The sequence below is a fragment of the Dermacentor silvarum genome, chromosome 7 (assembly GCF_013339745.2).
Source record: "Dermacentor silvarum isolate Dsil-2018 chromosome 7, BIME_Dsil_1.4, whole genome shotgun sequence".
NCBI lineage: Eukaryota > Metazoa > Arthropoda > Arachnida > Ixodida > Ixodidae > Dermacentor > Dermacentor silvarum.
In genome coordinates, this window is record NC_051160.1 from 93,755,841 (window position 1) to 93,827,929 (window position 72,089).

At 45.8% G+C, this 72,089-nt stretch overlaps 2 protein-coding genes across 2 annotated transcripts; one reads left to right on the forward strand and one right to left on the reverse strand.

Annotated features, from left to right (window-relative positions):
• Window positions 1-5,374: 5,374 nt before the first annotated feature.
• On the reverse strand, window positions 5,375-30,845 carry LOC125946875 (uncharacterized). The gene is made up of 4 exons (XM_049670997.1): window positions 30,712-30,845; window positions 30,575-30,651; window positions 20,292-20,384; window positions 5,375-5,647 (listed from the first exon to the last, which is right to left on the reverse strand). Exons 1-4 carry the CDS (start codon window positions 30,771-30,773, stop codon window positions 5,469-5,471), a joined length of 411 nt encoding a protein of 136 aa, XP_049526954.1. The 5' UTR covers window positions 30,774-30,845; the 3' UTR covers window positions 5,375-5,468.
• On the forward strand, window positions 7,908-9,802 carry LOC119458280 (uncharacterized). Its single transcript, XM_037720115.2, has one exon. It carries the CDS (start codon window positions 7,914-7,916, stop codon window positions 9,156-9,158), a length of 1,245 nt encoding a protein of 414 aa, XP_037576043.2. The 5' UTR covers window positions 7,908-7,913; the 3' UTR covers window positions 9,159-9,802.
• Window positions 30,846-72,089: the final 41,244 nt, after the last annotated feature.

A 72,089-nucleotide genomic window follows, 5' to 3' on the forward strand; every position in this document is an offset into this window, starting at 1 on the left:
TTTTTGCCACTGCATTTACTGTAATTGTTAATGCCTACAGTACAGTTCTCTAGAACCTTGGCAAAGTACAACCGTATTATAAACATCGACATAGGTTTTATAGAGATTTTATAGAGATTGTGATAACAAATTAGTAGAGAGCTATTCGGAGTAGGGATAGTAGTTTTATCGGCTGCATAAAGTTGGACGCATTCGCTTACTAACTGAATTAACAAGCGTGGTATCAGCGCGCACAAGCAAACATGAATAGATCACACTCAATGACCACAGCCAACCACTGTCAAAAGGCTGGCAGCAAGCGCAGCCGCCGCAGCGAGCGAAGGTTCGTGTTGCCTATTACTTCAACGGAAACTGAGCGGCGAATGCACAGCGAATACAAAGGTCAGAGCCGTGTGGAGTAAGAGACGGTGCGGGCGACGTAGCCTGTCCAAGTACAAGTGCAGTTGTTGGCAGAGTAGAATCTGCCCCCCCCCCCCCCTCCCTCCCGCCCGCTTTCCTCCTTTCACGTGGGAGATTGAGTGGCCAGTTCCGCTTGCGCCCGGTTGCAAGATACGCATTTGGTGCCGCAGCAAAGCGTCGCCCCGCCTCCCTCCCTCCCAAACCCCCACGGCCTTTCGCGCGACGGAAGTCGCGTTTGCTTTCCGCCGAGCGTTCGCTCTCCGTAATAGCGCGCGTCCCCCGAACGCCTTCACTCGCGCATACGGCGCGCGGCGATGATTTTATCGCCCTTGTACTTTAAACGGAACTTCACGGCGACGACGACGGTGACGCCGACGGCACAAATCCGCTTAAAGTGTCTATATAATTGCTATCGCAATAAAATTGTTTATAGCACCAAGGGAGCAAACAGTACTCTGAAAATGATGTATGAAGAGGGAAAATGGAAGGCTATGGACCACAGCTCGGGTTTTTCAACGTGCTATGGAGTTTTAACCACGGAAATTAATGTTTAGACATTACCACCACCGAGTGAATGCATTACCTGCCACCGAGTGAATGCAAATTGCACTGAACGATAGCATTCCACTTTAGCAGACACAAATGTCTTACTTTGTGAGCACAGATGTGTGCAATGAATGGTGTTGCTAATGGCTGATGTTAGAAGCTTTTCACAGACATTTTTGTGCTAATAATGCAGGTGTCTGAAGGTGGTGTCACGATCCTTTTATCGCATTTACCTAGTATTCTTCACTGCGCCAAAGCCCTCTTTCATAAAAAAGAAAAAAATACCGTTCAAAGGGTATTGTACTTGTATTGCATAAGGTATTTCTATTACATAAACTATTGCTTTAGGTGAATGTAAAATTTATGCCCTTTATTTAAATTTGGTCTCGACAAATGTGTCGGTTTCATGATATCAGATGCTCATTTTGAATGTAATTCTCACCTGGCGTGATATCCAAAAACTCTTTTAAATTGTCCATTTGCTAAAAGTGATCTTTCTTTTATTTTTTGTCTCTTTCGTAAAAGGCTACGAAGAACGAAACTGATCGAAATGACTACGTCTGACCTCTCGCAGCACCTTGCGAGACCGTGTCTCAGGACCAACTCCGATGCCACCTATCCAAATGCATGTAAAACGCAGAAAGGCTCGTAGGAGACAACCAACTGCTAGGTAAATTTAACTGAAACTCGTTGCATTTGAGGGATAAAGTTATCATCTAATGACTGTCGGAAGCGGTATGTTCATTTAGGGCCAGGAGTTTTTTCGCAAAAATTGCCAAATTTCGGTAAGCTAAAAAAAAAAGAAAAAGAAAGGCAGAAGAAAAAAAAGCCTGAGATTCACAATTTCGAAACTGCACTAAAAACAGGAATCGCAATTCTGTTAACTGATTCTGTTATATAGAGCATCTAAAGCAGACAAGATTGATTATTGATACTTTACACAAATGAATTACAATGTTTACGAAGGTTTTAGAAAAGTCCTGCTCACTAATTAGTGGTTGCGTTGTCCGCGATCCCTTGGAGAACGTGGCCTACTTTGTCAACCCTGGCCATGTTCTCGTCGACTTTCCGGCAAAGAACGAGCACGTCTTGTATCTACGAGACATACGATTATATGGAAGACTGTACTCGGGTAGCAAGCTCTTTTCTAGCAGCCAGCTGCAGACCGGTCGTGTTTCCACAGAGATTGCGAAGCTTCTTCTTGAAAGCATCTCAACTAGAGTTCTCTTGCTTGTGTGTCCGGAACCAGACACGAGGTGTTCCACCCAAGTACAACGGTACATTCGCTAGCAATATGGTAGGGTCCCAGTAGTTGTTTTGGCTAACACGTTCCTACATGCTGAGCCAGTCCTCAACGTCGACATCACCTTGGCCGGAGAATATGCCAAGGAGAGTGGAGAGTGGCAACGTTGACGTACTTTGTTGTTGGCGTCGCAGGAGTAGAAGCAGACGAGCTGTCGTCACCGGGGGCCATGGTGGAAAGCTGGACGGCGCGGCCACTGCGGAGCTCCCTGGCGAGGACGGGGAACGGCACTCTCCACCAAAATGTTACGCGAACGAAGGATTAAGCACTGGAGACTATTTGCAATGTATATTCAAAAAGGAAACTGCAGCGCTGGCGAGTTCAGCCGACAGCTCGAGAGCAAGGAGCAGTTCATCTTCTTCGTCGGGACGCCCGCGCGCATCGTCCACAAGAAACACGCAGTATGCATGTATCACTAGTAAATGCCTTCGCAAATTACGCATGTTTTTGCAGATACAAGGCATTGCACCTTTAGCGTGACAGAGCTGGGTACTCGCCAAGGAATAGCTACTCATTAATAACAAACTGGAAATTTAAACCGCATGCCCACCTGCTTACTTGTACCGTCTAGTACCTAATGCTCGGTACATAAGTGACCTTCTTAAGTCCTAATACAAGCAGAACACTGCGGTGCGTACAATGAGACTGCATGCGTATTTGAGCACAGCTCGGGCGCGTCGCAAGCTAGTGGTAAACAGGCAGCGATTCGTCGATGAGTATTTAAGGCGCAAATTTAAGATCGAGACACTTGTAATGTAGTACATCATGTAAACCTTTGCCATTTTTAACAATATCGCGCGAGCATCGACCGCACAGCGTATCAGTGGTCTTCTCCTGGCACTCCTGGCACAGTGGCACTTCAGCCCCTCCTGAAGTGAGCAGTGCAGCAGAATACATTCGAACTAGAATTCGCCTTGTAAGAGCGCGCATAAAGTGGCCAGTCCTGCCGTCCCTAGCCGCTACAAGGCGGCTGACACACCGTGTGGTGTACGCTCGCGGGATATCGTAAAGAAATTGCAAGGGTTTAGGAGCACCTTCCCAGTGGTTCCCAACTGAAGAAAATGCACACTTACAGGCGGCGTACTTACAGGTGAAATGTTATTCCCGGCGCCTTCTTAAGCCGATTTGCAGGGCAGACTGAGTGACTGCGATGTTCTAGAAGAGCATTCCACAATCAATAAATATCATTACAACAGTAGCGCGGCAGCACACCCTGCGACGACTAACCACGGCGGCGACCGGCTTCACTTTCGGTGAGCCACCTCGACTTCAGAAGTTTTAGTATTAAAACTTACCTCCTTGTTGAGCCATCCATCGGAGGTAGCGGCGCGGTTGCAGTAGCGTTGAGGCAAATGCCTGGGAGGTGCGATGACCGCGGCGGCACTTTTGTCGGCGTAGTTTGGAGGTGTATGAAAAAAAAATATGTATGGTTTCATAATGTACGCAGCGCATGCATGCAGACTGAACAGTTTCGCTAGTATTCTGTCCGCATAGGAATGTTGCGGCCATACATTTTTTTCCTTACTTACCGTATAGCCCGTATATACGGGTCGATATTTACACAGCCACCTGATGAGGTGGCCAAAATTATCGCATTGCCGCTGTATTTGGCTGTATACAAATTATGGGTGCACACATAAACAACGGTCAATGCTACTATCGTATACAAGCTACAAACCCAGTCTCCATGAGGATTGGTATAACCATCAGTGGGCCACGGTTGGTCTTGACATAGTTCAGTTCAGTTCAATTCAGTGTAGCGGTAGCGCTCTCACGATATCCCAATGTCGGGCTGATGCGCATGTCAGTTTTTTAGAACATGGCATTGAGTTTGGACCAACGCTCGCAAGATACGAGATACGAGGTGAGCACAAAACTACCGCTGCAACGCCTGTTTGTCCACCGTAAGAACGGCAGCCTTACTATAGGCTTCACCAAGGCATCGGACATTTCTTTAGCATTAAACGAACGACTTTTGAGTTGTAGCTTAGGTCTCGCTTTGACCGATTTCTTTAACTCTTTGCATACCACTGACCACACACCTCCACGTTGGAATATCAAAATTAGATTGCATTATTTAGCTATTCCTTGTGTCGCGCTTTTATTTGACGCGCTGTGTGCAAAGGCTATTGTGCCAGAGCTTCTCTGGTTACTATGCCGATCTCTCTATGGACGCTGCTTTTCGAAAGTGATTTCTTCAGCTACATTTGTAGTGACTAAGATACTTATGAAAGCACTAAAATACCCCTCGATTTAGTTGTGAGTAGATGGTCCAGTACGATATGATCATAGGAGTGAAAACACGTGGAAATAACGGAAATGGACCCCTGCAATAAATACAATATCGAATTTATTTGGTAATTTCGCAAGTGTTGCATAGAAGAAGCTGCCAGGCGTGGTTTATTGCTGTATTTTCTGTTATTATGACTAATTTTCTGATATGGCCATGTGGTATATACCTTAATTCATCAAACAATTTATTGTTTGTCGAGAAGCTGGCAATACAGTCCCTTCGAACATTTCTAACTTCATCCATATAAACCGCATCAGCCCTGAAATTTATTACACACTATAATTTACAACGCCCACTGCTTTCACTCGAGCATGGTCACGTTCTCGTCGCCCTCTGTACGAAATATCCTGATGTAAAATAACCATATTCCTTATGATTCAGGAGAAAGTTTGTCGAGCTTACGCATGCGACACTGCACAAATTTGCACTTCATTAAAATTACTGAAATAGAACTCGACTACATGAGAAAAAGAACGAACCAGTTGTGCCACGGAAGAAGTCTTGAGTACACCTCTCGTAATGACCATCAGCAACGTGTACCGCGTCCTGGAAAAGAGGTAAGCGCTTCGAAATTGTGACGCCTTTCACACGTCTAAAAATCCTGAGATTTGTTCAATATGATCCTTCTTTCATTGCTCCACCATTGCCATTTTGCAGCGAATAGAGGACAAATAATCCCCCCATACTATTTAGTATTCAATTTTTGGTATACTTTGGTCCTCTCTGAAAAATAGGGTATGACACTTTGTGACGGTTATGAAAGTGGTTACCTCTGACACATGCCCATTGCTAGAACTGAAGGACAAATGCAGGCCAAAAACAAAAAGGAAAACGCCAAGCATTCTACACTTTATTCCATAAATGTGCAAATATGTATAAAAAAACCTAATGGAAGAAATGAATGATTAATTGTCTGTTGCCATTTCTTTAGTTCAATATATCCAGCCGCCGAACTGGAGTTGCATCGGAATGCTGTAGAATCGCCTGACATTTCGGATTATACAGTTGCTCCGACTTCGGAGCAACGTGCTTGTAGTAATTTTGGCAGTCTCGATCGGGCCCAAGGGTGACAGAGGAATTTCTCACGCGCAGGTCAAACCAGAAGCCTGCAACAAAGAGGAAATAAAAATTCTCAGAAGGTGTACAGACGTTAGTTCTTACTATCTGCAAGCAAGAGTTTACCAAAAAAGCAATTAAGGACTAAGTGTAATAAAAGGCGATGGCAGAATATTCATATTTGTAGTTACGGGTAAATTTTGTTACCTATCATTACTTCTTCCCAAGTAAGATTGTGCTCCGCTCTGAGGATAATACAAAACAGACGTGGCAATTACAGTGGCCTAATTTTGAAATGTGCTCCCATATTGGCAACCGTATTGTTGTATATATAATGATACAGCAAAGCGGCAGGCATCGTACAATTTGTAGAAACTCCTCTAGAAATTCTTCAGTGGTCTATTGGTATATAAAACAACCACTGCTGTCAGAGCTTTTCTCCCCAAATTAACCAGACAGAGGAGTGCATGTGCGATTCACCATCACATGGCAATCCATGATTATTATTGTTCAAAATTCGTGGAATAATGTTAACGGTGACTTAGTGCGCTACGTACAGCCAGTAGCTGTACCAAGCTAAGAAAGCTGCAGGCGCGCGGTCACGCGCGATTCAGATGAATCATGAACGTACTAGTGCTTTTAATACGAATATTATTCCATCCCTGCTTCAGCCGTTGGAGCATGTATATATATATATATATATAAATATATTGTCCAATAGTTGTCCTATAGCTCGGGCTACTAGGCATAGGCTCACGATCGTGATGCCGTCTTGGTCGTTGCATTGCCGTCATTGAGGTTTTGGTCACCCGACACTCGTCATGCTTTCATATTCAAGTCATCGTTGTCATTCAGGCGTCATGCAGTCGTCACAACGCCAGTGCCGTCCTACAGTCGTTGTCATGCAATCGCCGTGACGCTGTTGTTTCATCATTATCACTTCAGTGACGTCATCGCATTGTCATCATGCCGTCATCGTCATACCACCTACATAGTTTCATCGACGTCAGTATTTCTTCTTTATTGTACTGTAGTCTTACTGTCGTCATTAAATCGGAATTAGGCCGCTATTGTGATGCCGCCCACGTGAGATAGTCGCTATCGTGCCTCCGTGGTTAGAACATCGTCGTATGCCGTCCTGGTCGCGCCATCAGCGTCGCTCCAGGTTCGTCATAAGAATCAGAATCTCGTCATGTCTCGTCGCCATACAGGTGTCGTGATAAATGTGTCGTCATGTCATTGTCTAGATGCACGTTTGATCATCTGATTGTCCCAATGTCGTTGTCATGCCATCGTCGGAATGACGTTGCGTTCATTCCATCGTCATCACTGTAACATCGGAATCCGGCATTAGTGATGCTGTCGTCGTCATACCATTGTCTTCATGCGATTGTCGTCATGCTGTTGTTTCACCATCGTCATCACTTCAGCATCTTCATAGAATTGTGAAGCCCTCGTTGTCATACCACCATCGGCGATCCATCGACGTCATTCCTCGTTCGCCATTGTATCGCCATCATGTTGTCGTCGTGCAATCGAGATTATCCCACCGTTGTCCTACCCTGGTTGTCACTGTGTCGTCGTCACATAGATGATATCATGCATCCAGACTTGTACGTACCTTATTACGTGTAAGTGATCATTGTAATCAAGTACATATTTGGTACTTTTGCTATATAGTGACTGCACTGTTTACTCTGTAATGCTCAATGTGATTCAATTACTTTCTCATTAGCCAGTTACACGTAAGTAGTTGCACTTTCAAGGAGACAGGCTGAAACTGGTGACATAGATTTGAGAGCCTGAATTTGGCGGGGACTGCAGTGTGACGCCCAAGATAGTGCCATGCAGCAGCCTCGCAGTAGCGGCTCACTGCTTTTGACTGAACACGTTAAGAAACTATGAAACTACCCGCGTCACCAAATTCAGACAAACATCGACACGCAAAACAACACAATATGTGAGGGGAGCGTATTGTAACAGCTGAACTTTACAAGCGCGCCTTTCTGCACATTTCAAGAGCTGCATTGCATTGCCAGTGATAGCGGCGTCAACGCACGCCGCGGGCGCTCTTACGGTGGGTGCAGAAAAAGGTTATTTATTGATAATAATCAAATAAAATTGAGTTCTCTTTTCTTTTCTCGTCATACGTATATAAAATTGATAAGGAATTTTATTTTCGTTGAATGAATTTAACTGTGTCTCCCTTTAATTAAAAAGAAACGCTTTTTTTCTTTCCCAATGTTTGTTCCCTGCAAACATAGTCGCGCTTCGGTCACTGCTCCCAGTGGGCGTGGGCACGGAGGAGCAGCAGCTATGCAGCCGGTTTTCAATCCTTTCTGCTTCGTTGTGCAGGCCTTGTTATCAGCATGGCCGCCCTTGCCGCCTGATGGATCAGTCGCTGTCGTACCATTACCTTCCGGGATACCGGTGCTGCCTTTTCCAAACGTTTCTTTGCCACTGAGGGAGCACACGGCAACATTGACGGGCTTCACCAGGACAGTGTCATCGGCAACGGCATCAGTCACCACCACAGATTTAAACGCACCGCCGGCATCGTTTCCCTTTAGTGGGCACGGAGGAGCAGCAGCTATGCAGCCGGTTTTCAATCCTTTCTGCTTCGTTGTGCAGGTCAGTAAATATCCCTCTTTACATGCTAAACGCTCACATGATGTTTGCCTGCTGCTCCTCCCAAGCCCAATAGTTATTTTGGATATTGTTAGTGAATGTGCGCATGTTGTCATGTTGTTGTTGTTGGCTGGCGACGTTGAAACGAATCCAGGGCCTGCCAATGATAGTGACGTTCTGGCTGCGATTGCCACATTGTCAGCAAAAGTCGATGCAGGTCATGCTGAGATGATGCAAATGCTAACCGAAGTAAGACGGAATCAAGAACAACTGGAACAAAAGGTGTCTGACATAACAACCAGACTTTCCGCGGTCGAATCCGTTGTTGAATCGTTTGATTCATCTCGGCATGACGAGAACCTACCTGGTATTGTGAGCAGTGTTATGAATGAAACTGTAATACTAAATTCACGACTCGATGAACTTGAGGATAGATCGCGACGTGACAATTTGATCTTTTACGGGCTTGTCGATAGTCCTGCGGAAACCTGGGCGCAGTCCGAGTGCCATGTTCGTGAGTCGCTCGCCCGTATTTTAAATCTTACGTTTCCTGATGACAGAATTTCACGCGCACACCGTCTGGGTACGCACGTCTTGGGCAAAACACGGCCAATAATAGTAAAATTTGGTTCCTCAAAACTGAAGGACAACATCCTTTCTCAGCGTTCAAAATTTCGCGGTACAGGCATATCTGTGGCTGAGGACTTTTGCCGAGCTACACGTCAATGTCGAAAGAAACTTATTGAATTCGGCAAGAATAGCGGCCAACAGTACACACTTCGTCTTAACAAACTGCATATAAATAGGAAAACCTACGTGTATTGTCCCACCACTGACCAGGTTTGCGAACTTCATTCAGGCGTGGCTCCTGTCACTAACAATAACAACCGTTCTTCCACAGGTACTAGCAGTGCACATGCAGCAACGTCATAGCTTATTACTAACCCGAATCGTAAACAGGTCTCTGTCTTCTATTCTAACGTGCGCAGCGTAGGTAACAAACGCGAATCTTTGTCCTCTCTAATAGACACGTGTTCAGCCGACATAGTCATTCTTACAGAAACGTGGCTCTCAAATCAGATAGCTAATCACGAAATTTTTGAATGTGAAAGTAACTATAAGTTCTTTCGTCGAGACCGCGAGCAGCGGACAGGCGGCGGAGTGCTTATAGCCGTCCGTGATACCATATCTTGCCGCGAGATAACTATTTCTACTGATTTGGAATTTGTATGCGCTCGAATAACCATCGATCACAAAGACTTCATCTTTAGTGCCTGCTACCGGTCACCTAGTTCAACTAACACATTTTGCAATGAACTTTCCGACATTTTAAGCAACTTGACACAACAGTTTTCTTCATGCCCTTTATTCTTAGTGGGCGATTTTAACTTTCCAGGGATTGACTGGAAAACCCAACCTACAGTTATAAAGGGTGGATCTGAGTGCCTTGCGTTCCTTAACCTATGTCTTGATTTTAACCTCACGCAACTTGTCACTAATCCGACACGAAGTTCCAGTCATTCCGCTACCGTTTTGGACCTCATTTTAACCACAACCCCTAACCTCGTTCCAAGTGTTCAACATTTTTCTGGCGTTAGTGATCACTGCATTCTACTTTTCGACTTACGTGCTTGCACCCCATCGTTCAAATCATCCAAAGTTATTCGTGATTATAAGAATGCTGATGTCACCGCTATTAATTCTGAATTGTCATCCTTCATTAGCGAATATTTGCCGAATTTGTACACTCGCACGGTGGAAGCAAACTGGGCTTTGTTTAAAAATAAAATAAAATACCTAATGGACCGTTATATCCCACTGAAGCGTATTACGACTAAATCTCGGGCACCTTGGTTTAACGCACAACTTAAACGGCTTCTAAATAAAAAGAAAAGGTTATTTCGACGCACAAAAAGATCCACAAACGCCTCGAGCTGGTTTGCTTACACTAACGCAGATAACGAATACAAACAGGCTATAGCACGGGCCAAGGATGACTTTTATTGTAGCACACTGCCGACACTTCTACGTGACAATCCTCGAAAATTTTGGTGCGCAGTCAATAACAAAAATGAAACCTTGATTGAGCTTTGTGATACTGCTGGCGTTCCTGTAGATAACAAGGACTGTTGTGATGTATTAAATAATGCATTTATTTCCTTTTTTTCGCATAATAATCCTGTTGTATATCCTGATTATCCCGACTCCGGTTTTTCCCCCATGTATCCTATTGTGTTTGATTCAATTGGTATTTCTCGTTTAATCGAAACCCTAAAGGTCTCTAGCAGTGCTGGCCCTGACGGTATTAATTCGAAGTTTTTGAAAAGTACATCAGTGTATTCATCATTGATTCTTTGCGAGATTTTCTCACAGTCATTGCAATGTTGCACCATACCAAGTGATTGGAAGGTGGGGAGGGTGGTTCCTTTGCACAAATCAGGTGTTTCTCACTCTCCACTGAACTACAGACCGATATCATTGACCAGTATACCTTGCAAGCTCATGGAACACGTCATCTATTCACATGTGGTATGTTTTCTTGAATCTAACTCATTTTTTTCTACTTGTCAACATGGTTTTAGAAAATATCTTTCGTGTGAAACACAACTTCTGTTATTTACAAACGACTTATTTCGCGCTGTTGATAATGGTTTCGTTGTCGACTGTATTTTTCTAGATTTCGCTAAGGCATTTGATTCAGTCTCACATCAGCTACTCTTTTTTAAACTTGACAGTTTGAACCTCGATGCCAATGTCCTAAGTTGGATTAAATGTTTTCTTTCTAACCGCTTTCAATATGTTTCGGCTAACGGTCATGATTCTTCTTTCGCTTCAGTAACATCGGGGGTACCTCAGGGGTCGGTTCTAGGACCACTACTCTTTCTCATATACAGCAATGATCTTCCTACCCAAGTTTCTTCTACTATAAAACTGTTTGCTGATGATTGTGTAATATATCGCATAATTTCTAACTCCTGCGACCATGCTGCATTACAGACTGACCTTGATAGTATTTCCCGCTGGTGTTCTGATTGGCTAATGAAACTTAATATTAACAAGTGTAAAAGCATGCGCGTGTCTCGAGTGCCTTACTCAACTAATCCCGCTGATTACACTCTTAATAACACACCCCTAATCGCCGTGACTTCTTACAAATATCTCGGCGTCATTATAGCCCAGAATCTATCATGGACTTTTCATGTGAACTATATTATCAACAACGCTAACCGCATGCTAGGTTTTTTGCGTCGCAACTTCTCACGCGCCAACACTACAGTTAAACTCACACTTTACAAGACCTTGGTCAGACCCAAACTTGAGTATGCCTGCTCAATTTGGGATCCTGGCCAGGTAACACTAACAAACTCTTTAGAGCTTATCCAGAATCGCAGCGCCCGGTTTATAATTTCTAACTATAGTCGTTATTCTAGCGTCTCCGCAATGAAACTAACTCTTGACCTACCAGACCTCGCTCTGCGCCGACAGTGTTCTCGACTGTGCCTCTTCCATAAAATATTTTACTTCGATCTCACACTTAAGGAAGAATTACTACATCGGCCATCGTACGTGTCATCTCGCATTGATCATTCCCAGAAAGTTGGTGTACCCCTTTGTCGCACAAAAATCTACTCTGACGCACTTATACCAAGAACCTCGGAAGACTGGAACCACCTCCCTGCCTCCATCACCGCCATCTCTGACTCCAAGAATTTCAAGACCGCCATTAATACTTACATTTGTTCTTGCCCCTCCTCTCTGTAAAGCCTTCGGGCGATTGAGAGTACGAAAATAAAAATAAATAAATAAATAAATAAATAACCACCCTTGCTGATGTCGGTGAAAATTCGTTCTGAACCGCTTCTCGCCCGAAGCTTCGCGTCCTATTTGGATCGACCTTGAGCGATTCATGAATCTGAAATAACGATGATGCAACGAACCTGACGGCATCACACCACACTTACATATCTAGTGGTGCAAGCTATTAGACAGCTTGGTCCTATTCGTCGGCGTAGGAAGCGCGACGACCACAGCATGACGAGAGACAGGTGACAAAGCTGGAATGATGGCGATAGGACGACCCTGATTGCACCACGACCATGGGCACGTACCTAGTGGTTTAAGCTGCGAGACAACTTGGCCCACTGTGTCGGCGCAGGCGGCGTGACGAAGACGGCACAGCGAGAGCCAGATGACAAAGCTGGAATGATGGCGATATGGAACGACCATGACGGCACGACAAATCTGAGCACATACCTAGTGGCTAAGCTGGCAGACAGCTTGGGGCGCTTTGTCGGAGTAAGAGGCTAGATACTCGTGTATAAATAGGATAAATATCTAGGCAGGCTCGAAACGCCCGAGGTAAGCAAAGAATGGTAATTGCATTGAAAAGGTAATTGCGCAGCTCTTTCGCAGATTGCTGTAATAGCAACCTTGCTGATAACTTATTTGATAAGAAAGCCCTTTCCAACAGAAATTGTGCCTGTTTCCCAATCGCGTCTAGTAAGGTCACCGGTTTTGGTTATATGTAAAAGTCACGCAAACTTGAAAAATGTCGCAACCATTTTCTCTTCGATGCTGTGCCGCCTATTGGCCAGTCGCCGTGGCGTGATCAATTCTCGCCATATAATTTCCAAGCTGCCATGGAGCGGTCAGGCAGACGAAGCAGTCAGTCGCAATCATTGCGCAAACGCAGTGATCAAAGTGTATGGATGTTGTTTGTTGTGTCGTTTAGAACATCTAATGTACGTTTCTTTCAATTCGAGAAGGAAAGGCCCCGGAGTATGATTTCGGGCGTGGCCACCACTGGATGTCAGGGAAAGCACTTGCTCATGGTATACCTCGCCGAATTTCTTATTTGCTTAAGTAGTTTGCAATACGAAACGTGAAGAACGACAGCAAGCTCCGTAACATGTGGTAGCACGGGACAAAAGGGATAAATACAGTCACATTACAGACGACGGAATTAGAGACCGGTTGCAGTAGCCCACTGGCTATGGCGTTCGGCTGCTGGGTTCGAGGTCCCGGGTTCGGTCAGCGCCGTGGCTTTGATGTCTTGATGGAGAAGAAATGCAAGAACGCTCGTGTACCTTGCATTGGGTGTACGCTATTCATCACGTAACAATAATCCGGAGTCTCCCATACGGTATGCATCATAATGGTATTCTGGTTCCATCAAGCAAAACCCCCTACCAAATGCGTGGTGTATTACATACAGAGACGAGCGTTTCTACCAGCAATGTTTGAATTAAGCGTGATATTGTTTTATGTACCGCTGAAGTGAAATGCCAGTGCCATTCACCGCAAGTCGCAGCTATGACACGATGTTATTTTACGTGTTACATGTTAGTCGCTTGATATGAAGCGTATGGTGCGCGAGTAACACAATCAGAACCATGATTATAAACTATGCTTAGGCACTTGATTCCTAATCAGTTAAACTGAACCAGTGTGACATGGCTATGGGGCTCGATTACATGAGTGAGTTTCAAAGTGCCAACTGCCACAATTATTTAGACTTCACTGGCACAAATGTGGAAAACTCGAAGAGGTCCTCACCCTTTCAGCAGCGTGTCGAGCAGGTATAAGTAAGCAACAAGAACCCCGGACAACGTTTCTGACGAGCGCGATATGTATGTCGGCCGGTGATGTCTACATGACTCCTATGTTGTAGCGTAATCACTGCTACGAACATGTGTTCTAGAATGTACAACACTATTTGCCTGGCGCATGCAATTTAATTAGACAAGATTTTCTCGCTCTAGAATTGGTGATTGTATTAGAGAGAGAGAGATACGTTAAATAAAGGAGCCTCTACGTCGAGCAATAAAAAAACTTTGGAACAGTTGTTGGCAGGTGAAAAAAAAACCTCCCTGATGACTCCTACAATTAACCCATGGCCATCAGTCCCCAGCGGCTGCAGAGCACCTGACCAAGGCGGCGGTCAGACCTCTTTACGTCTTCCATTTATGGAACTTTTCAGTTCCATATATCACTGGCTCTGTCAATACACGCACGCGGAGCAGCCATAGGGGCGAGGGAGAGAGTGAGCATCAGCAGCCGATGCGGAGGGACGCAAAGAAGCAGCGCTGCCGGCATAGCCTCGCTAGCCTCCCAGCAGGACCCAACTCTCGTCTAGCGCTGCTTCCAGCAGGCTTGCTGCGCTAGACTTTTAGTCGGGCCCAAGTCTCCTCAGGGGGGAACGCGGCATAAAAGAAGGTCGACTGACGCAAGAGAAGAGAGATAGCGGGGACTCAACCAGCCGAGAGAGAGGAGGGGCCGTGTGCCCAAAAAGACGACGACGCTTAGCCAATGGTGATGATGATAGTTTTTTAACACGAAAGTGTTTTATGCCGGGGTCCACCAAGACTTCACTGACGTATTTCCGTCACGGAAATACGTCAGCTTACAATGTACACGAACATAATACAAAGAAAGAAACCAGAAGAAAAAGTTCCACAAACATGCAAAATTTGGAAATCGAACCCACGACCTCTCGGTCCGCGACGATAGATCGCCGAGCGTTTAACCCATTGCGCCACAAACGCATTTGCGGAGAGCTACGCAGACGCGCCTTATATATCTAACACTCCTCCGTGTACCCGCGCTCTTGCTCGGGGTGGTGCCGCCGCCTACGAGCAGAAAAGAGAAGTACTGCATTATGACACTAACGCGCACCGACAGTGAACGCTTCGGTGGTCTCAGCACTACGACGCCTCGATGCCAGCATTCGAAGGGACGCTGGCATCAAGAAGCACTACCAACGCCACCTAGGTGGCGTTCACCGTACTCAGCACAGCGGAGCGTGGCCTCCGCAATTAGCTCTGAAAATGTTTCTGAAGTTGATCGCGGAGGCTGTAATTACGACGCGCTGTACGCGCTGATTTGACTCGGTGACGATTCAGTTACGTGCTTTGTCTTGCGCGTTGTATTAGTGTGTCAGTTACGTGCTTCGTCTTTCGCGTTGTGCTAGCGTGTGCAGCGTAGTGCAGCTTCCATATGCACGACGGTTGCTCATGGTCATCGACGTTGGTAGTCGTGATGGAGGAGACGTGCCACCAGGCGTCAGCGTGGGTGCATCAACGCCTAAGGGCGCTTTAGCCACAAAACACCAATAGACATTATATATCAATGTGCAATAAACATTACACTACTTCTGTGAAGACACGTTTCACTTTCGTGTTCTATACCGATTCCTATATAAGAGTGATCAACCACATTTTTTCTTCACACTGACACGATCCTCGGGGCGCCGTCTTTAACAGCTTCGCTCTAAAAAAATAAGGGCAGCTTCACTCTAAGTGGTGCGCAGACTGGGCAAACAGCGAAGATGGTGGCCCTTCCCTGGCTTTGACTTTGCATTATTTTGCTTAACTTGGTTTGGCTTGGAAGGTTCTTAGCTTTGTCTTAGCTTTCCGTTGCTTAACTTAGTTTGGATTGGCTGGTTCTTAGCCAAACTTAGCCGTATGGGAGTATCGGGACGTTACTCGGGGTCGGCGAGCAGTCTTCTAAAGGCCACTATATAGACCATCCTAGCGTTGACGCGCGAGCGCGCTCGGCACGTAGACGTCACGCCAACAAAAGATCAGCACTCGATAGACGTGGCCGACGTAACCGGCGTTCGTCGGCGTGCCACGGCTGAAGGCGGCGTCGAGATACGACATGCTGTGTTTCGCGCCGGCCTCGTCATCCAGAATGGACCGCATCCGCGTCTGATGCGAGGCGTTGCTAAGCAACGCGCGGTGGCGTCATCGCCAGGCGCAGTTATTTGTTCGCATTACGCGGCCTAACCAATAGCTTAAACAGCTCCGCGTTTTAAAAAAGAAGAGAAAGAAAGAACGTGTGTGTTAGAGGTTAAATACAACAATTTACGCCAATAGCGATTGAATAAATTCTGTAGGAAAGGCTTTCTTTAAAGAGTGTGCGATTTTAGTTTACGAGGCTAACAGTTACGCTAAAGGGGCAGACGCAGCACAAGAAGCACTTCGAGCTAAAATCGTAAACAGGGTCAGATATACGCGGTGCCGTCTCTTGTCTGCTAGAGCTGACAGCCTCTCGCCGCGGTACCCATGAGGGAGGTAAGCCGGCTCCAGTTGATGCCGTGGCGCGGTACTTGATGCCGTGGTGTGGCACCTAGTGAGCTTTGTTCTCGTAGCCAGGAGAAAGGGTGGGGAAGGAACGGGGATGACGTGTCGAATAGGTGAAGTCATTGTTCAACGCACCCGCGCGAGCAGACTGCAACAACGGATTCCTCCAACTAGCCTTCCCGTCGAAAAGAATATCAAATAAATAAATAAATAAATAAATAAATAAATAAATAAATAAATAAATAAATAAATAAATAAATAAATAGAAATGAAGAAGGAATAAAATAGAGAAAGAAAGTAGAAGCGAAAGAGAAAAAAAAATTGTCAGCGAAATAAAAACATTAACAACATTTAAAGAACTAGGTAAGTAGTAAGTCTGCATAGTAAGTCACCGTAAAAACATTTATTTGTCTTTGCATGCTGGCCGGACGCACTGTGCCCAGTGAAAGCTACATGCAGAGCGGGGCGTGAATGCGCAAACAAATTATATATGCAAAAGTTGTATGGTACGGTAGTTGGTCGTTGAAAAAAAGGTAAGTCATAAAAGGGAGCTGCATTCGCCTTCTAATGATCTTAATGCATTAATGATTAATGCTTAATGCCGGGGCGTTCACATATCCCAGTGCCATTTTGTAAATTTTTTGGATTAATTAAAATTCGCGTTGTTCGCGTTCTCTCGTAGTGCGAAAACAGCTTTCCAGTAATGTAACTTTCATACTGTCAAAGCCGTGACATTTTGGTGCAGTATGCAAGGTAGCGAAGGTTCCCTAGAAGCCCATACGTCCTGCAATGGCGGCTTGTGGAGGCACGGCTACGCCATCTACATATCGCGGGGCCCACTTCTCGCCGAACAAAAAATCTACATTTTCCATTGGAGGCTTGTTCCGCCAAGGAGTCTACTGCACCAGCTCACATCACATCTCTATAACATTGCGTATACTGAGCACACAACAATACATATAAAGCGTAGTAAATGAACATTCGCCAAAACATCGCATCACAATCTAACATGAATACACCCATCTCTATTTACAGACCTCATTCTATAACGGCACGCTTTACTCTGGTGAGCGTGAGTGTTTTGCATGAATTCAGAGCAATGGGTTCACACAGATTTTGAACGAAGTAGCATATCCGTGTATCCTTAGTACCAACACACGCCTGTTATTTCGGTGTCAAGATAAAGTAAACATTACATTGAAATGATTCGAAAAAACCACACTAAAATCTTCACTAACACAGTACGCGTGCCCCCAGTAGATTTTCTGTGGTACTGAGGTCATAGCTGAGACACAATATTTAGTGAGAAGGCAGTTCAAAAATAAGGTTGGTGAACAAATATTACAAGGATAACACTATATATATAGCCATTACTTTTTATGGCTACCCATAAGAGACTTTTGGCGAAATTGTAGTGTTAAATACGGTAATTCGATCTCGACATATTTCAGCACGCATCGCCACGAGCAAACTTCAGAAAGCCTGCGCAGTTTCGTATTAATAATTCTTCGTGAATGGAGAAAACAGCCTACGACTTCATATTTTTCTATTCTAATGGAATTGTCTGCACTTTTTCAAATGTTTTGGAGACGTATTGGATGCATAATTTTCAACAACTAGTGCTTTGCCCCGCGAGATGTAGTCGCACTTCAATTGCGCGACCATAATGGATGTCGCTGCTCTTTGGCTTGGAACTGTATTTCAGCCTCGCCTTCCCGACCATGTTAATTGACCTTGTAGTTAGCTTAGAAAGGGCAACGCCGAGGAATAACTGCTAATGTGCGCGATAACTGTTGAGCCGAATCCTTAATGGGGCGTTCGTCTGTTCTTTGCTTTTGACGTTGCATGATACACATTCCAAGAGATAGACGACACTCGATGAATCACAGTTAGTTCACCTTTAATGAGGTGGTTGAACTTGGAACAGCTTGCTCTCTGCGAATATTTCTGCATGTGTTTCCACGCCTTCCATCTCCTTTTCCCGCAGGGACGACATCCGATGCGCGGTCTTCTTTGTGTTTTTGCGTGCATGATGTTCTCTCATGCTTTTGGTCGCCTATACACCACGCGTGGAGAAGTGACTATTTTCCACCGTCGCTCACTTCGTTCGATTACATTAAAATGGCTTTTCAATATTTTCTTGACGTTTGGAATGTTCCTTGTGCAAGTTAACACCATGTTTTTCTTCCGCTTCTGATTGAAGCATTTGTGTTCTTGTAACAGTTGGTGACGGTTGAGATGTGCTTCTTGCGTGATTGTGTCATGAATGATAGAAGACGTCTAGTGCTCCCTTACAGTTACGTCACTCATGCGCGTAGTGCTTTTGCGGAAGTCGTCCGCGTGGGAGCAGATTCTTTTGAACCTGTGTGCTTGAGAACAAGGAACACTGATTTTACAGTGACGCGAGGTCGACATCTCCGTGGGATTTGTGTATACGCTAGTGACCAGCATGCCGTCCTCTATTCGAATGTGCACATTGAGGAATTTTGTTTCCGCATGAAAATATGGGTGCGTTAACAGAAAGTTCCGATGTGCTTGGTGGAAAGCATCCATGAGTTTGCTAAGGTTGTTTTCGAACCCTGTCCAAATAATGAAGATGTCTATAGGCACTGCTTCTAGAAAAATGGTCTGATATCATCTTGGGACACGACTCGATATGGTGCGTGGATGTGTTAGCGTAGTTTGGTGCCATTCTTATGCATATGGCGATGTCACTTAATTGAAAGAAGTGCTGACAGTTACACCCAAACCCCTCTAATTCTAGAACAAGCCTTGTTAAAATTTCGATTACTTTCGGGTTGGATATGATGTATGGTTATGGTTGCGCCATGATTCTAGAAGGTCGCATATGCAATCATCATGCGTAATATACGTGTAAATTGAATTAACATACAATGCGATAAAAATTCCCCATCTGGGAGCTTTATGTTAGCGGTTTCCAAAAGAAGGTGATTTGTGTCGCGCAAGTAGGATTGGTTTGTAAGCGGTATGTTTCCTATTGGCGACTCAACGTAACTGGATATTAGTTCGGTCACTGCTCCCGTGTGAAATATGAAAGGCCGGTCAGTGTTGTGCTCCTTACGTGTTTTGGGAAGCATGTAAAAACATACCGGCATCGGTTGAACTGCGGCGAGCGAGCTACGGAGCTTCAGGTAGATCGCGCGCTCCTAAGTGAATTCTTGCAAGGCAGCCATGATTATTTCTTTCTGTTGTGTGGTAAGGTTCGAATCAAGGCGTTTGTAAAATTTTTGTTTTTTAGTTGTCGGTTCCCTTACTCAATGTAGTTCGATTTGCTTAAAACTGGACCATCCTATCTACATATTCTAACCATGGGCAGTGCTGGGCATTGACGAAGAGGCCCATGTACCCCCTAATCGCAAATGGAGATTGTAATCTAGTAGACGACGCTAGGAGAGCTTCCCTGAGGAAGAGGATCCTTCACTATTGACGCTTTCCTGCCAACGCATGCGCCATGAGTACCTTATCTTTTTTTCTTTTTTTTTTTGAAAACGTTTCTCACTGTCTAAAAACATTGGCTACAGATTTGTCCGCACCTCATATATCCAAATATACATATAGACGTAGCAGGTACGCAGCAAAACTATTAGGTTTTCTAGACCCTCCCATAACTTCACCCTCAATGCATCCGTTTTCATAAAAATGAATATGCTTCCAGCTATCAGTGCGAGAAAAAGCGAGTGCCCATACCGGGAAGTTTTGCCGGCGCAATTCTACTTTTATGTAATTGGATGCAGTAAATTGATAACCAGTCTGCGCAAGATCGCCACATGATAAGCAGTTTTGTAACCTGTTTGACGAATTTGTACGAGTTTCTACGAATTTCTTTCTATCCTTTACGAGTACGAATTTCTTTCTATCCTTCTGCGGATATGTTTCTTTCTCGCTCATGGTTAACAAACCCTCGAGGCACGCTCTGAACAGCGAAGTATTCCCGTCTTCAAAGCATGCGTGGCATACATACTTGGAACGCCCAGTGTTAGTGTCACATTCATCACGGCGCAGGTGTAGTTGTCGTTGGCGTAGATTATGAGCTCATAACCCTCTTTAAAGCCGCCTGTGTATGGGAAAGGACGCAAACAGAAACAATCAAATTTTCTATACGAATACAGCTTCAAATGCCCTAGCAATGCTTCCCGTTTTTATCCCCGTTTTGACAAGTATGACTAATTCTATACCCAGCAGCCACAGCGACATATCTATCTCAGCAACATCCAAATGCTCTAGAAAACAATGTTAGTATCACGACACCGTAATTATGCACTGTGCGCTTGTCAAATAAACCAATCAACAGTGAATGTTCCTTGACCATTAGCCAGAATAGACTGGAGAGAAACCTGTTGCTGAGAAATAACAGAGACATTTTTGATTCCCATTCCCCATCCCTATACAGAGTAGTATGCCAGCGGTTATATGCGCGCCGGCAAAAACAATTTTTTTTTAATAAAGAGCCTATCTCTCTCACAGAGAACATATCCTATTGCGCAGTCACCGCTTCAGACAAAAGCCAGCAGCTCGCTCGCTGGAGTCTAGAAAAGCGTTCGACTGTGTGGTGTAGAACTTCTTTCTGTGGAACTTGCATCTGCTATATAAAGTGGCCAAAATGAACATACGGAACCAAGTGCTAACCCCCGTATGCTATATTAAAGTAAATCACCTCTGGTAACACAGTGCATAATTCAGTATATAGATATGCATCTTTATCATCTACTATTGCAGATGCATACCACTTGCGAATTTTCGCATCGCTGTTTTGTTCAACTGTCACACTGTTTTTCTGAAGGTTGGCGGAACTAATTGCGCACACTAGATTCGATTGAACAGTACGCTTGAACCAAAATGTCTTATTCAGCAAAGGAGTACGCTCAATTCTGAAACAGCGTCTAACCCAATAAGATATTGCGCTTAAAAGAAATGCAGCTAGCACATACTTTCTGAAGCACCCTTGTTGAAAGGTGGGAATTTCTTGCACACATTTACGACGTAAGTGCAGAGTTAGCTTGTCAGTACGTACCTAAAACAACAGCTTTGTCAAATAAATATTCACCAATATTTCCAATTACAGAGAGCTTTCAACATAAAACAATTAGGAAACACATTTGATAATATACCTGCATAAAGCCGAAAGAAAAACAGCACAAAGAAAAGATACAAGCTCAACATCGTACTCAACCGCGTGTTTTAGCGAACACTTTCAAACTTTAAAGAAATTGCCTGTGGCAGCTAGTACAATTCTAGTCCATCAGCTGGTCTCGAAGAGGCGGTCATTACTTGGACAAAAAACTGAAATGTATATTTGAATAATTAGGCAAAAACACGAATTATTTTTCTAACCAATTATCTCATGGCAAAGTGCTGCGGCTGCAATAGCATACTTATCCTGCGTCACTGACACAAGTTAAATCACTGGCGTGAGTTCACTGAACTCACGCCAGTGGACAACACTCACGCTGATGACCTAATTTTTTGAGGTAGCGAGTGTAAGTGACGATACGCTTATGGTACAAACCACATAATAGCTTTATCGTTTTCATTATCATCATCATCATCATCAGCCATCTTTATGTCCACTGCAGAAAAGCTTCTCCCAGAAGACCTGTCCCAGTTACCCTTGCCTTGCGCTAGCCGATTCCAACTTGCCCCTGCAAATTTTCTCATTCGATCACCCCACCTATTTTATGCTATTCACGACTACACTTCCCTTCCCTTGGTACCCATTCTGCAACTATAATGGTTCATCAGTTATCTACCCTACGCACTACATCGCCTAATCAGACCCATTTTATTTACTTATTGTGAATAAAAATATCGGCTATCCCCGTTTGCTCTCTGATGCACACCGCTCTCTTCTTGTCTCTTAATGTTAAGCCTAACACATTTCCCTGCGTCGCGTTTTGCGTGGTCCTGAACTTGTTCTCGAGCTTCCTTGTTAATCTCCATGTTTCAGCCCCATATGTTAGCACCGCTTGAAGCTTGAATGCGATAATTGTACCCTTTTTTTTTTTCAACGAGAGTGGTAAGTTTCCAGTGATGATTTTGTAATGTCCACCATGTGCACTCCAACCTATTTTTATTCTTCTGTAAATGTCATTCTGATGACCACGGTTCCTTTTGAGTAATTGAGTATTTTCATTTGAATTCTAGTGTACTGTATTTGAATTTGAATTCTATTGTGCTTTATGTAAACTTGAATTGTATTTGAACTGATAATTTCAGCAGATATACTGCTGCGCTGACTCTAGATTGTGACTAGCGATCATGAATTCTTGTTCCCTTGTCAAGCTGTTGAACATCACCTTTGTCTTCTGCGCAATAATCTTCAACCCTACTTTTACAGTATTCTCGGTTAAGTTCCTGAAGTACTCGTTGCAATCCATCTTTGGTGTTCCTGAACAGGACAATGTCACCTGGCAATCGCAGGTGGTTGAGGTATTCGCCTTTGATCCTCGCTCTTAAGCCATCCCAATCTAATAGCTTGAACACTTTTTCTCAGTATACAAACTTTCTATACAAGGCTTTTATTGTTTAGCAAACCCTGTCAATTGTCTGTAGGAGGCAAGATTTTAATAACAGTGGACGACCTACGAACAGCTGCCGAACAGTTTTGAGGACAGAGGTAATTAGGATTTGCTTTCTGTCACCGTATGATATTGCTACGAGAGGGACATTCTGCCTGGGGCAGGCGACGAAGAAGACGGTTCTATCGGGTGCGGGTGGCTGTCCACCATCATGGCTACTGTGTCTCTCACGTAGTGTAAATACAGTGTAAATATTCCCGCCTTGTGTCGTTTTACGTAACATCTTTCTGGTGGAAATGCTGGGTAGTTTCCATCACGGAGCCCCGCAACGGCCGCTTCATCACGCTTCGGACCATGTCAGTCGGTGCACGTACATCGTCTTCACCCCCTGCCCCTCCCGTGGCTCCTAGCTACATTGGTCTGTCTCCTGCTCGTGATGCTGGCGTCTTTTCCGGCCAGGATGGGGTTGACGTCAACAAATGGCTCAACCACGAATGGATCAGCGCCAGCTACAGGTGGCACCCGACCCTCATGCTCGCCAACGTGCTTTTTCAATCGCCGAGAGTACAAGAAACCAGATAGTATAATGGTGACCACCGAAATAGAATGCACGGGCCTCTGTCGATGTCACAGTGAAAGCTGTACTTTTGGGCACGAAACATAGCGCATAATATATGGAGGAGTGGTAATGCAGCAGTGCACCATATGTTTGCAGAATGGATTCTGGAGCCATAGGAAACATCGTTTCGAAGCTATGAACCTTGGATGCTGGCGCCAAATTTTCTTATTATCCGTAACAACGTAACATACCGAGCCCAACAAGGCTCTTATCAATTCCTACTTCACCTTCCCAGATCATATTCTTCCGTTTACTTTACGAATTGAAAATTTCTGTACACAAGCTAAATTTTTAGTCATAACAACCGCATTTCAATGTAATAAATCACGAAAGCTGAATGAATGCCTTATTTTCAAAACACGTGTTCGACCGAAACAGATAAAACAAGAAGACAAAGGTGAGAGGCGATGATGATGATTATGTTCTTGCAAAAACAATTGAGTCTACAGTTGCCACTGTCACTCCTTGCCAGTGGCAACTTTACTCGTTAGTTTCACGATACAGTACTTCGCTTCACTGCTCCTAGATAGCGGCACCATCATTGTAAACAAAACATATTTTACTCGATCGCGCCGAACTTCACATTCGTTACATCCGTTACAGGAAGTTCATCGCAGACCCCGGCATAAAACACTTTCGTGTTAAAAAATATTACGTAGAATCTCCTCAGGGAGTTATCGGAATGAAGTGTAAGCATTTCCTAATAACTACATGGCGTTGATTGCTCACACTCAACACTGCTGCGAATCCTAGCACTGCTCAGCGGTTGCGGTCATCTTCGCGCCATTACGGTAAATGCGACACCGCTGTGGCGACACGAAATGTGGAAGGCGGCGCAACGTGAACTCACGAGACAAGCAAACTACTGCAGGTGGTGGCGCCAGGTGCGCTGATGACGTTCCGATCTGAAGCCACGGCTGCTCGACTGTTCTGGCTTACTGAAGGTGTACCTAGTGCGTGCCTGATTGCACACATCATGTGGGTACAGAGGCGTGCTCTTGCCACTGCTCGCGCGTTCGTCGTCGTCTTTTTCCGCAACTGGCGAAATCATTGCTGCTTGCTCTATCTTGAATGTAAGGCCTCATTCACACAGCCGTCAAACGCTACGTCACGTCACCGTCACGTCAAAAAAACGCACAGCAGGTGCGACGGAGCAGTGTAGGAATAGGCGACTTTCGCAATGCCGAGCGGTTTTCTGCTGCTGTTCTTGATTTGCAAGCGGAGACCGCAACAAGGGCGCAAAGCTCGGCGACGAACAAGTACGTGGGGGCGAAAAATGTGCAGGAATCGCAAGTTCGGCCATCGACGTGGTCCATGTCGCACATTTGAGCACCACCAAAACGGACAGCTGAGTTTTCGACGTGCCGCACGTGGAACCAATGCTGGCACGCATGTAAACAAACCAGCCGCTGCTGCTGTTGCCAGCTTCAGCTTTGTAGTATGGCTGTATTTAGCGTCGGCTTCTTAATTTCTGATTGGTCGATATTTGAGGGGCGGGGATCCGTCACCGTGCTGGCGACGGAAACGTAGAGCACCGCTCTGCGTCGCCGGTGAGCCGTTCTTCAGGGGAAAACGACTCGGAAACCCTCTCGCCTGACGAAAACGGATGCCGTGACGGTGACGTGACGGAGCGTTTGACGGCTGTGTGAATGAGGCCTAATCGTCTTACGTGACGGATGGCCGGACGCACGGACAGTTTTCGCGTTGGGTGACTACAGAAATGCTTACGCATTTATACACATTGGCTAACGCCGCAATAACACCTCTTATGTCCATGACACATGCTTGGACCATGCCCTATATAGAACAAGCAGATGTGTAACCCATCATCTACCCCTGCTTCGGACACTCGCGCACTCCGCAGCCGGTCGCTCGACCACTTTGGCAAGTTAGAATCACATTGTAGAGTACGCCATTATTACTAACCCAATCAATTTCGTAACATGGACAGAAATCCCATCCAACTATCGAGGTAGTCACGCACTGTATCTACAAATAATAATCTGACCGCTTCTCAAAGAAACAGCATAACCTATACTGCAGCACAACGCTACTCATGCTATTCAATCATTCTGTATTCCGTCACTTCTCATGAATGATAAAGCAAAGCTTTGAATTACAGCGAAAATGCTACAGTAAGGCCACATTCGCGGTGCAAATTTTCAGATATGCACAACTTATCTCTCAGACTGACTGCATATAGCTCAAACATGCGCACACACATCACGCTTGGTGCTCCGTCAGCATCAACACGAGGGGAAACTCCGGCCACGCTGGCCTAAATCACTTCACTATGCCTCACAGAACCGTTTTGCACGTAGGAGACTCCACGTCACAACTTCATACTGAACAGACAGCGCAAGCGCTAACATGACCAGCAGAAATGGCCGCTGGGCGTATACGCGGCATAAAACACGGAGCGCTCGCCCAAGTTGAAAATTCTAACATGGCTACAATTGTAGAAACATAGTGTGCAGAAACTCCACTGGAGTTTTCTAAGTATGCCTAAGCATACCCTCACATTTCAGTTGGCGCAACCCCAAATGTTTAGTTGGCCCACCCCCCAAAATTCAATTGGCGCACCCCTACTGTAGGCTTCCTCATGCATTTTATATGGATCCCTATGGATGCTTATGCGTACGCATAAATGTGATCATATAGGATTTATCTCAGACCAATCTTCGTTTTCTTGTTAATTGTTTCTTATCCCTAATAAAGCTACCAATCATCCACATTTACAGTATATAACAATTAAATGCCTTAACTTCAAGAAATATTCATTTTTGTGCAGGCACAAGGCATTACACCTTTCGCGTGACTGATTTTCCAGGGGTACTCGCCGAAAAATGCTGATCCAATAATAGTCCAGCAAGGACTTGGGGATGCTTGTGACAGTCCATACTGCTGGTGACACGGTAGACTTGATAGAACTGACGTAGTCGGAGGGGTCATCCTGAGGTGTGACGGTAGCGAATGCGAAAAAATGGTGACCTAAACTAAGCTCCAGGTACCTCTGCAGCTTCAGAGACTAAGGCCAACTGACGATTTTATTTAAAAAAAAACGTGAATGGCGACCACGCGAGAAGACGAAGATGAAAGACGATGATGATTAGGTACACGGGAAAGCAATGAAGTGCACATTTGGAAATCGCAATAATAATATTATACCTATCATTGCTTGTATGAAGTTATTTTATTCGTCGTTTTTGAACCCTACAAGATACGGTAACACATTATAAAGAAAATCACCATCACCATCATCATCAGCCTATATTTATGTCCACTGCAGAACGAAGGCCTGCAGTGGACCTAAATATATGTCCACTGCATGCCTATAATATGCCTACATGATGCCTACACTGCAGTACACTGCATAATGCCTACACTACACTAATATGCCTACACATGCCTACATAATATATGTCCACTGAAGGCCTTCGTCCTAAAGGACGAAGGCTTGCAGTGGGCATAAATTTACAGAAGAATAAAATGGGGTTGGAGTGCATACGGCAGGCATTGCCAAATCCTGTCAGGGAGCTTGCCACTGTCGTTGAAAAGAAAAGTGTACAATCATTGCATTATACCGGTGCTAACATATGGGGCAGATACTTGAAGGCTTACAAAGAAGCTCGAGAACAAGTTAAGGACCGCACAAAGAGTGATGGAACGAAAAATGTTAGGCCTAACGTTAAAAGACAGGAAGAGAGCGGTGTGGATCAGAGAATAAGCGGGGATAGCCGATATTGTAATTATCATTAAGCGGAAAGAATTGAGCTGGACAGGTCATGTAATGCTTAGGATGGATAACCTGTGGACCATTAAGAGTTAGAGAATGGATACCAGAGAAGGGAAGCGCAGTCGAGGACGGCAGAAATCTAGGTGGGGTTAGGCTGTCGTGTTCCGCCGATAGGTATCCCCTGCCGACGCCGGCCCGATAGACGCACGCCGTTGCTACATTATCTAGTCGATCGGGTCTAGCAAGCAAGCCGAGAAGTGTCCCCACCTAAAGAGTATATATCTTACACCGTGCTCGAGATGTCGAACACATGCGACAACGGTGAGCAGGGAAGCAGGCGTTCGGGCAGAGCAGCGTCAACGTGGCAATGGCGGGAACGCGTTCGCTAACATCAATAACGGCGCTGCCAATGGCGCGCGCGCTTGGATGCTACGTAGAGAACGACGTAAATGACGGCGCAGCCAATCGAGACGTTTAGTGATACATAGGACGAACGGGTTTTTGTTTCGCCTAGCCTTATACAGCTTTCTCTGTAATTGTCCGCATATCTGCTTGTTTCGCTGCTAATGACGTCGAAAGACGATAGTCTTCTGCCGCCGCTGATACGTAGCACCCTCTCTTCTCCCCCTTCCCACCCCTAACGCTCTTCCCCTCCCCTCTTCCCATGATAGATGCATAGAGGTTCTGCTAAATTCAATTCAAATTTCCCGCGTTTGCCTTGCTCTCGCACCACCTGTTGGGGCCTTTTAATACTATTGGCTTAAAGCCGGCTACAGAGCCGCGGCTTCAGTCTCTTGGACACCACTTCTGACGCGTTGACGTTTCATTTACGAACGCAAAAACCAATCAAATGTGTATTCTTAATTAAATGAACGCTGCGGATCACGGTTGTGTACATATATTTTGCCTCAAATAGGCCTGAGGTTTCCTTTGGGCGATATAATGTTGACGTGTATGACCCCGTGCCACCAGTGCTAGTAGCTTGGTTGGTTTGGACCGGGCGGTTGAATCGATTTTGGCCGAGTGGTTGAATTGACAGACAACGTTTTTCGCGTTCAGGTAGACCAAGAAAGGCTATCGTCTCTGGAAGTTCTAGCAGCACTAACTAGGCAACGCGCAGAGCTGCTACCGACGCCATCCGCCAGTTTCCCCGCATTAGCGCCGTACGCGCGTGGTGTCCGTGACTGCAGCAGGCGCCTCTGGCAGCGGCTCGGCAGGTTTCCATCAGCCACACCTCGGCAAGTGTGGCGATGGAGTTTGGCCGTGACGTCACGGAGAAGATAAACCTCGGAGCCACCGCGACGGCGGCAGCACTTGTCTTGCGACGACCAAAGAAGATCCGGACACCCGAAGAAGAAGCCGCTCATCTTGAAGCGCGTCGCTCGGCCAAGCGGAGCGGCGAGCCGATTCGGAATACCGTGCCTAGCAGCACTTAGCATTTCATTGCAACACTTAGCAAAGCCTAGTAAAACATCGAAGAAAAGCGAGGTCGATCACCAGCTCCGCTGTTTACTCCAGCCTTGCACACTAGTGCAAGCTGCCCACGTTTTTTTTTTTTTTTTTTTTTCTTTTTTTTTTTTGCAGTGGCTCCTCCGCCGTAAGGGGTTCTCGGAGAAACTCCTCAGGACTAAAAATAAAGTTCATTGCCGGCCTGCCTGCCTGCCTGCAGTTACTTTCCCGTGCTCACTGTCTCTGTTATTTCAACGTTGCTTGCGGATGGGCATGTTTGTGCCCGGCGGCGGAGTTACTTGGCAGCCCTATTCTCATCAGCTCTAAAACAGTGTAGCGCGATGCCCACGCTGTAGAAATGTGTCTTCTAGAAAATGAGACGCTGCAACACTGGCAATGTCTTCTCCGTGTTCACAAAGCTCATGCCTCACAGCTGAAACTGAAAAGCGATACAACCGATCTGGCCATCTAAACCATAACCACTCTTAATCTATCTAATTTGCCGTGATAAATGCCTTCAAAATGCAAGCATAAATATTCCTTTATTTACTCGCCACTGCAGACACAAGAGAATTGAAACAGGAGTGATTTAATAATAAGCGAAATCAATATAGTATATCAGACACGGAAAAATAATATGGTAAAATGCTGTTTATACGTATTTACAAACTCTGAACAGCCTAATTTGCCCTACTAAGCTCATCTGGTAATGCTCTCACGTTAGTTCAAAAAAAATAATTTTGAGCGTCTGTTTACTATTTTAAAACTATTTTACTATTTCTGATTCACGGCCACTATTTATAATTCACGGTCAATGTCAATAACTGACGGCAATTGCGTAGCATAAATAATGTGCACACATCTTCAAAGCTTTTTGATTATAGCCATTCGTCGTTTATTAGGGCGAAAACCTTATATGCCTCATCGTTCAGTCGATCTTCGAATTCCTTGAGCGAAAACCGTGTCGTCGTAGTGAAATCCTGCACGATGACGACTCGGTGTAGTAATTCACTTACTGCACCGACCCCCCATCGTGTCTTACCTAAATACGAACGCTCACGCAACCATTGTGATGGTGTGCGGGTCACCGTCTCCATCGTGTTCTAATTAAGATAGAGTTAATTCAGGCACCCGAACCCACGACCTACCGTGGGAGTCGTACCCTCGAGCTTATGTAGGAGTCAAACCCACCACCTTTGGTGTTAAGGCGGAAATAATTAAGGCAGAGTTAAATAATGTAGAGTTATTAAGGCATTCCAACCAGGTTTTCGACCAGTGGGGATGTTGAACCCACTACTTTTGGCGTTAGTTAGGGCGAGGTTAGTTAAGCCACAGTTAATCAAGGTCGCCTCCATAAGGGCACTCAAACCCGCGACCTTTGGTCGGCACAAACAAGTAATAAGAAGTAACAATGCATTCGAATGACAATGTCAAATAATTTAATGAATGTATCTTGAGCGCCCAGGATTTCGCCTTCAGCCTCTTTGGCGTATGTTAAAGTAACTCAATTTTTTAGAGTACGCTTTCTGTATTCCCCAAAGCTTGTCTGTTTATATTTACGCCATGGGCTGAATGATGTTGGATAGCTTATCATGTATAGCTTTGGTGCTGTCGCCACCTGCTTGACCAAATGCGGCTTACCTCGTCACACACAAAAAAAGTATAATCCGCAATTTCTGCAGCTTCCATTCGATACGACTTCATGTAAACAAAAATACCGGATAATACTTATTTCTTGTCGGACAAGGTGACTGAGTGTTTAGGCAGCAAACTTTATCAGAACTAAACTCAGCAAAAGTTGTCATTTGTAGTTACTTATACGTGCATATGAGTTTATTAGAACAGTGAACTGCTTTCGAAGAAACGTTGAACAGACCTCTGCAATGCTCTAGGTATTGTAATATGAATAGAAGTAATGTGCCTACCTGGCGCACCAAATAAAATCGCATATGGATCCGAGTCGTTATAAGGAAAAAACGTGCCTTCCACCGGATATCCTGACCTATGGAGAAAGTAACAGTAAGTGATTTCGTTTTCAAGTATATTGTTGGCTGCATCTTACTTGTTTCCATGATAATACATTGTCCTATTGAAGTTGATCGCTTCGTTTGTCATATTGACCATAACATCCACTTTGCAGCTAATGTTAGCATGAATTGTGGAATTATAGGTCCAAATTGGTTCCTCCGTGGCAAGAAACTGCAAAAGAAAAAAAATATTAGGATGTGGTCTTTATATTATGTGGTTTTATGCGCCAAAACCACGATATGATTATGAGACACGACGTAGTGAGGGACTCCGGATTAATTCCGACCACACGGAGTTATTTACCGCGCACCCAATGCACGCTACACGGGTGTTTTTGCATTTCACCCCTACGGCAGCCGCAGCGCGGATTTAACCCGCGTCCTCGGGCTTAGTAGCGTAACGCCGTAACCACTACGCAATCATGGTAGGTGAGGTGCTACACTCTAAAAACCCCAAGAATAGTCCAAATTATCGGCCAGGAAATGACACCTATATTCCATCTCGTAATATATTATTACATATAAATGTTCCCACGTGAGTGGAAGAAGTGCGATAGGAGTTAAGGAAGAAGACAAGGACGTTTTGCCGCCGTTTTGAGGCTTGTCTTGAAGAATAAGAATTAGAGCCCGTATCTTTCGTCTGGTAACAGTTTTGCTAACAGACCCAGGTGCGGGGTAGTTCAGGTTACGACGGACCCGGAGCAATTATATTCTTCGCCGGAGTCAGTCCCTCGCCTGATTACGACTTTCGTTTGCTGTCATCTGCGCCGAAGGAGACGCTCAGGGACGCATGCCAGCTGGTACGTGGCGATACTGCCGAGAACCTTGTGTTCTCGGCGGGAAATCAGGTCAATATGTGGACGAGTGACTTAAGCATTACCAACTAGTAAGCAAGTTCAACGACTGAGGCACTACCAGCCAACTATCAAACGCCTTCGCGCTCACTGACACCGAACGGATATGGTTTAAGTATCATGAATTAATATTAACGCGATGGGAACGTTTTGTACATGAGCTAAAGAAATGCTTTAGTGATTCATGTACGAAAACAAAACGCGCAGAACACACATCGTCTCAGAGCACAATTTGAAGTCGGTCCATTATCATGAAAAGACTTCAAATTGTCACTTAAGAAGTTGATGAGAGGCACTCGATTCAAGCTGCTTAACAAATGACATGGTAGAGAGAGAGAAAAAAACTTTCATTCAATGATGACAATAGAATGGAGGAGCTCTCGTCGAGAACCTCACTAAGCCGTCCGTCCCACCTGGTCGATCAGCAATTGCTGGTCGGCCAAGTCAGAACTGGACAGTCGCGCCTCCCACTGCTCCAACGTACGCTGTGCTGCCAAATATGTGTCTTTCAGGTGTGGGGGCTGCTTTCACCAGACCCAGGTAATGTGAAAAACGAAAGAGGCATACTTTATCGAGCATCTACCGTTACAAGACTTCCCTGGTGCGGAAGAATTGTCCTGCGACGGTAGATGCTCAATAAAATATCCATTCTTTCGTTTTTCCATGAATTTGTTAAACATGCTCAAACTCCATCGTACCGAAAAAGGACGGAATGAAACCAATAAGAGATGACTAGGATACAAATTCACTCCTTGGGATCGCTTCCTGCTTTAATCACTGCGCTTTAGGTGTCATCGTGAAGTTATTTCATAAACTCCGTGTGTACTTTCCGACATGCTTATTTAAGAAACCGCAGCACTGTTTTAGTATTGTCATAGTTTGCGTGCTTAGGTGTAGCTCTTTCCGCATAAATAGCCATAACGTCAGAAGAACGCATATTCTGATCGCTATGTCCACATCTCAATTTGGCCCGCAGTCATGATACGTTTTTAAAAGTGATGTCACACACTATTATTCTGTCAAAAGATCACAAATGCACCAAATACTAGCTTGACTTGGGCCATACAACTTCTGAGGTACAAGCTAAACCCCACTTCAAGCGCAGTGCTGGAATCCAACAGGAACCAGAACCGCACTTGAACAACGAATATATATATATATATATATATATATATATATTTAAACAGCGTGTGGCCCTGAACCCCCTTTGCCACAATATATTAACAAGTTTACAACATCAAAAAGAAACCGTTTCAGAAACGCGGAGTTAAGAAATCCTTTAGGCTAAGCAAAGCAACTTTCCTCCCTCACTATTAGAAATCCCAGTAGCACCGTCTTGCGACTCGCAAGACTATTTGCTCGGATGGGGAAAAGCGCTGCCAGTGGGCTAAAAACTACGGCCACCAAACTCAAGGACTTTGCTGTTCTGATGTCTGTTGTGGTACGTGAGCTAAAAACTATAGGCATCGAGGGCCTCCACAGCATCAGTCTTTTTGTTGGAACTTCGTTTGTTCGTGATCTGATGAAACTTAAAAATTAACCCTTAAAGAAGCAAATAGTAAGTTCTTCCCATGCCAATTAGAAAAGAAAAAAAAAGAAACTTGAAGTAGGCTGTGTCGTAGACTCAACCGCAATGAGGTCGTCGATTTCTGAAACCTCTTTTGCGTGCTGCTGAGGTAGCGTGGGCACTAGGATACAGAAATGACCTAATCAAATACACAAGTGACATTTATTCACAGGTTACAAAGCTTACATTCCGAACTTATGATAGAGGTAGAGGGGATCCTACAATTAAATCTTGCAGTCTGCGTGTTCCCTGTTCATAGTCAGCACCATCATTATCATCAACCTATAATCATCACCTACCAGCATCATTATCATCGAACTTGAGGTTGTCCTTCGTTCTAATCTCGTGCACCATAGAGGTGCGATACCTGAAAGGTCTCTGACAACGCTGCTGCTCACGTGAGCGTTGTAAAGCACGTGCTAAATGCCAAGACGTTGTTCCAGCTGCGAATAAGCGGTCGCCTCGCATGGTGCGTCGAGCTAATATGTCACCCACGCATATTATCACATCGTCCGGTCCGAGGCGTTCGAGCACAACGCAAAACTTTGCTATTGGTTTTGTGCTTCGCTCAGGTGTCAAAACCAGCAATTTTAGAACCAATAGCAATATTCGTTTGTCTTTTCTGTTTTCACGCTGGTCGGTGGCTAGTAGTAGTCGTAGTTTTATCGCCAATAGAAAGAAGCCAATGCAAACGGCACGTGGTCTGCATGGTATCCGTCACCGAACACACGTGCTGTAGCGGAAGAGCCTTCGGTCGTGCGGAGGTTTACGTGCAATGATGGAGCGCTACGGAAGGACAGCTCTCCTCTTATTCCGCCACCCTCTCCCTCTATGGAGGCTGCGGGACAATGCTTCTGCAGCAAGAGTAGAGGACGGTGGTCACGTCATGCCGGCGCTCGCTCGTCTGGACTCTACGCATATATGACAAATCGGCTTACATGTAATATAACTATAAAACAGCGCCAGGGACGCAGAGAGAAGAAACAAGACGGTGCTCGGACTCTCAACTGCAGTTTATTCGAGAAAACCGGAATACGACGATAATGATGATGATGACCCAATGGCATCTATCTTGAAACGAGGCGGTGACAAATAGTCACCTAGCCTACTTGATTTAATCAGGTCTGCTTTACATCTATTATTCTAGCATTTTGTATACCTTTCATTATTATTATTTTCCTCGTTATCTACCTTGTACCGCTACCTATAACTGTAAGAGATGAAATAAGTCGTATGAATCCCTGTTTTTTTTTTCGATTAAATACTCTATACTTCTCTTGCTTATCTCCACTGCTGACCGGTTGATGCTTGCGTCCACTTTAAGCCCATTCGCTTCTGGAAGGTGTACGCTACCTACTGTTCTCACTGGGTCAATTCCTTGACATTCCATTAGAATGTGTTAAGTGGTCTCCGGATTTTTCCTGCAGCATACACACGACTACTCTAGTTCCGAATATTTGCTCCGGTATGTTTTCGTCCTTAGGCAACCGGCTCGAGCCCAAATACCAAGGCACTGCTCTTTCTGTTATCATACAGATTTTCCTGTCGAATTTATTTTTTCTCAGTCTTGTAAATATCTCTAGTCCTGTTTGTTTCCATTCTTTGCATCCAGTTCACTCTCTCTATTTATCTCACTTCCTTTCCGATGACTCCTGGTTGACTATTTACAGCTTGAATCATCCTGTGGTTATTTGCCAGCTTTCTTGACCTCTTCTTCAATCTGTGTTGGCGCATTTCAATTACCTATGTACTTTGGCCGACGATTTATTTTCATCCATGTTCCTGAGCCTTTCTTCAAAACCAACTTTTCTCTGTGCTTCTCTGACTTGCAAAGAGGCCCAAGCTATGTCACCTTGCACTGCCTCATTTGTGGTTTTACCGTGGGCTAACAAAGCCAGCCGGCCTAGTGATCTTTGGTTAACTGCCAACCCGACGAGATATCATATTTTAAGCATAGAATTGAATTTGCGAATGTTAGCGTTGACACCATTACTTCTTTCCAAATTGCACGCACCACCCTATATTTATTGTGGCACCAAAGTGCTCTAGGTTTCATTGTTGCTGCATTCCGCTTCCTCTTTGTTTTCAGACTGTCTTGATGGGTGCTTTGTTAAGTCTTTCTTCTATTTATGTATACGCCAAGGTACTTATATTGCTTGACTATGGATATGACTTGCTTTCAATTGACACCACTTAATTACTCGTCTCTTTATTAAAGATCATAATTCCCGATCCCTATGTGCTAAACTGAAGGCCTACATTTGTCGCTGCATTGCCTCAGATATTTGCAAGTGCCTGGAAATGTCTTGCATTGTCTGCTAGTAGCACTATGTCGTCCGCACATATCAGTGCAGGGACCTTTTGTTGCACCATTTGTCCAGTACGCATGTAAGATAAATCAAACCCGAATTGGCTGTTTTCCAGTCGTCTTTCCATGCCCTTAACATAAAGCCTAAACAATAATGGAGACAGAGGCCATCCTTGCTTGAGTCCTTGGTGAATTCCCACCACTTCATTACATTTTAGACCTTCCCGTACAGCTTGTAGACGGTTGTCTCTATATATCTCCCTGCGCAGCTCCACGAAATCGTCATATATGTCTTTGAGCTTCTCAATATCCCATAAAAATTCGCTGTCAAGGTTGTCATAGGCTCCTTTAATATCTAGAAATGCTATCGAGAATGGTCTATTCTGAGCTACGGAAATATCTGTGCCCTTAGTTAGTACAAAGATATTATTCTCTAAGCGTCTGCCTGGCCTGAACCCAGTCTGTAGTTCCCCCAGTGCATCATTCTTCTCCACCTACTTCCACAGTTAAAATTTTATGGCTTGCATTGCCATTTTATATGTCACCGACGTTACTGTAACTGGCCTGTACCAGCTCGTTTTATCCCTGTCTCCTTTGCCTTTGAAGATGAGGTTCATATTGGTTTCGTGCCATGCAACTGGAATTTTCTTCGTTCTAATCACTTGCTCTATGACATTAGTCAGCAGTGCCTTGCCCTTTGGACTGCGGTTTTTGATTAACTATACTGGAATGTCATCGGGTCCTGCTGCCGTGATATTAGGGAGTTTTTCTTGTGCCTTTTTTGAATAAAAGCTTTCTATGGTAAATGTTTATCTCACGCGCTTCTCTGTTCTTGTAGGATCTATTGTCTGAACTACTCGTTCTTTCGTGCCGAAGTTATTCCTAATAAGGTCTGTGATGTGCCGCAGCGCATCGTCTCCTTCGTAGATATTACCGTCTTCATCTTTTATAACCGTTTGCGAGCTTTTAGTTAAAGCTCCGAGTGCTTTTATATGGTTCCAGAATCTTTTTGGGGCGTCTTTGTATCGTTTGCTAATTGTAGGCACCCAACATTCACTTGTGAATTTAATTTTCTCTTGCACCAGCTCACACGCCACCTTTTCTTTTCTCGGTATTTGTTCCATCTAAGGAGCATCTCTTCTTCGTGTAATCCAAACTTTTTGGCTTCTCGATGATCCCTAGACGCCTGACTAGGGATCGTAAACTTGTCAGAAACGCCACTTGGCGAACAGGTAATGCAAATGACACGCCAAATTCTCTGAATTTCACAGATGAACTGCTCAATTTACGTTGCGCGCAGTCGCAACAATTGTCGAATGCGTTGCCGTCTTTCTAGAAAAACATGCACTTACTCGTAGTGGAAGGGTGGAGTTTTGCACCACTTTAGCGTCAATGATCAAATACGTTACCGTTCTGCTGAATTTTGCTGCTCATTACTGAAGGAAGCGTTTATTGGGAAATTATAATTTTTTGCAGCTGTAAATTCTGCCTGTGGTGTGGGAGTACGTATCCTGACGGTGGTATAAATAAGAGAATGTCTATTTTAACGCGTTATTAAACTCATAGGAATAAATGCTCAAAGTGTGGCTTGTGTGAGCATTTTTACAATTAAGGCCATTTTTCATTTATTTCTTCAATTGTGAAAATAAATAGCGCTCACTAATGCGCTAATTTATTAATACTTTGCTTCGAAATCATATCTGTGCCCGCGTACATAAATGCCAAGACACTATCTGATTATGAGGCACGCCGTAGTGGCGGGCTCAATATTAATTTGGACCACCTGGGGATCCTTAACATGCACCTACATCTAAGCACACGGGTGTTTTCTGCATTTCGCCTCCATCGAATTACAGCCGCCGGGACCGGGATTTGATCCCACGACCTCGTGCTTAGCAACGCAGGACCATAACCACTATAAGCAACCATGCCGGGTTATGATACCTGCTGAGTGGAGATAATTGTATCTGAAATAAGCGTTGTATTTAGCAGGGCAGTATTTGGCGCGATGGCCGCAGCTAGAAACACTGGCGCTGCTATCCTTTACGCGTCCGAAGTTGAATCACTGGGTGGGCAGCTCGGCTAGTTTCGGTATCTGGACATAGCGTCTCCATGTTTCTGGTGGCCAACAGGAAATAAATACATTTTGCATATTTGGCTCTATCTTTAAAACCTATGAATAATAAAGTAAAATGACAGAAGCATGCAGAAAACAAAGTGTCTCCTCATATTATCTTTTTTTTGCTTACTTTCTTGTATTTGGTCGTTTAAGTCGTTGCGCCACCGGGCGGCGCTGTCGCGGTTATCGCTTCGGCTGCCATTTTGTTCGTCTGCTCCTGGCGTTCTCTGCACACGTGCACTTCTTTGCCTTCTACTGTGCGCTCCGTGATTTTGTTTCGCTATCGCTAGTGTTCCAGCAGTGTAATCAAAACTAGAAGAAAGGCCTCAGAAACTTCGTGCTTGGCTATATGGTGGGCCAACAATGGGAGGGTTGGCAACAATGCAGGGTCACATTTTTCCGCTCCGAGAGAAAGAAAGGTGAATACGCTTTTTATGCAGTCTTTATGCAGCGAATAGCTGCTAACCTTAGCGAAACGGCTTTATAACGAAAGGAAGGGTATTCCGTACGGGGTACATTCTGTCTGCGGTGTGTCTTAAAGCTACGTATCGACCGCAACTTCTGAGTGGAATGAGTGCTAGCTAATCCGCGGGCGCAAATTGCGCTTCGTTGTATCTGGGTGACTGCTGTTCGCTTTCTGGAAGTATACAAACACTGATAATTTATATTTGCTGAAGATGTTTGAATGCTTGCTTCACGTACAAGGGTGTTAGGTTAGAGAAGATTGTGCTTGCCTGTTCTTCTTGATTAGGCATTGCAAGCCACATAGAGCGTCACTAGGTGTGGAATTCAATTGAAGGAGCAGCGCGCTAGAGCAAAAGGACTGTAAGCGCTGTTTTCTACGCGTTGTCTGCTACGGCGCTCGGTGCAATTTACATTACGTATCGAAATGTTGTGTATCACCAAACAAAGCGCCTGATTATCTGTGCTTCTTCGCCGGATATTCATCTACGATGTGCGGTGTTCGCGGTTGTTAACTGAGGACTAAGCAGACGATCAGATTTTGCTGACAACGAGAGAATTTGCCTTCGTGTCCAGCGGCGCTGGTGCCCACTGCGTAGAAAGTGCTGACGCCGGTGCCGCGACCCACGCGCTTCGGTGTTGAATGAATTATGGGATTTTACGTGCCGACACCACGATTTGATTATGAGGCACGCCGTACTGGGGGACTCCGGAAATTTGGACCACGTGGGGTTCTTTAACGTGACCTAAATCAAAGTACACGGGTGTTTTCGCATTTCTTCCCCTATCAAAATGCGGCCGCCGTAGGCCGGGATTCGATCCCGCGACCTCGTGCCCAGCATCCCAACACCATAGCCACTGAGCAACCACCGCGGGTCTTCGGTGTTCCCGCATTCCCGCAGAGTTTTGTTCCCCTTCTACAAAACAATTTTTTTTCTTCTAGAGTTAGAAACGATCATAGCCTCCATGAGACCCGAATACAGCCATGGGACATAATCGCTCTTCAAGGTGGTTTTTAGTGTCTACTGTTATGTTATGTGTGCGAAAAAGTGTTTTTAAAAAGCTAGTCCTTGTGTAATAGGCATTCTGCAGAACGAGGAAATCAGGGAGCAAATAAAAGGCTGTAAAAAGTAATGCGTCAGTGCCTTATGTACAAGTGAATGATAAAATCGTGGATCAACATAATTAATGTGTAAGAACTTGATGAGTATATCCAGACAGCTGTTCATAAAGCAGCATTACCAAATCTTGTAGTTAATTATAGCAGCAGTTAAAATAAGCATTTAGATAGTGAAATTTTTGTGCTGTATTTTTTTAGCAGAAATCCACAAGATATAACGAGAGTTGACATACGTCAATTGAAAGCACTGTTCTGCGGAAACAGTGCTGAAATTTGTTCTAGCAATCGCATTGTTTGTAAGCATACTGGCACGTCTACTTGTTTATCGTTCACTGGTGAACGCTTTTCACTGGTAAGAAATGTTTAACGATATCGCTGGTCGCATGACGTGCCTGCATGTATCGGAAGTTTCTCGAACGTTATCGATGCTTCTATCCATTGTTTGTTGTCACCGAAGCTTATGTCATCTGATTGTATGAGCGACGCGAATTGTGCAGTAGTTTGTCGAAGACACGTGGGCACCAGGGATTACTCTGGAACCTTCGATGACTCATGTATAAAAGCCGACGCATTTCGCCGCTGATCAGTTTTTATCAACGACCGACGGTTGTGCTCGCCGCTCTTGCTGTCAAGTGAGTTACTTTTTTTGCTGGGCACAGGATCACCCAATAAAGAATCAGTTTCGTCATTCAGAGTTTTAGCACTGTTTTCGTCACCGTCACTACTACGTGACAATATAACGTATTACTTCCATTTTTTTCACACCATAGCCCCAGCACCTGACAACTCTACCTCCTCCGAATCTCTGTCTCGTCTGTGTTTTGATATGCGAAATGTGCTGTCTTCAGCTTTTCAAACGGTCTCGCTTACTGATAATTTTTGAACAAGTAATCACAGATAACTGTTCCGAATGACTATTTGCTTTGGTAGAATTGTCACATGCAGATAAAAAAACATGACTTTTGCTACTCAGAAATTCGAAGAAGCTTTGTTAATGTGTACGAGCCTACAGAATGCGCTGTTTGTACTGTATATACCAGATATTGAAGTCTGCAATATTTTTTGTGCATTCATTCTCTTGATGTACATTATTTGCTAATAAATATGCGAAATAAAGAGCATCTCTATGTTATTGTCCCGCGAAAACGCAATAGCCGCGCGCTATGGCGTGCTGGCTCACGTACAGCGTATTAGTGTAAAACTTCGCGAAACACGGTTGCGATGCTAGAATTTGATCAATACATGAACAACCACACACACAAAATCGAATTGCCCATTACAAGAAAGACGCTCAAAAGGACAGCTGTTGAAACAAATTAGACTGCAGGAGCAAACACAAGTCATGCTCGTTTCCTCTTGGGTCTGCCGTTGCATGTGCCCAGGTATGCGAGGCTGGCAGGAGGTCCAGACCGGACTTCACGCAGACTTAGAGGCGAGGAGAGCTCTGTCGGCGAAAAAGTATTTATATAATAGTTTACATGTTGTGATGATTATAACGAGAGCTGAACACAACAGCTGCAAGTTTCTCAAATAACACATCTCTAATCCCCAGATTCCCGAGACTGTCACTACGGACGAAACAAGCTTGAGGGAGAGAGATTGTCCGAGCAGCCTGCCTGCTCGTAACGCCACTTCCGGTGGCCGGCGCTTCCTGGAACCGCTCTGCGGCGTCAAGTCGATCTCGCGGTTGGTCAGGGTGGTGTGCCGGGTGAAGTTTATGGCCCGGCACAGGCCACACGGAACTACGAGGCATAGGGTCGAAAGACAACATTCCTTTCGTGCAGTAGGAGTCGCCCGTGCTGCCGCACGGTGAGGGGCCCAATGGCACTCGGTGAGCATGTGGGCGCTTCTGTCGCCTACGCTGTGCTACCGCGAAGAAACCCGAGCCATGCACGCAGTCGTCGTGGGCTCGAAGCAGGCACCGGATGAATACCAATACCGCTTCCATGGTCGCCACACCTTTGTTCTCGCTTTACGTCAGGTTAACCCCAGGACACAAATACAACACTGCCGAGAAAATGGCGCGCTCGTCGAGCGCATTGCAGACACGACAAGCGGTATAGTCATCACTTACTCGCGCATCAAGAAAACCTTTTCCATATTAGCAGGTTTAATCTTCAATTTTTTTTTTGCTCAGAAGCATGACCTATCGAGCACCAGAGGAGAAACTCGTTCGTTACGCGATTCCTGTTTATACCTGGACGGCACAACAGCTGACAGAGCCATGGTTGAATCACGAGACACCATATCGCCATGGTAGCGCTTGCATTACTTGAGGCAAGTAATGTTTTCGCGCAATTTAGGAGCAATGATTTTATATTTGTGTCCTGGAAATTTGTCCGTTTTCATCGATGCTCACTGAAGCATTTACTGCAAGAAAGTCGCATCTGGAGGATCGTACCAGAGTTTGAGCAGGAACTTGATCCCGAGGCGCTGGCTTGTGTAAATAAGTCTTTGTGTACATGGCATAGAAAGGCATGGTACTGTAGTAATTTTACTGACAGAAGATTTTAAATGTCATCCTTAACGTGTTAAGCTACAGATTCGTAGTCATGGTGTCGTACGTTGTGTTGTGAAAGATCTCTATTTACCACGCGCGGGTGATTGTGTATTGGATGAAGTTTGCTGATTTGAAAAACGTAAAGCTGTTGCCATGTCTTACGTTGTTTTTAACGGCACGTCGAATAAGGAATGCTAACAGTGGTATAGTGCCAGTACCACATCCAGTTAGGGCGTTTCTACGCGTAGTGTACAAATATGACGCCTTCGCATCCATAAACGCTTCGCGATATATTTTCTTTTTCCTTTCTTGACATTCGCTGTATGACAAGCATCATCTACATCCCGTTCCGTCTTCTGTATCACTCAATGCTAAGAAACATCACCATTGTCGCATTCCCCATGACTCTCTACTGCTTCTCTTCAAGAAATCGATGAGACCCTCTTACTGAAGGTTACCTGAACATTGCACTCTGTAGATCTGAAACAAACATTTACGAATATGTTTTCGGACTAATGACTTTGCCGCTTAGGGTTAAATAGGATGACAGTATATGCTTACATGCCAGAGCTAAGCAGGTATGAAACAGCGTGTCAAATAATGAATCGGCTAATATGATGCATTGACTGAAACGACGGAGTAGCAGATGCGTGGCGATATAGGTCAGTGATACATCAAACCAGCAAAGAGCTCTTAAGCACCGTGAGAAGGACTACCCTAGGTGCTAAATCCAGCTAAGCGATGAAGATTTACTCACAGCGTTGTGATACTGTGCGCACTACTTGCTATACGCATGAGATTTCCGCGAACCATTTCCGTAAGGCACAAAGCCAGACTCTGTGCATTAGAAGGGTTGAATACAAGATAGCGTGAAAAACTGATGGCAACACAGAAAGAACGACACAGGACGAGCGCTGCACTAGTACCACAGCCTGCGTATTTTGACATTTCCGTGTTTCTGTTGCTTATCGTCCTGATAATTATATGCATCTTGGGCCGGATCTGAATGCATCTGTGTCGAAGGTCGTGTCACGTGGTTCTGGCATATCAATATTTGCTTTAAAAGCAAGTCACCCGATTTTAACGAGCGCTCAGGTTTCGGTAAAGCTCGCGCGTATGTCCATTTCCGCAGAGCATAGCTGCCGTGTAGGCAGTATACACAGCAATGTTGGGTTGAACGGCCCAAAGGAACGTAATATTTTTCGATATAGCTTGCAAAACAGTCAAATCTAACTAAAATATTTTCTCCATACAAAAATTGAGCCATCCTCAACTCTAGTTGTCAATGCTTGGTGTTTGCTGATGTCGTGCTAGCCGCTCACCTAGTTGGCATCAAAGAGACTTATTGAAGAGCGGTACAAACCCAGTGGCCTGAGAGTCACGTAGTCGGTGGCACATACCAAATGCTCCATAACCAAAGGTCTTAGTGGCACATATTTCAGACTGCATGATGTTCGCGAGCCGCTAAAGAAAACGTCAGATAGACGGCAAAAATTGGGTTGACTTAGACAAGAAGGTAAAACAATTGTGATAAGCGGCTGAAATTGTGCGCCACACGATAAAAAACGCAGTGTGCCCGGCACCAGAGAACCACACGCTCCGCACTTGATCCAACTTAACTGTGTACTCGAGCGCTTGCAGCAGACAGCACCTTGGTATTACCCTCACACCCTATAACAACACGGTGGCGCTCTTGTGTTGGGAAAGGTACAAACTGGCAGGTTAACCAGTTTCTATTTCTTACCCTTCTAATGTTGTAGAGATCCTCCGACTTCCTTACGACAACATCAGAAATCGTGGCATCGAGCAGTCCAGTTAAAAACAGAACTACCAGCAAGACATGAGCCATTGTGTTCCTTTAAAACTCTACCTACTGCATGCGAGTAATTTCAGTCCTTAATTGAAATGTTCCTGAACACCCAAAGCTAAAGGTTGCCTTTTATACACCTCGGTATGTATCAGCGTGGCTGGCATGTTGAGTGTAGTTTTGTTTCTTTTTTCTTTTCTGACATTTACTTCTAGTGACGCAGTTATTCCGTGCTTTCGCCATATGTCATCTCTCGTTAGCTTGATTCTTAATCATAACAAAAATATGTGGTTAGTGTGAACGTAGCCTTTCGAATGACGTGGCTGCCATTGGGCGGGAACTTTTTTTTATGGCACTGTGTACTGATACTTGCTGTTATAGCGGTACTTTGTACCTTTATTTCGAGTTCGTTAGGATTACTGCATTTGCGCATACATATTACGCCAACCATGAGGACACCAAAACACTAAGATAATTGAATGGAGATAATGGCGCATCATTGTTTTCCTTCCAATGCTTTACAAAAGCTGTTATTGCTTTCTCTTCAACAGTCACACTGTGGCATCAGGGTCACTCCGTCTCGGAATACATACTTCAAAACCGAAGTTACAAACAGAAGAAGGAACTCTTTATTTCGGCACATTGCACTGAAATGTGGTTGCCGCTATCGGCTGAAGTTTGTCGTTTGTGGTGTAGAACGGAGGTGTTTCGTCGAAGCCGAAAGGACCTTTGCTGCTGATTACCTTAGTTATATTGCTCTCAAAGACTTTAGTGACGAAACTGCGGAACTCGTTGCGCTGCGCACGCAAACATCCGGCCTGCCTAGTGAGTCGCATCAGTATTTTTAAAGGCAAAGAGCCTTTGAAGTCAGCCGGAGTTCAAGAAGCGGAAGTGCGTGCGTAGGAAGCCCCCGAGAGGTGCACGCACTTGTTCGCGGAGTTGCTCCACCGTTACAGGTTCGGTACTTGAGTGTTTTCGACCTTCATAGCCAACTCCGCACTGTGACTCGTGTTGCAGCAAATCATATAGCATCCAGCAATGTATTGGCAGTTAAGTATCGCGAATTATTTTGATACGAAGCTGTGGTCGGGCAACTGTTCTAAGTAATTAAGGCATCGGTTCATTGGCTGCCCTACCCAGTTTTCCAGGACAGAGAAAGATGCGTGTAGGAAATACGACAGGTAACTAATCTGCGACGTTTGAGTGCTCTTGCACAAGTCATATCGCATCGCGTGTCGCTTGCGCATCGCATAATAAGACAGTGCCTATCTGCAAAGTTCTACATTATGTGCACGCGCTATGCGTACCCCGTGACAGCAGATGAAGCCAAGAGTGAGACCCGTCGAGAATGTCCTATTTCTGTCTACGAAGCATGTGTATCGTATTAAGGAAGGCGCAACATTACAACGCCTATGTGCAGCAACCTCAACTAATCTATGTTTTTCTTTTTTTTAAGTCGAGCTATGAATGCCATGAGCTCTTCGTGTCATGAATTTCGCCATGCTGTCTCTTCCTATATGGCTGTGTGCTGTGTATCACTACAGCTGCGCTAGCATGGTATTGCTATGAGGCCACAATTGGCGTGTACTGAACTTTATTATGATCACGCTTATGCGCTAACGTCATTCTGAATGACGCACGCTGAGGAGCTTTGGTTCATTGAATCTTAATATTTATCTTCGTGACCTTTACATATTTTTTTCTTTCCCGACTCTAACTAAAGAAAACGATAAAGTCACTGCGGTTGCTGCACATAGGCGTTGTAATGTTGTGCGCTCTTTTAAACGATATCCTCCTAAGACCACTTGTAGAATACATCGCCCATTGCCTTCAACGTTTTACCTAAGTTCATTGGAAGTGATTACGCAATATACAGGGTGTTTCAGCGAACACTTTCAAAAATTCTGAAAGGTTTCCTGTAGCAGATAGCCCAATTATAGTTAATGAGCTGGTCTACTCGAAGAGGCGGACATTACTTGCACAAGAAATTGAACTGCATAATCGAATAATTAACAGAAATTCATTAATTAAGTTTTTAACTAATTGCCTGATGGCCCATATTGCAATTTACAAATTGTAGCGGTGGAGTTCGCAAGGCGAATCCACTTGGAACGAATTCTCGGGATGACACCAGTTTCGAGATATTAATTCCTCAACTTTGCGAAGAAATGCATTGGCGGCCGAAAGAAACCTCGAGGTGTGTTTTGAAGTCACTGATATCGCTTTAAAATACCAGATGCAGCAGCAAGCCAATATATTACACATAGTTCCATCCCCACCTCAGCGTTTAAGCAATTAAATGCACTTTTTACCAGAGCAAACAGGAGATGATGGAGATGGTTAGTTTATAATGTAAACGGAGACGCAGCTTATGGGATCTAAGCGTGGTATTCTAATTAAATTGTTTTTCAAGTTCATAATATAACAGTAGGCAATAAAAAAAGCCGCCATATCGCATGCACGCCTTGCGGTAATCGATGTTATGCGAAGCTGTTAGCCTCTCGTTGGTCGGCATTTTTCGTGGCGTGCTCACTCGAAGAACGACAGCTAGAAAAGATGTTAATGTTTGTGTTCCCGCGTAAGAGAATTATGTTTTCTCATATATTCGAATTACAATCCGATGTTATCATGCCGGTAGGTTGTGTTTATGTCGTACTTTACAAATTTTCAGACGCGTTTTCTTTTTGAGAAATTCTCTTTGTTCAATAACGCACTTGCGCTACGCGAAGGGTATACATGAATGAGGATACATGCTTTACTAATGGGAAACACCCGAAAATTTCAACGAAAATCTCAATTTTCTAGAATCTTCAAACCCGAAAATTCGGGGCCTGAATGTGTTTCTTAGGGCATTGAAGTTTGCTACAAATTCAGTTTGCGTTCTTACAGAAGGAGCCGCAAGCTTCCATAATTTTATAAGTCGACGCATTGGAAGTACACAAAAGATGCCTTCTACTGCACCATTCCCTACATCATACTCGAGAAGGGGAGACTGAGCGGCAGCTAAGTTTGCCGGCATTTAACGATAATGCGAAATATTTTGTTGCAGGAGGGGCCAAGCTGGCATCACAGGTGTCCCGAGGCTAATTCACGTCTCATGACAGCGATGGCGGTGCTCTGTGAACCAATATTTTTCCGGCGAAAGAATTCTAGACAGCATGTGTACCTGCAAGTGTCAATTCGAAATGTGAGCAGCCTGAAGACTACGAACAATGGATTAGAGACCACACATTTTATAAGGTAACTTTTCAGTACCTGCATAAATTGGGCACACAAACGTACACATACATAATTTCATTCTGAAATTATGCGGCGTTGCAACCCAAATGAGAAAAAGAGTTATGTGTTAGAAAGTGAAACATAGTTCGGCATTCGTCGTCTAAGGTGTTCCATTTGAGATGGTCAGAGCCAGAAGTGTGCTTTTTCAGCAGTTATTCAGTCAAAATCCGTTTCGGATGTTGGGTGAGGCCAAATATGAAAGCGAAGTGGGTCACCTGGAAAAGCCGAGCTCTATTCCAAGACACTCTCAAGTCATGCCCAGCATTTCACCGCTATGCTTAAAAACATTTCACCAGAAGCCATCTATGCTCTGGCGTTGCCCCTCGTTACGAGGCACGGAACAAATAAATGAGGACAAGTGGCTCTCCGCTATCAAGAACCCCGATGCCGGGGCGCAACTATGGGCTGTCCAGAGGGCCCACGATGCGGCGGTCGGGCATGGCCTGACTGTCCCAACGTGGGAGCGGCCCGCTGCGCGCTGAGTCGCGTACCTCAGGACGTTCATTAAAGTTTTCCATCCATCCATCCATCCAACCAGAAGCCATCTAAAGATGCCCGTCGATTATAATGCGTTTAGCACTGAATCAATATAGTGACACGACGTATTACGAGTTATCTATGATTCGGGCAACCGCAACGGGATTCCTCTTTCGCGTTACCCTAAGAACACTCGGCGCTATCTAGCTCCACCGCGGTGAAGCCTGCACGTGTCCTCTGAAAATGCGTGCCGCACCACTGCATACGAACGCTTAGATATGCGTCATCCGGTAAATAGACTCCTCTCTCGCGCTTTAACAGAACACGCTGTACCATCTAGAGGCACTGCGGAGACCTCCACGCGTGGCTTCCCAGTTGACACGTTAGGCCACAGGTCATCCTTTCTAATAAAGGATTAAACAGCTCCTTGAGATTTTATATTTTTATTGCCCTTAAAATCTTCATTGTACCGCTACCGATGAGTGTAAAAGATCTGGTCGTATCAACCAACACTCTAAACGTCTCTTGTTTACCTCGACTGCTGACCACTTGACGCTTCCGTCCACTTTAAACACAAGCGCTTCTTCAAGGAGTAAATTACCTACTGTTCTCGATGGGTGAAGCACTTCGAATTTGATTAGGATATGTTGAGTGGTCTGCGGATTTTTGCTGCAGCATACACGCTCCACATCTAGTTCCGAATACTTGCTCCGGGTATGTTTTGGTCCTTAGGCAACCGACTATATCCTCAAATGGCAAAGCACCGCCCTTTGTGTTATCGTACTGAATGTCCCGTCAAATTTCTTTTTACTCATTTTTGTAAATCTCCATTGCCCTTTTTGTTTCCAATCTTTGCATTCATTTCACTGTATTTGTTTCTCTATCTCTCTAATGAATCCTGGTTCTCAATCACAGTTTTACTTATCCTATATTTTGTTGCCAACGTTCTTGACCAATTCCTCCATTCTTTGTGCACGCTTTTCAGGAAGAGACATTCGTGCCCTATAGCCGCCCATTTTTTGTGAACCACGTTCCTGGGTCTTCCTTGAAAATGAATTTTGCTCTGTGCTTTTGTGACTTCAAATCAGCCCCAACCCATCTTACCCTGCACTACCTAATTTGAGGTTTTACCGTGGGCTCCCAAAGCCAACGTGCCTACCGACCTTCGGTTACCTTCCAACCCCGACAAGATATCAGATTTTAAGCTTAGAATTGCATTAGCGAACATTAGCGCTGGCACCATTACTCCTTTCCAGAGTCGACGCACCACCTAATACTTATTGTGGCCCCACACTGCTACGTTTCATTACTGCTGCAATCCGCTTCCCCTTGATTTTAAGATTACCTTAGTGGTGCTTCAGTAAGTCTTTCCTTCGTTTATGTATACGCCGAGGTACTGTTATTGCTCGACTATAGGTATGACTATATAGGTTTAATTGACACCACGCAATTACTGGTCCCTTCATTAAAAATCATAATTCCCGATTTCTCTGTGTGCTAAACTTAAGACCCAGATTTGTCGCTGCGTTGCCACATATCTCCGCAAATGTCTGTATATCTCTTGTATTGTCCGCTAGTAGTAACACTATGTCATCCGCATACATAAGTCCAGGGTGCTTCTCTAGCACCATTTGTCCAATACGCATGTGTAATTACGCAAACTCCACGCTTGCGTCGAGTTGGCGTGGCTTGTTTTCGCGTCATGTGTGAGCACAAGTCCAAAGGAAGAAGACGCGATACTTATGGGCCTCTTGGCAAGCACAGTTTTGCCTATCCATCAGAAGCGGAAGAGGCGTTTGCCAAAGAGGAGATGGCGTCAGTGACAGTGGGGGTCGAGTCGGCTCTACTAGCGTTTTGATTGGTGCGCGGCCAAGGATTCCGGCGGCAGCGGCGACAAATATTGGTGTCGCACAAATCGGCGCAGAAAGTGCCTTTTTGGTGGATATGGCTGTCGCCCAATTGGATTTGGCGTCACTCTTCAAGTCGGGGCAAGGTACATTTAAGGTCGTTGTTGTGAAGACAGCGAAGAAAACTGGCTCGTGACATTCACAGGAATATTGATACATGCATATTGCGTGTTTCTTATGGACGATGCGCGCGGGCGCCCAGACGAAGAAGACGAATTGCGTTTGGCTCTCGAGCTGTCGGCTGAACTGGCCAGCGCTGCAGCTATCCTGTGTAAATATATTTTGTAAATAGTCTCCAGTACTCAATCCTTCGTTCGCGTAACATTTTGGTGGAGCGTGCCGTTCCCCGTCCTCGCCACGGAGCTCCGCAGCGGCCGCACCGTCCAGCTTTCCACCATGGCTCCCGCTGACGAGACCTCGTCTGCTCCTACTACTCCGACTCCAACCACAACGTACGTCACGGTTGCCACTCCCCGCGATCCTGGCATATTCTCCGGTCAAGATAATGTCGACGTTGATGACTGGCTCGGCATGTATGAGCTTGTTTGCCGCAACAACCACTGGGACCCTACCATAATGCTCGCGAACGTCCTCTTCTACTTGGACGGAACACCTCGTGTCTGGTTCCGGACACACGAGGAGGAGATCTCTAGCTGGGATGCTTTCAAGGAGAAGCTCCGCGACCTTTTTGGAAATCCGACCGGTCGGCAGCTGGCTGCAAAGAAAGAGCTTGCTACTCGAGTGCAGTCTTCTACTGAATCGTATGTCTCGTACATACAGGACGTGCTCGCTCTTTGCCGAAAAGTCGACGCGAACATGGTCGAAGTTGACAAGGTAGGCCACGTTCTCAAAGGGATCGCGGACGATGCGTTCAACTTGTTGATATTCAACAATGTGTCCACCATCGACGTCATTATCAAGGAATGCCGCCGCTTTGATCTCGCCAAAAGCCGCCGCGTCATTCCGCAGTTCTCCCGGCTCCCTAACACGGCTGCGACGTCCTCCTGCGTCGCCATTACCGCTTCACCCCCGTCCAATGAGACCGTCACACGTATTGTTCGCCGCGTGCTCGAGGCTGTAAGTCCTGCCCCGTTCCATCCACGCCCAGTTGACCCCACCTTTGACCAACCAGCCCCGGCGATCTCCCTCATTCAGGAAGTTGTGCGGCAAGAATTTGCCAACCTCGGTTTTCCTGCTGCCTGCTCCGTCTCGCGACCTGACGCCCGACTGGTGCCGACAGCTGCGCCTAGCACCAATCTGTATTCCCCTCCCAGATACCGCAACCCTACAGAGTGGAGAACTCCGGATGACAAGCCCATTTGCTTCCGTTGTCACCGCATTGGCCACGTCGCTCGCCACTGCCGCACCTCCTGGATCTCGCCGTATTCGAGCTACTTCTCCCCGTCTCCGCGCCCTTATGCCGACCCTCGCCGCTACTCGCCTCGCCGTATGCCTTCTACCTCTGACGTATCCATCGATGACAGTCGTCCCGCTCGCTCACCGTCACCTCTGCGCCGTCGGTCCCCGTCGCCCCAGCCACGCCGCTATTCGTCGCCGACCTATTATGGGTCTTCCCGGACGGAAAACTAGACCATGCAGCTCCTGGGGGTAGCGCTGCATTATCTTCGTCGTGTCAAAATCCCCCATTGACGCTCCCAACGAACCAGAACTTACTTGATGTCCACGTCGACGGTGTCCCTTTGACGGCGTTAATAGATACTGGAGCCCAGGTGTCCATCATGAGTAATAACCTCCGTCGTCGATTGAAAAAGGTTCTCACGCCTGCTACTACACGAGCCGTACGCGTCGCCGATGGCAGCGCTGTTGCCGTCACTGGACTGTGTACTTCCCGGATCAGTATCGCCGACCGCCACATTCCCGTTCTTTTTACAGTGCTGACCAATTGTCCCCATGACCTAATCTTCGGACTAGACTTCCTTACGGCGCATTCAGCTTTGATCGACTGTTCTACCGGTACCCTTTGCCTCGAACTTCCTCTACTCGCGCATATTCGTGCTGAACTGCCGAACAACTTTAGTCCGACCGCCTTCGTCCGCCTGCCGCCTAAAACCTTGACTTCCGTCGAATTGCTATCATCTTTCCCTCTGCCCGATGGTGATTACGTCGCTACTCCTGTTCCTGATGTCCTTTTGATGCGCGATATCACTGTGCCCCACTCCGTCGTAACCGTCGCCGATAACCGGACATGCCTTCCCGTCGTCAATTTTGGACTAACAAAGAAAGTTCTACCCCAAGGCATATCGGTTGCAACGCTGCGCGCTATAGGAGATGACCACGTCACGGCGTTTTTCGTCGACGGCTGCTCCGAGTCTTCACCATGTCCACAGGATGCTATTTGCCGTGACGAAACCTTTAGTCCTATGATTGCTGCGGACCTATTGCCTGAACAAGCAGCAGCTCTGTGTCGCCTTTTGGTTTCGTACCACGACATCTTCGACCTCAACAATCGACAGTTGGGCCAGACTTCAAATGTTAAGCACCACATAAATACTGGTGATGCCAGTCCTATTCATCGCCGGTCATATCGCGTTTCTCTTTCAGAGCGTAAGGTTATTCAAGATGAAGTGCACAAGATGCTTGCCAAAGGCATTGTTGAACCCTCGTCGAGCCCTTGGGCGTCGCCCGTTGTGCTTGTTAAAAAGAAAGATGGCACGTGGCGCTTCTGCGTAGATTATCGTCATCTAAACCGAATTACTAAAGAAGACGTCTATCCCTTGCCTCGCATTGACGATGCCCTCGATTGTCTCCACGGTGCCAACTACTTCTCATCAATAGACCTTCGGTATGGTTATTGGCAAATTTCTGTGGATGAAAGGGACCGAGAGAAGACCGCATTTGTCACCCCTGATGGTCTTTATCAATTCAAAGTTATGCCATTCGGTCTGTGCAACGCCCCAGCCACATTCGAGCGTATGATGGACTCTTTGCTTCAAGGGTTCAAATGGACAACATGCCTTTGCTACCTAGACGACGTTCTCGTATTTTCACCTACGTTTGAGACACACCTCGAGCGCTTATCAGCTGTTCTTCAAGTCTTTCGCGAGGCTGGGCTCCAACTAAATTCCTCGAAGTGTCACTTTGGTCGTCGGCAGATTACAGTGCTGGGCCACCTCGTCGACGCTTCCGGTATTCAACCAGACCCGGAGAAAATTCGTGCTGTCACGTCTTTTCCTGTACCTCAGTCTGTCAAAGACGTCCGAAGTTTTGTAGGACTCTGCTCCTACTTCCGACGGTTCATTAAAGACTTCGCAGCGATTGCCCGACCACTTACGGATCTTCTGAAGAAGGACGTGCCGTTTACCTGGGGTCCCGCTCAAACTGCCGCGTTTTCCCACCTGACCAACATTCTCACCACGCCGCCTATTCTGGCCCACTTTGACCCGTCCTGCCCTACAGAGGTCCGTACCGATGCCAGTGGTCACGGTATCGGAGCCGTCTTAGCCCAACGCCAACAGGGACGCGATCGTGTTATCGCCTACGCTAGCCGCCTCCTCACAGCAGCGGAGCGCAACTATTCGATTACAGAGCGTGAATGCCTGGCCCTCGTCTGGGCGGTTTCTAAATTCCGCCCGTACTTGTATGGCACGCATTTCTCTGTAATCACGGACCACCACGCGCTCTGCTGGCTTTCCTCACTCAAGGATCCTACCGGCCGGCTTGGTCGCTGGGCTCTGCGGCTACAAGAATTTTCCTATGCGGTAGTCTACAAGTCGGGCCGCCTACATCAAGACGCCGACTGCTTATCACGCTATCCAGTGGACGAACCACCCGCCGACCCTGACACCGATGCCGACGCTTGCGTTTTCTCGGTTTCTCGGCTGCCACAAGTCGCCGACGAGCAACGCCGTGATGCCTCCTTGCGCGCCATCATTGATCGTTTGGAATCTTCGCCTTCTGATTCGTCCCTTCATTTGTTTGTTCTCCGGGATGGTGTATTATACCGCCACAACGTCCGCCCCGACGGTCCTGCCCTACTCCTCGTCATTCCTCGGCACCTCCGGTCAGCTGTTCTCCAAGAACTTCATGACTTTCCAACGGCAGGTCACCTCGGCGTCTCCCGCACCTACGACCGGATTCGCCGACGCTTCTTTTGGCCAGGCCTCGCCCGCTCCGTACGGAAATACGTTGCGGCGTGTGATAAATGCCAGCGGCGGAAAACACCATCGACGCTCCCTGCCGGGTGCCTTCAACCGCTCGACATTCCTTTGGAGCCGTTCTTTCGCGTTGGCTTGGACTTACTTGGCCCTTTCCCTCTATCAACGTCTGGCAACAAGTGGGTCGCTGTGGCGACAGATTACGCCACGCGCTACGCCATCACCAGAGCGCTTCCAACAAGCTGTGCCACAGATGTCGCCGATTTTCTTTTACGCGACGTGATTCTGCAGCATGGAGCTCCACACCAACTGCTCACTGACCGTGGTCGGACATTTCTTTCAAAAGTCATCGCCGACATACTGCAGTCCTGCTCAACCAGGCACAAGCTGACTACGTCTTACCATCCACAGACCAATGGTCTCACGGAGCGTCTCAATCGAACCCTGACAGACATGCTTGCAAAGTATGTCTCGTCTGACCATACTGATTGGGACCTCGTCCTACCGTATGTCACATTTGCATATAACTCTTCGCGCCACGACACTGCCGGCTATTCCACGTTCTTTCTGTTGTTTGGCCGAGAACCCACATTGCCACTGGACACATCCCTTCCAACCGCCGCAGCAGAGACCAGCGAATATGCACTTGACGCCATCACCAGGGCTGCCCAAGCTCGCGAAATTGCCCGCGCTCGCCTCCTGACCTCCCAAGCGAACCAGCGGCGTTTGTACGATCGACATCACAGAGACGTTCACTTTTCACCTGGATCTCTGGTACTCCTGTGGTCACCGACTCGTCACGTTGGCCTGTCTGAAAAACTCCTGTCTCGGTACACAGGCCCATATCGAGTGCTGCGTGCCGTGACTCCAGTTACGTATGAAATCGCCCCAGTCAGTACCAGTGCCCCATCTGCCCCGACTTCCACTGACGTTGTGCATGTCGCACGCCTAAAACCATATTACCCTCCTGTACCCTCTGACATTTAGATGCACCGGGACGGTGCTTCTGCCGCCGGGGATAATGATACATGCATATTGCGTGTTTCTTATGGACGATGCGCGCGGGCGCCCAGACGAAGAAGACGAATTGCGTTTGGCTCTCGAGCTGTCGGCTGAACTGGCCAGCGCTGCAGCTATCCTGTGTAAATATATTTTGTAAATAGTCTCCAGTACTCAATCCTTCGTTCGCGTAACAATATTGATGTCATTTAGTGGTGCTTTAGTGGTGCCAACGTTTGAAATAGATCTTGTAAAGGAATTACTATTGGTGTTTCCCCAATCAACAATACAGCTTTATTGAATTCAAAGTTCTCATCTGCGTTCTTCAGAAGTTACACTCCTGGACTGTGCGGACGACATAGGCTGTGGCAATGAAACCGTCATAAAATGAGTTTAAAGAATTAACTTCAAGTTGATACACAAGATGACATCGCACCTGCGTCGTTCACGATCGAATGCTGACATTTGCTTCAAGTTGTTCGCGAGAATTTGCCTTCTAAGTCGCTCTCAAAACAAAAAGAAAAAAAGCGACCAAAGGTTGTAGTTAGTCATGTGCAAGGAACGTTCATTGATCTATCAACTTGCCCTTTAATTTTTATTAACAATAACTACCCCTAATGTTTCAGAAATATTTCGGTTGCCATGAAATATGAATTTTCTAGAAGGACGCTAAGATGGGATTAAATTCGCTGGCGTTTGATTAATTTGGCTGGCGTTGGGACTAAAAACAGTGGTTTCCGGAATAAAGTGATTTCTGGTTGTAGTAAAATGACTGGCAGTTGGACTAAGTTGAATGGCGCTTAGAATACATTAAGCGGGCAAACTTTAAAACACCGTCCCCCTCTATTATCGGCTCAGAAGGCAGTAAAGGCACGTTTGTGCTTTTTGAGAACGTCCGGCTTGTGCGAGTGCCTTTGACTCCCTAGAGCTATCCATGCACGTCTCTCTCTCCCTTCTCCCAGCTTAGGGTAGCCAACCGGACTCTTCACTGTTAACACTCCCGCCTACTTTTTATCTCTCTCTCTTTAATTACGAATCGTATTATTTGCCTACTTCAGCTGTTATGAGCCTATCTATATATCTATCTATCCATCTCTCGATATATCTATCTAACCTCTTCCGGCGACGCAGGGGCCCAAGTTGTCCACCTGCTTAGGCCACTATGTATGTTCTCCTGGCCGTGCTGCCGTCTGAGTCTTTACCTTGTCGTCATTCCATATTCGTCATATCTTACTCTCGTCGTGCCGTCATGGTCGCGCCTTATCGCCGACCCAGTGACCCTAGTTGTCTAATAGCCTGTGCTAGAAGGTATAGGTCCGTGATCGTGAATACGTCATGCTAGTCGCATCACCGTCATTCCAGCTTTGCCATCCGACACTCGTCCTGCCGCTGTTGTTACGTCATCGTCGTCATTCATTTGTTTTCACACCACTACAGTGATGCCATCGTTGTCGTTAAATGGTCGTCATTACAGCTTCGAGGTCTGACTGTCGTAATGCGGTCGTCGTCACGCCTTCCATTGCGGCTCAACGGCCGCCATGAAACCGGAGGAATAATGTCTTATTTTCCAATACTGCTCCTGACAAGTTTGCAAGATTCATTGTTTTCCACCATATCAACGGGATTGCGTGCATTCATAAAAATGTTGACTGTTTGTTAGGCTGTCCTGCACCAGTAGCTGTATAAGTATTGTGAATTCATTTGGTACGAAGCTGTGGTCGGGCAACTGTTCTAAGTAATTAAGACATCGGTGCATTGGCTGCCCTACCCAATTTTTCCGGGACAGAGAAAGATGCGTGCAGAAACTACGGCAGGTAACTAATGTGCGACGTTCGAGTGCTCTTGCACATGTATCGTATCGCATATCGCTTGCGCATCGCATAAGAAGACAGTGCCTATTTGCAACGTTCGACGTTATGTGCAGGCGCTACGTGAACCCTGTGACAGCAGATGAAGCTAAGTGTGGAACCAGTCAAGAATGTTCTATTTCTGTCTACGAATCAGGTGTATCGTATAAAGAAATGCGCAACATTACAACGCCTAGGTACAGCAGCCGCAACAAATTGATCTTTTTTTATTTTTAGTCGAGCGATGAATGCCATGAGCTCTTCATGTCACGAATGTCACCATACGGTCTCTTCCTATATGGCTGTGTGCTGTTTATCACTACAACTGCGCTAGCAGGGCATTGCTATGAGGCCACAATTGACGTGTACTGCTCTTTATTATGACCACGCTTATGTGCCAACGTAAGTTTTAATGAAGCACACCGAGGGGCTTTGGTTCATTGAATCTTGATCTTGACTCTTTCTCCTTACATATTTTTCTCTTTCCCTTTATTGTACACTAGTTCATTAGAGCTGGTAAGTCGCATGTTCGTGGTGAAATGAATAAAACCCCTGATGGGTGAATTTGGCACTTCTGTGTGCATTCTATCGCTTTTTCGGGCCATGTACGAAGCGCACATGCATGTGTGCCATGTTTCTATCATTAGTCACTGCTACATGACAGTCGCTTCATTAGGACCGCAAATGTCACGAGAATAGCACGCCATGATGATCTGAAAAAGCTAGTTTCTGTTGTCACGATAGAAGTATGCCTGCGATCGAGGCCTCATAATTAGACCATCGGGCTGCTGTGCTGTGGATTGGGGACGTAATTTTAAGCATGAAATATGCAGTAAGAGAGCAGTACTATTGAGCCAGCGCCCAAGGCCAGCACAGCCAAGCAGGGTTCGCAAAGGAAGCTTCGCTTGATTAGGTTGTTCTCGGGTATTTCTGAAGCACATATGCCTGTTAATATAAGACGGCATGACATACAATGGCGTCATTACAATGGTGTAATTCTCAAGTAGGACTGGCCAAACACCAAAAACGTTGTCAACGTTTTCAAAAACGTTGACAGTCACTTTATCATAGGCTAACGAAGATGAAGGCGAAAGCCTGCGCGCTCACGAGGCATTCATTTAATTACTGGGCATTCTTATTCGAATGCGTTGTTACTTCCTATTACTTGTTTTCTCCCACCAAAGACTATGGGTTCATCTGCCTTACTTACCACTATTTTAATTACTGTGCCTTAATAACACCAACGGTTGTTTGTGCGAGTACCTTTATTAACTCTATAATAATTAGCTGTGTCGGCCTTATTAACACTTTCACGTCGCCCTAATTAACACCAAAAGCCATCGGTTGGACTCCCACCAATGGTCGTGGGTTCGAGTCCCTTAAAAACCTCTGTCCAAATGAAGCTACAGTTAGTTAAGTCACTCGAACCCTCTACATTTGTTGTTGACACAATGGTGGCACCAACAAATGTTTGCCCCATGCGGCATGGCAGCACCATGAATTTTGGTGCTGCCATGCCGCATTGAATAATTGACGGTCAAATACTCGAACCATGAGCCATCTAAGGCTTTCGTCTATTAAGCGCTTACACGCTTAAATTTAAAAAAGGTGGGTCCCGCAAATTTTTGGACCTCTCTTTCGCGAGGAACTGCCCGTCAGCGGGAAGATGTTCTGTTGCGATTAGCATTCTTAGCATAGTTCAGACAATTTACGGTGTCTATCTAGCTATCTGCCTATCTATGAGTGTCGCTAGCCATTGTTCTGGCAACTTGAGTCACGGTGTAGTCCTTGGTCTAACGGGTAGAGAGCGAATCATGTTGCTGTTCTGAGGAAATCGGCATCCAAAGAAACGTCCGCACCAACTAGAGTTACGGCGTATATAACACCGGGTTCGTGCTGCTCTTCAGTTCACCTGTTTCATGCCAACTTGGGTCAGTATGTATGTCACTCTTGGTATGTGCAGCCCTTCAATGAACTACTTTGACGCCAACTAGCGTTACTGGCATTGTGTCGCACTTCAACAACTCAGGAAATCCTTTATAATTTTTACGTTGCTCTGTGGAATCGAACCCGCGTCAGTCTATTCAAACAATCGTGTCTAAAGGCGTACTTCGCGGCGGCGTCGCTAAGGACGCATGGTGTCATAGCGAAGCGCGAGAGAGGAGCCCGGCTTCTCACATGCCTAATACGTGATGCGTTTCAGTGGTGGCGATACTGCCTGTCGCTATATTGCTTCAATGCTAATCGCATCAACTTAGAAATTTATCGTGAAATGGGTTTTGCAGGAATTTACTTTGAAAGACTTTTGAAAGAGTTCACGCTGCTAAGGTCTAGAATGACGTGCGCAGTCAGAGAGTGCATGTCGCAGATGCTCTTTCCTGCAGCAATCAAACAGCTGCTGGAAATATATGCGGTGGTCATCCTAATTACTCATGCCGGCCATTCACCGCACACGTGCCTCATCATCTCCTAGAGCGCGTCATGCATTGTGCTTTCTTTGCTCTAGGCATATCCCCACGAAAATAAATCCGCGAACGTCAGGTCCGGCGATTTAGCTGACGATGACATGTGGCCATGGCATGCCTTTCATTTAACTGTTGCACGGAAATTGCGTTTAGCCAAGTGCCAGCGTGTCTACCGCAATCAGATGGCGCGCGCTTGTTGTGAAACCAAAGTCCTCACAAATGGTTAAAGGAGAGATCGTGCACCTTGAAAATTCTACAATGCTTTCTGCGGCACACAAAGAAACAGTGTTCTGTGCAAGAATGCAACACCCATACGGCCGCCTGTATCTGTACCGCTTTCGGTGCCAGAAATCTATTCTCCTTTCGAAGCGTCAATTGAGTACAACTGCGGGACATGTACTGCACGAAATATTCTCTTTACGCCCAGAGGGTGCCACTCCCTATGAACGTCGGCATTTTGAACTTAGAGAAGCGCAGAGCAATATTAGTTTTGAAGACAGACTCAAGAACCTAAATGAAAATATATGGGCCACTTAAGTGCATAAATATATGTAGCATAAAAGCATGGAGAAGGCATCAAAGAAACGGTCAAGAAAGTTCACAACCGAGTCCAGGGCAAGAAAAAGTGTAATTTTACAAACCGCAGTCATCAGAGAGAAAGTAAAATTAAATGACACGGTAAATTAGATGCAAGGAAAGAACGAAAAAAGGCCATGGAGACTCATATTTTGCAAGAAAGGGCAAGGAGGGAAAATCTGTAGTATCAAATATCACATGATACATGATCTCAACGATATTTTAGACCTGACTTTTTGCCTGGGACCAAAACACACCGCAGAAAATATTCGCAACAGGATAAGGTATTTTGTCTGCTGAAGAAAATATCCGGAGCTGGCTCAGCAGATCTTACAGGAACACCAAAAAAAGCGGCCAAAGTTTGCCACCGTCAAAACGAGTTATGAGGCGTGTACTGCAGCGTGGATTGCTCTTTGGCGCTTCCCTAAGAACCAATGTCATGAAACACCGCCGCCGTGAAGTATGTGAGTGGCTTGCGAAATGCGTGGTGCGCCGATGCCTGCGAACGCTGATAAACGTGTCATGTTGTAACCAGGCTCATCTCTCGCAGTTCTTTAGGAGACACGCTGCACCATCCAGCGACAGAGCCGAGATTTCCGCACGTGCCCTCTGAGACAGGTTGCGTGCCCCGTCCCTCCCTCGCTCTCCGCAAACTGAGTGTCACATATTCACTAACGGAACTTGGCGAGAGGTTCACTGATGAGCGGCACATACCCGTTTCATTCATGGCGCGTCTAGCTAAAGCTTAGGCGTGAAAGGCGTTCATTGAAAGCAGCACATACACAGTGTATTTGTGGCACTGCATGATAATGCGTCGGGTTGCTGTCTTTGAGGAACCCTTGGACGTGGGTTGAATTCCGATCAGCATCGGATAAATTTAAGGAAACCTTTCAGTCATTGTAGAGCGGCACATTCCCAGTGACACAGACCTAGATACTACAGCTGGCGTGAAAGACGTTCATTGAAGAGCGGGACACACCAGCTGGCACACCCAGTGATCCAAGTTGGCATGAAAGAGATTCATTGAATATGTGGGGATGCATGACTCTCACTTGTTCCCTGATGTTGTTTTCCCCGCAGGGCTCTGTTATCTTGAAATCCACCTTCTCCGCGTGACTTTGCGCCGGCGTATGTCGGTCGCTGCGGTTGCAGAGTAGTATGAGAGATTGCGCGAGGGCTGCGCTGTTAACGCCACCTAACAGTGGGGTTGGGCGTAAAAGGGAGCAGGCTGTTCATCTTCAGTGAAGGGTCAGCGAGCAGCGCGGATCTCTCGCGCTTGCGCAGATCCGCTTTGCGGAACCGTCCCGAGAAGGCTTTCGAGCGTTGCACCGGGATGGACGAACACGATCGTTCCAACGTGCCACAATTCGCGTGACCGTGCACGCGAACGCCTAGTCGTTTGCGTTTACAATGGGGGCGAATATATTCACTCGCTATCTGGTCGCGGTGAGTAAGACTTAATCGATTTGTCGAGCACCCATCGGAATGCTCTATGGGTAGTAATTCGGCTAGCAGGCATACGCGTGTGATAGCCGCAATAAATGCACTAGTGATTGTGTACACTTCTGTGTTGTCGTTTCTTTGTCCCAACCGCACGGGGGTGAGCCCACATCTGGCTGCACAACGTGGACGACTTGGGGAACTGTACGATAATAATTTTGGCAGTTTTACTCGGTTCGAGACAACCATTGTTTGAACCAATGTGCAGGCCTAGCGTGGATTCTGATCGCTAGCGTCGGCGCCATGCTTTCTTCAGCAAGTCGAAGGTTTCTGTATCGTGTTTGAATTTATAAACATGCTAAGCCTTATCGCAAGTCTTCTTGAAGAACATTCGTCACTTCGAAAACCACGTGGTGGGCATCCTTGGAGAGCGAGGCCTAGCGCCTCAGGGGTGGTCCGAATTTCTTATGTAAATAGCATTTTCTATCTCTTTGACTCTGGAAGTCGCCGCTCTGAGAGACGGATGGCCGCGAGCCCCGAGAGCCGCTACGGGCTGTCTGGTATTGCGGCCACGCACCGGGCGCACCGACGCGTCTGCGACCGTGGGTACCATCATCTCGCACATTGTGTGCACTGAGCATGGTAGCACCACCTCACACAGCTGACGTGTATTCGCGGCTGCCTGTTTTGCGCCCAATATGGGTGTTTATATTACATGCCGTTTGTAGCCAGCGTAGCGACTAATAAGGCCTTAGGTGTTTCGGAGCTGCCTGTCGCACGTGGAAGGACAAAACTTGGTGGACCGTGGCGTCGAGGTGCACTGCCTTTGTCAGTCTTTTATGTTGCCTTCTACTCATGCTGAATAAACACTCTATACTGTATTCATGGAGTTTTCTACAAGCGGTCTTCTTTTTACATGTTGTGGAATTTTTTGTATATGACAAGATTGTGTAATACACGCATCGATTATTCTTTATGTAATGACATCTGGGCCCTTAAGGACGAATAAATTAAACGAGTATATAACAGACAATATACAGATAGACAGACAGACAACGAACTTTATTTGATCCAGTGCGCTAGTGCCAGGACCCCCTAACGGATGGTCGTTGTAACCGCTGGCCGCGCCCACGTAGAGGACAGAACGCCGTGACGCTCCGCCCTTTCCTGGGCCCTCTGGATAGCCTGGGCTTGCTTTCTGAGTAGCGTGCTTCTGATGGCCTCCTCCCATTCGGCTTTGCTACGGAGTAGATCGTTTTTGTTTCTTTTAAAAAGATTGCATCAAGCAGAGACATGCAAACTTCTAGAATGCGGTTGATGAAAATAATACCTGAATATCTCAAGCATACAAGGTATTCCCTATTTGTCGCCACCCCCTTTAGAAGGGTATGCCAACGAATATTTATCATCGCATGGACTTCTACGACATATACGCCCAAATGTAAACATACACCTTGCAGCCTTTTTGCCGACACCCACGGTGGTGGCTTAGTTGCTATGGCGTAGCGCTGCTAATAACAAGGTCTCGGGTTCAAATGCCGGCTACGGCGGCTCAAGATATATGGAAATCAGCGCCCCTTTGTACCTTGTAATAAAAACAAAATAAAGCACAAACCTATTACCTGTGTAAATAAAGTCTGCCAGTAAGTACCTCAACGTACAGACTTCTTAACTTAAGACAGGATGATAATAAACGGTTTTATAGTTGACGCGTTACACTTAGGTTCTTGCAAAGACATTGGTTTTAAACATAACGCTTTTGTTAAATTCGCAAAAGAGATATTCAAACGAGCGAAATGTTTTCGCACGTGAAAGTAAACAGGACGCCTCTCTGCGCCTGCGTGCTGCGGTGGTGGCACTTTCAGACGAGCTCATTGAGAAACTGTTCGCTGTACCTCTACCGCACCGGCGTGCGCAGCTCGTTGCATTTGCGGTGTTGATGAAGTGGCTGTCGTGCTGCAGTGACTAATGATAGAAATATGACTCACATACATGCGCGTGCGTACATGGCCCCCGAAGAGCGGTAGAATCCACGCAGAAGCATAACATTTAACTCAAGGGTTTTAGTACATGCACAGCCAACTATTGACTTGCCAGCTCTTAAGAAAGAAGCACACAATAAAGGGAAAGAAGCTGTAGAGGAAAATGCCTTAAAGAGTGAGATTCAATGAACCAATGCTCGTCGGCGCGATTCATTGAAAATGACGTTAGTGCTTAAGCGTCGTAAACGTCTTAAACGTCTCTTGGGACCTCATTGCAATGCCATACTAGCGCAGCTGCAGTGATACACAGCACACAGCCATATTCGAAGATAAATCAAGGCAAAATTTGTGACATTAAGAGCTCATGGCATTCATCGCTCGACTCAAACTAGAAAAAGACATAAATACGTTGCGGTGGCTGTACATAGGCGTTGTAATGTTGCGCACTCCTTTAGACGATATGCATGTCTCGTACTAATACGATATGCTCGACTGGTCTCACTTTTCGCTTCATCTGTTGTCATTTTGTACATTTAGGGTGTACACACAATGAAGAACGTCGCAAATATGTGCTTTCTTTTTATGCGATGTGCAGGCGATATGCGATCCGATATGACATGTGAAAGAGCACTCGGCCATCGCACATTAGTCACCTGCCGTAGTTTCTGCAGGCGTCTTTCTCTGTCCTGGCAAACTTGGGTAGGGCAGCCAAAGTACCGACTACTTGGAACAGTTACCCGACGCTAGTTCCGCCACAGGAATATGAGAACATTTATACCGCTGCTCGTACAGGGCAGCCTAAGAAATAGTCACCATTTAATTAATTTTCCTGGTCCCGTTGATTCTGTGCAAAACAGTGAAACCGTGTAACCTTGTCAAGAGCATTATTGCAAAATAGAACCTGTTTTCCTTTGGACTCATGGCGTTCAATGAGATGTGACTACCTCTTCTCACTGACATAGAATCAGGTGGTGCAACAACATGACAGATAATATTAACACACCAATTCAACCATGTCCGTTTGTTTTTACTCGTTTCAGCCTAGCCTTTTACCAGCTTCCTTCTTCACGCGAGCAAAGCACCTGTCCTGCCTAATCTCCATCCACGAAACTTACATTGCTCAATGAAAAATAAAAAATAAATAATGCAACGCTCGCGCCGCATCTATGATTCCAAGGAACCTCATTATATGGCGCGCTACATTTTATCCAAGTTTCTACTCACGTACACACAGTTTCTGAGAATGAAAGAATGCTCTTCGTAATCACGTAATAATTAATTCTCGGAACAATATATGAAGGTACGCAGGTCCAACGCAGATTTTGGAATCTGGTGAAGCAAATCTCTCGTAAAGAGGTTGAAAGAATGTTATAAATTTGGCCATTTTATTCGTGCTTCATTGGCGTAAAGGGAACTGATGCGCACCCATGTAATATCACGTACATGTGCTACGTATTGTAACAATGGTGATAGTGGCTTATATTCCTTAACATTATTTAAATTCTTTTAAGTATACCACCCTCTCCTAGGCCAATCCCTCGTTGTGGCTACGTGCCTTAAGGTTTAAATCATCATCATCAATAATACGCCATGATGATCTCAAAGAGCTAGTTTGTGTTGTCACGATAGAAGTACACCTGCAATCGAGGCCTAATGATTAGACCATCGGGCTGCCGGGCTGGGGATTGGGGACATAATTTAGATTAAGTATGGCATGTGCACTAAGAGAGCAGTAGTATTGAACCAGCGCCCACCGTCAGCACAGCTAAGGTGGGTTGGGAAAGGAAGCTTCGCTTGATGAGGTTGTTCTGGGGTATTTCTGAAGCACAGATGCCTGTTAATATAAGACATCATGATATTCAATGGCGTCATTACAACGATGTAATTATACTCGAGTAGAAGTGGGCATACTCAAGGATATCGAAAATGTTGTAAGTCACTTTAGTATATGGTATAGAAGCAGGCCATTTTGCTTGCAACTTGGGTCACGGGGTAGCCCACAGTCTGATGGGTAGAAAGAGAATCAGGTTGCTGTTTTGAGGAAATCGACTTCCAATGAAACCTCCACACCAACATGAATTACGGCATATAAGACACTGGGTTTGTGGTGATCTTCAGTGAACCTCTTTCATTCCATCTTTTGTCAATATAAATTTCACTCTTGGTATGTGCATTTCTTCAATGAACTTATTTGATGCCAGTTTGGGTAACAGGGTATGTGCCACTGCGTATGTGTAGCCCTTCAATGAGCCACTCTCACGCCAGCTTGAGTTACTGGAATTGTGCCGCACTTCAACGACAAAAGAAATCCTTTAAAATTTCGACGTTCTTTGGAGGAAACCATCCCGCGTCATATACATTCAAACAATCTTGTCTGATCGTGTGCTTTGCAGAGGCATGGCTAATGACCCATGGTGTCAAAGGCAAGGGCGAGAGAGGAACCCGGCTTCATACATGACTAATACGTGACGCGTTTCAGTGGTGACGATATGGCCTGTAGCTATATTCCTTGAATGCGAATCGCATAAACTTGGAAATTAATCGCGGGATAGGTATCGCCGGAATTTTCGCAGACAATGCACGGTTGATGCTGCTGAGGTGTCTTGAACGACGTGCGTAGTCAGAGATTGTATGACGCAGATACTGACACCTGAGCAATGAAGAAGTTTCTACATATTGATGCCGACCTTTCGCTGAAGACGTGCCTAATTTACTCCTACAAGGCTACATGCATTTTCGGTTGCTTTGGCTATCGGCGTATCTCTACAAAAAGAAAATAAAGGGGCGTCCGTCCCGGCAATTCAGCTGGCCATGACGTGGGGAAATGGCATGCCTTTCAATCCACTACTTCACGGAAAATAAGTTTATCCAGGCACCAGCTTGTGTACCGCAGTAAGATGACGCGCGCTTGTGATGAAACCAGTTTCCACATATCGTGAAAGGCAGAAAGAGAAAAAGAAGTTTATGAAAAATACATATGTACATATAATTAAAGGCCACCCCAATGGTGAAATGAGAGATCACCTTGAAAATTTACAGTGATTTCCTCGGTAGTCAAAAAAACGGTGTTCTGTGCAAGGCTGCAACGCCCATACGGCCGCATTTATCTGTACCGCTTTCGTTGCCAGAAATCTATTCTCCATTAGAAGCGAAAACTGAGTAGAATTGCGGGACCGCCCTGCGCAGCTCGTTGGATTTTCGGTCTTGATGAAGCGGCTGTCGTGTGGCAGTGACTAATGATAGAAATATGACTCACATGCATGCGCGTGGGTACATGGCCCCCGAAGACCGGTAGAATCCACGCAGAAGCATAACATTTAACTCAAGGGTTTTATTGCTTTCACAGCCAACTTTCGACTTGCCAGCTCTTAAGAAAGACGCACACATTAAAGGGAAAGAAGATGTAGAGGGTAATGCCTTAAAGAGTGAGATTCAATGTTCCAATGCTCGTCGGCGCGATTCATTGAAAATGTCCTTAGCGCTTTAGCGTCGTAAACGTCTTAAACGTGTCTAGGGACCTCATTGCAATGCCATAGTTCCACAGTTATGGTGATATACAGCACACAGCCATATTCGAAGAGAAATCACGGTGAAATTCGTGACATGAACAGCTCATGGCATTCATCGGTCGACTCAAAGTAGAGAAAGACATAAATACGTTGCGGTGGCTGTACATAGGCGTTGTAATGTTGCGCACTCCTTTATACGATATGCATGTCTCGTACACATACGATATGCTCGACTGGTATCACGCTTCGCTTCATCTGTTCTCGTTCTGTACGTGTAGGGCCTGCAAATAATGACGAACGTCACAAATATGTGCTGTCTTCATATGCGGTGTGCAAGCGATATGCGATCCGATATTACATGTGCAAGAGCACTCGACCGGGGCACATTAGTCGCCTGACGTAGTTCCTACAGGCGTCTTTGTCTGTCCTGGCAAACTTGGGTAGGGCATCCAAAGAACCGACAACTTAGAACCCGACGCTAGCTCCGGCACAGGGAATTTAGAATATTTATACCGCTGCTCGTACAGGACAGCCTAATAAATTGTCAACATTTTGATGAGTTTTTCCGATCGCGTTGATTTGGTGCAAAACAGAGAAACCTTGTAACCTTGTCAAGAGCATTAGGGCAAAATAGGGCATTTTTTTCTTTAGACTCAAGGCGTTCAATGAGATGTGACTACCTCTCCATGCTGACAGAATCAGGTGCTTCAACAAGATGACAGATTATATTAACACACCAATTCAACCATGTCCGTTTGTTTTCTACTGGTTTCAGCCTAGCCTTTGACCAGCTCCCTTCTCCATGCGATCAAAGCACCTGCCTGCTTAATCTCCGTCCACGAAACTTACATTGCTCAATGAAAAATAAAAAATAATAATACAACGCTCGCGCCGCATCTATGATTCCAAGAAACCTCATTATATGGCGCGCTACATTTTACTCAAGTTTCCACTCACCTACACACACTGTCTGTGATTGAATTTATGCTCTTCGTAATCACGTAATAATTTATTCTCGGAACAATACATGAAGGAACGCAGATCCAACACAGATTTTGGAATCTTGTGAAGCAAAGCTCTCGTAAAGCGGTTGATGAAATGTTTTAGATTTGCCCATTTTATTCATGCTTGATTGGCGTAAAGGGAACTGGCGCCCGCGCATGTGATATCACGAACCCGTGCTACGTAATGTAACAATGGTGATATTGGCTTGTATTCCATAACATTATTTAATTTTGTAAGTATACCACCGGCTCCTAGGACAATCCCTCGTTGTGGCTATGTGTCTTAGGGTTTAAATCATCACCATCAATTGCACGACATGATGATCTCAAAGAGCTAGTTTGTGTCGTCACGATAGGAGTACGCCTGCAATCGAGAGAGAGAGAGAGAGATAAACGAGATGCGAAAGGCAGGGAGGTTAACGGGAAGGTAAATATCCAGTTTGCTACCCTACACTGGGGAAGGGGTAAGGGGAGACAGAAAGATAAAGAAAAATGCACACACCTAGAGAGAGAGATAAAAAAATAAAAAAAAACACACACAACAAAGGAACTCAGGAGCGTCACAGTCGTTCAAACAGGTCGCTTGACCGGAGGAACTTCAGTAGCGCCCTCGTCGCCTTCTGCTGTGAAGACCGTATCAGTCGGCATTCTAAAATCGTCTGCTCAGAAAGCGGCCGGTCGTCGAGGCGTGCCAACTCCGTTACGAGCGACTGTCTCTGGGAGCTGTAGCGGGGACAATGACACAAGATATGTTGGACTGTTTCCGCGCTGCCGCAAGTATCACAGGCAGCACTGTCGGCCATTCCGATGCGACAAGCAAAAGCATTCGTAAAGGATACTCCAAGCCACAGTCGGCAGAGAGCAGTTGTCTCGATTCTAGGAAGTCCGGATGGAATGCGTAGTCGGAGGGATGGGTCGAGGCGGTGCAGTCGAGTATGTTGGCAACCATGCAGGTGTGTTTCACATGGATCGTGTGGCATCACGCGCGAGTATGCGAAGCTTTGTTACTGCATCGGCTCTTGACAGTGGGATGGGTTCCTTCACAGCATTTTCGAGAGCCCTCCTCGCAGCTTCATCGGCCTGTTCGTTGCCCATGATGCCGCAGTGGCTTGGGAGTCACTGAAAAGTGATGTCATGTCGTTTTTCTGCCAGTTGGTGACAAAGGTGTCTTATTTCCAGCACAAGTTGGTCTTGTTGTCCACGACGTAGAGCGGATAGCAGACAATGCAGGGCGGCCTTTGAATCTGTAAATATGCTCCATCTTCGTGGTAAGTCTTCGTGAATCATGTGAAGTGCGCAGCGAAGTGCAGCAAGCTCCGCCGCAGTCGACGTTGTGCGGTGAGAAGTTTGAAACTGAAGGGTCACAGCTTTCGCGGGGAAGATCACAGCCCCTGTAGATCCGTCAAGAGTTGTCGAGCCATCAGTGTAAATGTGAAAATGGTCCTTGTATGTCTCGTGCAGCATGAGGAGAGATAGCTGCTTGAGAGCTGGGGACGAGAGTCGTACTAATCCCAGGTACCGAGAGTCGAACTTGTGGACGAGCCAAACACCAAGGAGGTGATAGCAGTCTCTCGGTAGGCGTATAATCTCGAGGGAGGTAGTCACGGTACGCCGATATCGCCTGGCAAAAGGAGGCATTGGGTCGGTCATTCGGCAGAGTGGCGAGGTGATGGAAAGGGGAGCGGGCAATATGCCTGATGTGTGCTCTGAGCACTTCCAATGTCATATGAGTTGTCACTGGGTAATCTTGAGCTATTGCGATTGCTTCTGCTGTCGATGTGCATCGTGGCAATCCAAGACAAAGCCTTAGTGCCTGCGCCTGAGCACTTTCGATTGTGCGGATGTTGCTTCTGCAGGTATTGCTCAGTACAGGTAAGCTGTATCTCAGATATCCGAGAAACAGTGCCCTGTATAGTTGTAACATTGCGCGTACTGACGCTCCCCACGTTTTCCCTCCAAGAAATTTGAAAACGTGTGAAATGGCCATTAGGCGTTTCTTCAGGTAGGTCACATGAGGACTCCAGTTGAGGTCTCGATAAATGATCACCCCTAAGAATCTATGCGTCCTGGCGTAACAGATTGTTTTGCCCATTGATGGATATGGCGTAAGGCGTCATTGACTTCCGTGTAAACGCGACCATCGCACATTTCTCAGGTGAAATCTCGGAGGCCTTGTTCGCTGAGATACGCCGAAATTGATGTCGCAGATTTTTGAAGTCTCGCGCGCACCTGAGGACGCGTTACACCTGACGTCCACAGGCAGATGTCATCGGCATACATTGATATATGGACAGCATTTGGTATGCGTTCCACGAGGCCTAATGATTAGACCATCGGGCTGCCGTGCTGGGGATTGGGGACGTAATTGAGATTAAGTATGGCATATGCACTAAGAAAGCAGTAGTATTGAACCAGCGCCCACCGTCAGCACAGCCAAGGAGGGTTGGAAAAGGAAGCTTCGCTTGATTAGGTTGTTCTTGGGTATTTCTGAAGCACAGATGCCTGTTAGTATAAGACATCACGATGCTCAATGGCGTCATTACAACGATGTAATTATTACTCAAGTAGAAGTGGGCACACTCCAGGATATCGAAAATGTTGACAGTCACTTTAGCATACGGTATAGAAGCAGGCCATTTTGCTTGCAACTTGGGTCACGGGGTAGCCCACAGTCTGATGGGTAGAGAGAGAATCAGGTTGCTGTTCTGAGGAAATCGACTTCCAAAGAAACCTCCGCACCAACATGAGTTACGGTATATCTGACACTGGGTTTGTGGTGATCTTCAGTGAACCTCTTTCATACCATCTTTTGTCAATATCTATTTCACTCTTGGTATGTGCTGTTCTTCAATGAAGCTATTTGATGCCAGTTTGGGTGACTGGGTATGTGCCACTGCGTATGTGTAGCCCTTCAATGAAGCACTCTCACGCCAGCTTGAGTTACTGTAATTGTGCCACACTTCAACGACAAAGGAAACCCTTTAAAATTTCGACGTTGTTTGGAGGAAACCATCCCGCGTCATATACAATCAAACAATCTTGTCTGATCGCATGCTTCGCAGAGGCATGGCTAATGACCCATGGTGTCAAAGGGAAGGGCGAGAGAGAAACCCCGCTTCATACGTGACTAATACGTGACGCGTTTCAGTGGTGGCGATATGGCCTGTAGCTATATTCCTTCAATGCCAATCGCATAAACTTGGAAATTCATCGCGGGATAGGTATCGCCGGAATTTTCGCAGACAATGCACAGTTGATGCTGCTGAGGTCTTGAACTGACGTGCGTAGTCAGAGATTGTATGACGCAGATACTGACACCTGCAGCAATGAAGAAGTTTCTACTATTTATGCCGACCTTTCGCTGGAGACATGCCTTCATGCATTTCGGTTGCTTTGGCTATCGGCGTATCTCTACAAAATATAAAATAAAGGTGCGTCCGGTCCGGCAATTTAGCTGGCCATGACGTGGGGAAATGGCATGCGTTTCAATCCACTACTTCACGGAAAATAAGTTTATCCAGGCACCAGCTTGTCTACCGCAGTAAGATGGCGCGCTCTTGTGATGAAACCAGTTTCCACATATTGTGAAAGGAGAGAGAGAAAAAGAAGTTTATAAAAAATACATATGTACATATAATTAAAGGCCACCCCACTGGTGAAATGAGAGATCACCTTGAAAATTTTACAGTGATTTCCTCGGTAGACAAAGAAACGGTGTTATGTGGAAGGCTGCAACGCCCGATACGGCCGCATTTATCTGTACCACTTTCGGTGCCAGAAATCTATTCTCCATTCGAAGCGAAAATTGAGTAGAATTGCGGGACATGTACTGCACGAAATATTCTCTTTACGCCCAGAGGCTGCCACTTCCCATGAACGTCGGCATTTTGAAGTTAGAGAAGCACAGAGCAATATTAGTTTTGAAGACAGACTCAAGAACCTAAATAAAAATATATGGGCCATTTAAGTGCATAAATATATGTAGCAGAAAAGCACGGAGAAGGCATCAAAGAAAAGGACTAAGAAAGTTCGCAACCTGAGTCCAGGGCACGAAAAAGTGTAATTTGACAACCCGAAGTCATCAGAAAGAAAGTAAAATTAAAAGAGACGGTAAATTGGATGCAAAGGCAGAGCGAAAAAAGGCCATGGAGATTCATATTTTCCAAGAAAGGGGCAAGGAGGGAAAATCTGCAGTATCAAATATCACATGATACATGGTCACAACTATATTTTAGACTTGACTTTTGCCTAGGACCAAAACACACCGCAGCAGAGATTCGCAGCAAGATAAGGCATTTGCCTGCTCACGAAAATATCCGGAGCTGGCTCAGCAGATCTTACAGGAAGACCAAAAAAAAGCGGTCAAAGCTTACAACCGTCAAAACGTGTTATGAGGCGTGTACTGCCGCGCGGATTGCTCTTTGGCGCTTCCCTAAGAATTAATGACATCAAGCGCCGCCTCCGTGAAGTATGTGGTGGCATCCGAAATGCGTGGTGCGCCGATGCCTGCGAACGCTGATAAACGCGTCATGTTGTAACCAGGCTCCTCTGTCGCGGTTCTTTTGGAGACACGCTGCACCATCCAGCGACAGTGCCGAGATTTCCGCGCGTGCCCTCTGAGACAGGATGCGTGCCCCGTCCCTCCCTCGCTCTCCGCAAACTGAGTGTCACATATTCACTAACGGTAGTTGGCGAGAGGTTCACTGATGAGCCGCACATACCCGTTTCATTCATGGCGCGTCTCGCTAAAGCTTAGGCGTGAAAGGCGTTCATTGAAAGCAGCACACACACAGTGTATTTGTTGTACTGCATGGTAATGCGTCGGGTTGCTGTCTTTGAGGAACCCCTGGACGTGGCTTGAATTCCGATCAGCATCGGATGAATTTAAGGAAACCTTTCAGTCATTGTAGAGCGGCAAATTCCCAGCGACGCATACCTAGATACTACAGTTGGCGTGAAAGACGTTCATTGAAGAGCGGGACACACCAGCTGGCACACCCAGTGATCCAAGTTGGCATGAAAGAGATTCATTGAATATGTGGGGATGCATGACTCTCACTTGTTCCCTGATGTTGT

Excerpts from the sequence above, each read along its gene's own strand:
- LOC125946875 (XM_049670997.1), bottom strand. The coding sequence starts at position 30,773 with ATGGTCAATATGACAAACGAAGCGATCAACTTCAATAGGACAATGTAT. Across the intron at positions 30,652-30,711 it reads ATGTATTATCATGGAAACAA|GTCAGGATATCCGGTGGAAG; the intron begins GTAAGATGCAGC and ends CTTTCTCCATAG. Across the intron at positions 20,385-30,574 it reads GATTTTATTTGGTGCGCCAG|GCGGCTTTAAAGAGGGTTAT; the intron begins GTAGGCACATTA and ends TCCCATACACAG.
- LOC119458280 (XM_037720115.2), top strand. The coding sequence starts at position 7,914 with ATGCAGCCGGTTTTCAATCCTTTCTGCTTCGTTGTGCAGGCCTTGTTA.